The 64,931-nt window shown below is 36.9% G+C and overlaps 2 protein-coding genes across 2 annotated transcripts in view; both read left to right on the plus strand.

Moving 5' to 3' along the window:
• The window catches only part of ATP6AP1 (ATPase H+ transporting accessory protein 1), a 49,842-nt gene extending 47,712 nt beyond the window's left edge, over positions 1–2,130 (plus strand). Inside the window, exon 11 of the mRNA XM_026051682.1 lies at positions 1,370–2,130. Within this exon, the coding sequence (XP_025907467.1) occupies positions 1,370–1,579 (210 nt within the window). The 3' untranslated portion in view covers positions 1,580–2,130. The remainder of the gene's footprint in view (positions 1–1,369) is intronic.
• A 29,894-nt stretch (positions 2,131–32,024) lies between these two features.
• Positions 32,025–59,110, plus strand: SLC13A1 (solute carrier family 13 member 1). The gene is made up of 15 exons (XM_026051678.1): positions 32,025–32,123; positions 37,279–37,407; positions 38,142–38,278; positions 41,313–41,500; positions 42,042–42,099; positions 42,183–42,261; positions 42,815–42,978; positions 48,422–48,541; positions 49,701–49,799; positions 49,898–49,999; positions 55,233–55,336; positions 56,977–57,086; positions 57,788–57,949; positions 58,692–58,829; positions 58,967–59,110. The coding sequence occupies exons 1-15, from the start codon at positions 32,025–32,027 to the stop codon at positions 59,108–59,110; spliced, it is 1,833 nt and encodes a 610-aa protein (XP_025907463.1).
• The last annotated feature ends 5,821 nt before the right edge of the window (positions 59,111–64,931 follow it).

Here is a 64,931-nt window from a genome sequence, read left to right on the forward strand (position 1 = left end):
GAGAGTTCTTGTAAATATAGTAACAAGAGCTTATTGTTTTTCAGTTGTTTTTCAGGCCTTCACTCTTTTCTGTGAACCAAAACGACATAAATCATCACCAGCTTTTTTTTTTTTTTTCTTTCATAATTGGCATTTCATAGCTCCAGTTCCTTCTCATCTGCTGTCTAAATAGTGGCTTAACCAGCAAAGGCCTTGGTAATCACCTGTGCTCTATAAAACTGTGTGCAAATAGTTATCCAACCCGAAAGCTTCTTTTTCTTATAGTGGAAAAGAGCACATTATAGTGGAAAACAGAACATTTTTGCCAGTTAACTTTCATTGTAAAACTTGAGGAGGGCTTGCAAGAGGCCCAGGAAAGCTTGTCTTGCCCAAAACAACCTACCTTATATACTTGTCTTCACTGCAGTGCCTGCATAACCCTAGAAACTAGTTCTGCATATGACAAAAGTTTGTTAATCAGCATTTTAGGGGGAATAAAGATGTCATTCTTAACATATGCGTTGCATACACATTGACTTTAAGGTGCCAAAGCCACAAGTGCATGCAAACCTGAAGGGCTTAATGAGATAGCATTATATGCAAACCAAAGACTAAAGTCTTCACTGTTTGCACCAAGACTTTTCCTTGTAAGTACAAATTTGGTTTTATTACCACAAAACTATCCAGTTTACTCACCATAAAGCAAGGAGTAATCAGTGTGTAGAAATATATAATAGTAGAAAAATATGATCTCCTGCCTCATCACTTATTGGTTGGTGAGGAGAGTGATTTAAATGAAGTCATTTTATGGAAAATGATTTTAAGGTTTTGATACTTTCCTTAAGCATACATTTCAAAGAATATGTAAATAGTATATAAGAATAGTAGCCATTTTATTTTTATTTTGAACTGATATAGGAAAAGCTCAGAATCTGATTCAGAATCAGATTAACCCAGACAAACTCAGCCATCAATCATTAAATGCATTTTAAAGTAGGCTTCAAGAGTTTTGATGTTAAAAATCTGCTGCGCCTGAAAAATTTCGGAGTCTTTCAACAAATATCGTCATTTGGAAAACCTTAATGAATGTGTTTTTGAGTGCTTTGAGTCTCCTGGTGGTTCATTGAGCTAATTCGACTTCACATCACATTTGGAATATTACTTTTAAAAGTAGCTTAAATTTCTGAGGTGGGAAACACAACTTTGCTCCTGTGCTCTGCACAAAAAAAGGGAAAATCACTATGCAAAAATATTAATTCTGAGTCTTCTTAATGGTCTGGGTGTGAATAGTAGTTAACAGGTGTGGGTTTTGTATGGGCCAAATACATCCTGAAAGTAGGGTCTGTGCTGTATATTTATGTGCACTTACTTACACTTTTTTCTTTCTCAGCTTCAAGGCTTCAACATTGAAAACAACCAATTTTCCTATGCGAGCGACTGTACAAGTTTCTTCACTCCTGCCATCTGGATGGGCTTGGTGACCTCTGTGATTCTGCTGTGGATCGTGGCCTATGGCATCCACATGATCATGCAGCTCACAACAAACAGCAGATTTGATGATCCCAAAGGTCCAGCCCTCTCAGTTCCTCAGACAGAATAGGAGTGGACTGAGTTAATGCAGCTTCAGCTCTTCCTGGTCTGATATTTGCAGTTTTATAACCTTTCTACTCTGCAATAAATGTAACCTGAAGAAATGCTGTAGCAGTAGGAAGGGATATTTAAGCCAGATATAAAAAGGATCCTTTTGCTTGGCAACAGTAATAGTTGTGTGTTTTAGTTTTGTATTAACGAACATCAGTTCATTAATAGTTATTTTTGTTAAGGCTCTGAGATGAGACTGTAGAAGTTACTGCTCTGTCCAGCTGTTAGAAAGACCAGTACGAATTTCTATCAAATTAAATATTATTGTCAAAGAAAGGATATCACAACAGAGCTACACTGGAACTATTTATAAGTTATTTATTCACTAAGACTTTATATTGAAATCACTGAAGTCTCTTTAAATCATCTTTAATAAGAATAACATGTTAACATTACAACTTAAGAAGCCTGAATTGTGTCTTCTCAGTTTTTCCCCGGCAAAAATCACACAGAAATGTAAAGAACTAGTAAACTACAAGGCACTAAAACAAATGATCTTGGAAAGTTTTTTATTTTTTTTCAAAATATATCATGTTATTCAGATATGATACCACAGAACAGAAGGGGAAGACTGAGGCTCTTAGGTCATCCTGTGCTGCTGGTAATTATGCTGAGTAAGACTGATTCAAAAGTTTTCTTTTGGCCATAGGAAGCTGATGGAATTATTAACCAAGGTAGGTCCCGGTCCAAACCAATCACTGAGTTGTATTTAGCATCAATAATAGCAAGATAATTTATGGAACTCTTCAAGGTCATAATCAGTTACAATGCGGACCTTAAAAAAGATAAGGTAATTTTCTTAATATTACTCCTTTTCCAGATATCATTGGAGTAGTTTTGAGGCTAGTACAAAAAAAAAAAAATAAATAAAGCACAGATGTGTGTGTGATTAGAAGAAATGCTGTGCTAATGTACTGGTAACAGCTGGACTTATTTATGATCCCAATGATTTCAGAAATATACTCAGAGTGTGTTGAATTCTTTGACAATTAATAAAGACATCACTTTTTCTCACTTGGCAAGCTGACTATAGAGTGAATTGCTAAATATTTTGAAAAACTATTTGCTGTCACAGAGAATTGTGTTCTATGTCTGTCAAACATGTTATCATTCAAGTCATATTTTGAGATAAAATTATTTTTTTTATTCTTGTTGATTTTTTATTTGAAAGAAAGGGAAAAATATTTTCAATTGCTTTATTATTTTTACTTTGAAATATATAAGAGGATATGTAGTAATAAAATATATAAATAATAAAACATAATTTCCATTCTTTCTTCTGCAATATTTTGATATGGCTGCACTTGTTCTATTAGTACTTACCAGAATAAAAAGATACCAGCTGGTCACATGAAAAAAAGAACTTTTTTTTTGTGATTTTGACCCATGCCATAGGACAGTGATACAGAGGAATGATGTTCAGAGCCAACTTCCTAACTAAAACAAGAATTATCTCTACACATCATTCACGGATGTCATATTTTTATTATGCAGTCAAAGTAGTAAATTAATGCTGTCTGAAGCAATTCCTCCTGAACTGCTCAGTCCTGACCTGGAAGACAAAAGGGACACTGGCAGGAAGGTACAATAGTGTTTTAATATTTTTCCTAGGTGTTATTCAAAACCTTGAGGAATACTGTAGTTTGAGCTACACAGGAATGTTGTGTTAGGAAGGCACCTTTTCTTTGCAAAAATTAGTTGCCAAGGGAGACAACTGGACTTGGTTTATTAATTCCCTTTTCAAAGCAAGTTATGTGAGTGTGACTTAACTGAAAATGGTAGTATAATTGATATTTAGAAGGGAAGAGGGAGATAAAAAAACAGTCTTGGCTTGTAGAAAATAGCTTTTTAAAATGATTTTTATCGAGAATCAGCAAAATATGCAACAGATTTTGTTCAGTAGCGATGACATACAAGAAGTGAAGAATTGCTGTACCAGGAAAATGCCACTGAGCTCAGTAGGAACTCAAGAACTGCTGTCTGCAGCAGCACTGTGAGCACAGCCAGTATCTAGCAGTACTTCTGCAGACCTTCTCCCAGCCGGCATCCCTGAAACTCACAGACTTCCCTAGCTAGATGAATAACTCAGGGTGGATCTGTTTTCCATGAATTTGTCCAGCTCTTCTAGGGCTCACAGTGCCATGGCTCTGGGGATGTGTGTGCCCTCCCTTCCCTGCATGGAACAGGCTGTCAGGGAGGAACCAGGAACATCAGGGAGGCTGTACCATAGGGAAGAGATTGGCTTTTATTTCCCAGAAGATAAAAAGTTCAGATAAAAGAGATATTTTTTGGACAGACTTTTTGTTGGTGCAGTAAGGCTGAGGTCTATAGAAAATGGCTGGGCTGAACCTGCTGTGTTTAATACTGTGTTTTCTAAGGGGAAAAGGAAGGTAGGGTAGAAGATTTCTATCCTCTGTCATGATAGTGCAGTGCACATCCTGGGGCTGGCCAGCACTCTGGGGACCTGGGCATGTCCCTGTCACACATGGGTGACCTGGCTGCCTCTCCAGGTCAGGGCTGCAAGTGCTACCTGAACCAAAGGCCTCTGCCAGCCCCTGCCTGGTGCACGGCATTGCCCCCGGGGCAAGGACAAGACACTTGTTGCTGATTTCAGTAGCATTCCCTTCTTCCTTTTAAAAAGGCTCTCAATAAATTCCAGTAGGAAATCTGCCTATGTTTGATTACCGAATAAAGTCAGAAACCTGTCAGAAGCCTCTAGGGCTGTGTACATCCGTTTTTTTAATAATTCAGCTTAATCACAGGTATACTTGTTAAAACATGCCCATTGTGGGAGATGTTCCAACAAGAATATTAACTCTGCCTGGAAGGTGTGAGACTTTAGGACTTTTCCTCCAGAGCTTGCTGAAGTCACCCTTCACCCCTGAAGTATTGCTGTTTACTTCAGTGAGTGTTAGCTTATAGCCCTATGAAATACAAAATAATTTAATAAATACTGGGCTAGAAAGAAAAGGGGTAAAGAGACAATCTTTTTTTTTTTTTTTTCCCCCAAGGAAAGCAAGAAAGTAAGAAAGCAAGCAAGAAAGAAACAAAGAAAGTATAATTAGAAAAAAAATCAGCTACTTATCAAAATCACAACAAAACCTGAAAAAAAATAAAATCAAATATAAAAAATCATTAAGATAAGTGAAAACCCAAGTGAACCTGAAAGAGTTCTGAACCCATAATGTCTAATAAGGTAAGGTATTTCCTTGCCATTGAGAGATGATCACTTTGTTGGAGGAGAGCAGAGTAAACACCTGCCTCCTGTTGCCACTATCTGTACTGCTCCGAGCGTGTTTGTTTTCACTTTTGTGAAATAACCTCCTTCATAAACCACGAGGAAATGCCTTAAATTACATAACAGCAGTGGCATGTAGCTAGTAAAGGGAGATGTTATGTAGATAGTAAAGGACGATGTCATGCCACCTGCCAAGAGAAGACTTCCCGAAGTCCTTTGTTCCTTTGCCACTTCAGCATGGCCTGGAAGATAGCTAATATGCAAATCTGAATCACTCATCTAGATTAGAGAGTGTCCAGCCCTTGTATTTCTCTCTATATGAGAGTAAGATAGAGATGCTGAAAATAATGTGTGAGAATAAGAAGCTAACTTTTAGTTTAGAAATATCAACAAGAAGCCTGAAATTTGGATGCCACTCACTAGAAGAGTTGCAGTAGTCTGAGCAGATGATGACTATGGGGCAGCAATTGAAGTGGTAGTTTTCTTTCATCAAATGGGATGGTAGATGATCCACAGCCACACAAGAATGAGAGGAGGGACAGGAAGTCCTTTTCCTGCTGTCTGTTTTTCCTCTTGGAACCCCACAGTGAAAAGGAATGAAATGAGAAGGGCCTTGAATGAGCAAACTGACTGATTGTAAGGCTGATGATCAAAGCATTGGAAACTTTAAAGGAAAAATCAGGAAAGGGAGAGTTTGAAGGACCTCCCTCTGTTGCTTTCCAAAGGTTGTCAGAGAACTAGTGGGTATTGCTCAATCATGGTCTGCCTGGACATGGGATAGAAAGAAAGAACCAGAAATAGGATTCAGGAATATTTCTCCTGACAAGTCTCCTTTCAATTTCTCCTCATTTTTCTGAGGATTTCAAGAGCCAGTAAAACCAAGAGGAAGGTGACATCGATGTCTAGTAACTCTGTGAGATCTTCTGTAGGAAAGGCACAGATGAAGATGTGCAGAATACACGGTGGCCAGGAAGTTTATAGGATTATACGAAGATTGTTCTTGCTCTTACTCCATTCTGGAGTGTCATTAAAACCTACTTGTCCTTTGATCAAAAATCTTGATCAAAACCTTGTCCTTTGATTTCAGGCAGAAACGTGCTGTCACCCTCCTGCAGCTCTCTCGGACAGGGATGGCTGCTGCCTCCAGAGCCTCGTGGCTCTGAGCAGTCTGTATCTGAAGCAGCGATAAAGGGGACGCAAGCAATGAGGGACTGTCTGTCACAACAGGCCCTGCAACATCCTGCAGTGTGTTGGGTTACAAAGCACAACACATTATTTTTTTTCCTGAAATACTCCTTAAAATAGCTGAAGACTGCAGCCGAGTGGGGAAAAAAGTAGGAGCAGTATTTTAAGAAACCTGTACTGAGGAAAAGGAAGAAGGAAGGAGAGTTTTCAAACTTTAAAATTCCATTCAATGCAATAAAAAATCTCTGTTGTCTAATAATCTTCCAAGAAAGGAACTTGGTCTTCTTCTGTTTGCCATTAGAAGTTCTTTTTTTCTAGCCAGTATATTCCCTATCAAAACTAAAGCAAAATCAAGGAGGAAAAAGTTCTTCAGAGCTGAGGTTTCTACAGGCTTAAAAAGTATCGAAGTACAGAAAAAAAAAAAAAAAAGAAAGAAAGAAAAAAAAGAAAATAGAAACAGGCTCTTGCCAAGGGGTGGTTCCTTGCTTCCTTGATAAGTAAGTAGTCTCTCACTTCCACTGTGTGGGCCAGTGTCTTTCTTAGTCTTCCTGCCTGCGTGGGTGGAAGGGAGACTTACGACAGTGCCTGAGCCCAAGCCCAAAAGCAGATCATCTGCTGTTTTGCATATTGATGTCCCACAAATGAAGTGGCTTCCTATTCTTCACCACAACTTTTTGTATGACTCTTATTTGAAAACAGGTTCGCTGCTCTAGATTGGCTGGATTTCTCTATAACCCCCGGACTGGGTATGTTCTTGCATTATTATAAATGAACTTAGTTTAGACTCTCCTGTGTATCATTCATTATTACTGTGTGAGAAAATGGTTTACAGAATCAACATATCTTTTCTGCTTTGCAAATGTCAGTGTGGGTGTCCAGTGGAAGACTGTGAAATCTGTCTCCGGTCTGTCTTCATCCTCCCTTAACTGGTTGTCTAGAAGCAGCATAGAATAAATGATATACAATAACCTTGATATGCAGCTTTCTTCAGTCAATGAAAACTGTGCAAGAATACTTTTTGTAGCATAAAATAAAACAAACACTTTTATAAAAGTACTTCTGGATGCAGGATAACTTGAACACTTTTGGATGTAATATTAGAATTGTAATTTTCTGTGCCTTATTTATTCCATGTATCCCGTGTGTTTTGCTTTTTCACTAATGGATAGCAAAGTGATCAATTAAGCTGTTTCACAGATAGCTGTGGCTAAAGCGTACTGGGACCATCTGTGATCTTACTATCCCCATCTACCCTGCCTTTCATTCTTGTGTCGCTGGGCTTCTGCTGTGCATTCACTGTCTACTGCTGTGCTCTTTCTCTGCCACGGATGTCCTACATAACCTTTGGCACTGAAGGTGCAGGTGCTTGTCTGGTTCTGTCCTTCCTACTGCTGAGCAGAAAAGCTCTGGCAGAGCAGCAGAGCAGACATCTGCAGACCCAGATGCCTTAACACATTACAGAGATATGGGTGAAGGATTTTTGCCAGAGTTGTCAGGTGGGGAAGGTGAAGCATGTAAATGTCCATGTGACCTGCCAGAGTCAGAGACCACACTGCTGGCAGCCAGAGAGGCAGGACCTAGCTCCACTTTGAGCAGTGTGTTTTCTGTCTCTGAATACCTGAACACAGTTCAGCTAACAATGTATATATTGGGTCAATCTCAGGATTGTTCCTGCTATGAAAACCCCTAAAGGCAGTCCATAGCAGAGGATACTTACACACTACTATGATACAGCTGTGGCTTTTCCCCACCTGCCAATCTTCAGATTGCAAATAAACCAAAATATCTGAGCCCTCCAGAGGTTTAGAGAGAAATTGGAAAAGCAGATATGGAAGAGGAGATCAGTAATCTTATCTCCTTCAAGAGGTGGACTGGGAGTCCTTGCCCTTTTTTCTGAGTGACAGGCAGACTCCTATATTCTGGTAGGTGTCATCAAAGAGCCCCATCACTCAGGTCTGGGTGTGCACATCTGTCTGGCTTTGGAAGGCCCTCCAAGTCTTCGTCTTTATCACTGTGAAATGCACAGTGCTCACACAGGCCCTGTGTGATGGAGCAAATGGCATAGGAGCCCCCTCATCTGTACCCCATACACTGAGGTAGCAGGAAGAGGGAACTCTTCATAGACTAGATGGCATTTATCTGACCCTGTGCATGAAGCAACACAGTTGGACCTCAAAGTGTTTGAAACAGGCAATTGAAGTGTGAGCAGAAAAAAAAATGTGAGGTGTCATTTCTCTTTTTTATAAAGAACCAGTAATGCAGTTACAGAGTAGATGGCCTGCTTCTTCTTGTGTGGTTCTTGTGTGGCTATGTGCCTATACATCATGAGTGGGACAATTGCATCAGATTTCACTGAGTTGCATTTTCCCAAAAAATTTTGGGGGGGGACATACTCGGAGTTTCTGAGGGCAAAGTTTACACCTTAGTGGCTTACTATGACCAACTTTGGTGTCCTAATAGCCTAATTTGGTCCTAATTGTCCAGCCTCAACCCCTAAATGGAGTAAGACTATGTGTGGAGTTTTTTGTTTTATCTTGTGTTTGTTTTGTTTTAAATAGCATAGACTCTCTTCACTAGATATATCAGGAAATGAAAGCTTATTCATGTTCTGATATCATTCAAACCCTGTTCAGCTATAATCTTATTTACAGCACTCTTTGAAGCTCAAGGGGTCAAAAAAGAATTAGTGGTCATGGACTCTTAGGCTGAGTACACTTCTGGCAACAGATAAATGAGCTAAAGAAGTCATTTTTTTTAGGCTATGATATATGAAACTTCTTCCTGGATTAAACTGATGTGTAAGACTTTAAAGGGACATAGGATTTTGCCTAATGAATGACCACAGAAATACCACCTGCTGTTTGTTATGGAAACCTTTGGTTAACACGTGAGCCAGTTGCTTCTACCACCTTACCTTATCGAAAGGTGAAGGACTTCTTCAGCTGGGTCGTTGTCTTCAGTTGGAATAGGCAAAGGTTTCACTTCAAAGACTCAGTAAGATTACATGTTACTCATTAAGTAAAATCTACATCTTGGCTAATCAGCACTGTGTGTGTCAGCTGCAAATCCAGGGCTGGATTCCACTCTTGTGCAGTGGGACTCTCACTCCAAATGCTGCTCACAGTGAGAGCATTGCTCTAGGTGGAAACTACACAGTGAGCAAGACTAGAACTCATGTGTTCCTCTTCTTCAGTAGTATAATATTTTGGGCCTCTTATCAAAAAGCATTAGTGCAAAACTTCAATTGCAATATAATCCTGTTCTTCATAAACTTTGTGTGATAAGCAGATAAAAAGGGCACTTGCAACAGAGGAAGGTATATTTAAGTATTTGTGTTCCAATTAAAATCATTTCATTGCTGTCATTTATTGTTATTACATTTGGAAAAAAAGAGATCTTTTGCTTTTAAACACGAAGTTTAGTGTTATGTATATTCTTGTTAGATACTTCTAATGCTGTTAAAGAACTTTGTGATTTTGATCCCCTAGTTGTGGTATGGCGTTACACATCTGATACCTGGTACTAATATGTGTCATATCCCTCATACAGAAGGAGGCTCCATGTATTCATGGCAATTGCTTCACCGAAAGACAGCATCTTTTTGATAGAATACAGCCTTTATTTACTGTTGTGCTACTTCACTGAATGAACTTATATATTACCTGAAAACCACAACTTACATCATGAGATGACACTGGCTGTACAATCCATGCAGTTTGTCCAGGACACTAAAATTAGCACTTTTACCCTAAATCCTGATGGGATAACTTTAAGATTATTTAGTTTTGTGTATACCCTCTGTGCAGTATGGCTCTCCCACCTCTTTTAGAGACTTGTTCCTGTGCTGCTCACCAGCACAGATCCCAGCAACAGCTATTGGTTCTCTTGACCCCACCGACCGAGTCTGACCTTGCTTAACTTGTTCAATCCTAGCCAACGTGGTTAGGACTGGAGATCATATGTCATTGCTTAATTTTTCTAAAGTTCAATTTTTGTAAACTTACCACTAACACAGGGAATCCAGAATTTCTACCTGTTTGACAAGAACTGTCAAAAAGCTGAAAGAATCAATAGACATGACCCAACTCATAGTTCTTTTGGTGAAATATAAACCTTTTATTTGTTCACGCATAGAAAAATTCCGACCTATTTAGAAATACAGGAAGATATGTATATATGCATATGTGTGTATAAGACACATCTAAACACACACATATATATGTATCATATGCAAGAGCTTTAAAATAAGATTGGAAGACTTTCACAGGATATGAGATGAATGAGGATGGAGGACTTCTGCAGAAACACATGAAACCCTAAAAACATTTAAATAAGATCCTCGTCAAGTAAAATCATGAAATTACTGACTTCTTCCTGGTTCATTTTCTGAGAGGGTAAATACATATATAAATAATTGGAAAAACAGAGCTGCTGTTTTAAAATGCCAGGAATGTTTCTATCGTTACAAATTCAGTTCTGCAGGAATGCATCCATTGTGAAATACAACATGCAAACAGCTTTTTCTTCTTAAGTTAAGCTTTTATTCTGAGAAAAAAATCTGCTTTTACAGAAAAAAAAATCAGTGCTGCTATATTTGTTCTTTGAAAACAGACTCCAGGGGAGTATCTGCAGTGTTAGAAAGCTTCCAGCTCTCCTGTTAGCTTGCCCAGGACTTGTTAAGCAGTGAAAACAAGTACAGTGTTGTACCATGTTGTCACAGTCCCTGGCAGCGGGGTCGGCATCCTGCTCTGCTGGCACCATTCTGCTCCTTACGAGCAGAGGAACAGTATCCGTCTCTCCCTTGCAGCCCTGGGTGCAGCCTCTGTACCTGTGTTCTCCTCAACCCGTGAGTTTTCTTAAAAACAAAAGCACATCAGGTGGTGTTAGCCCTCCTGTCCAGAAGAAGAAAGTATCATCATCATCGTGCTCCCTTGTAGGCAGAATTGGTCAAGGATTTTGTCCTTCCACCCTTGCTCATGAGCCTGTTTTGTCAGTGCCAGCGTAAGCAAGGAAGGGGTGACTGAATTGGGTTTGGAAATACTGGGAAGTCTCTAACTCCAAAACAACCCCCCACTGCTTTCCACGGGCAAGGCTGCACCTTCTAGCTGGTCCTTCCTGTTGGGTGACCCAATTGCGTGGAGGGCAGCACACAGCACTTAAAAGCATTTGGCAAGCACGGTGCATATCTGAGAGCAGCGTAAGTGCCATTTGCAGTCCTTTCGCTGAGGGAAAAGCAGCTTATTTGTTTAGGAAATAGAGGTTATAATGCTTAACTTGTGATATTTCAGTCACTTCCATGGCAACAGACTCTGAAGGAACAAAGCAGGACTTCACCAGATCATATAATTACTTAAAAATGAATACGAAAAATTTGGCATAGCAACACTATGAGGCCTTATTTAATTTTTGTACTTTACCTGTGTTAACTGATAATTAAATTAATTAAGTAAATGTTGTGCCGGTGAGCAGTTATGAACAAGCTGGCATTCATTTAATTTCATTTTCAAGCATTCCTGGTTTCCATAAGGACAGAGTGTGCAGGCACAGCGCAGTGTCCCTCCCACTGCACTGTCCAAAAATGAGCAATAATTTCCAGCAGGATGCCCCACAATGATAACTATATTTAAGGAGAAACATTACTTAGATATAAAGGTCTAGTTCAATGGCATTGGAATTAACAGCATTTTTTTCTTCTCCTTACATGGCCTTCGGTTCAGGCCTTATCTCAGAAACATGGCATAGCACGCTGAGTAACAGGTTGCAAAAAGTAAAGCACAGCGACACACTTTTGAACCCTCCTGTGTTTAAGGGCAAACTCCTGAACATCTGTTCACTAGGATTTTATTCCTTACAGGGAGAGGGGTAGACCAATTTTTACCCAAGGCTCTTTGGCTGTAGGTATCCCTTGTTTCCTTTCTTTGGCCTGTTCATGCAGATAGAGCAAAATAAGGCTATAGCACATACATGTCAATTGGCTTATTATTAGACTTTGACGTACAGCAAGAAAATGAAGAAGTGTTAAATGAAAATAATGATATAGAAACAAATGAATGTTGTTATATTAATAAAACTTTATCTCACATATCTCCAGTAAATTAACCAGAAATTGCTGCTGCAATATGATGTGCAAAAAAAAAAAAAAAAAAAAAAAAAAAAAAAAGCACAAAAGAAAATAGGGTGGGTTTCTTTTTTAACTTCAGATGGCAGTTGAAGCGTTGATTATGATGCAGGCAACTGACTATGCGTCTTCATGAGTGAAGCTTGAGCTTTTAAAACTTTAATTAATAGAAATGTGCCACTTAGATAAATTAATTTCTCTAATTCTTATTATATTTTTGGTAACATAACCTTCACCTGAAGAAACCATGAAGTCATAGAGACCTGGTCATTTCTCAGCAAATGTAATGGGGACTGTCAGATTTCAGGGAGCCTTTTGATTTTGAATCTGCAGGCTGAAATGAGTGAAATGCACTTTATCAAAGGTTTTAGCTGAGTCGTGTTCATTTTTTCTCTCATGTAGTGGCTGCACACCAATAAAAAAAAGTTGATAGTGGGATATTTGCCCCTTGAGCTGGCTATAATCAATTTTTAGGGCAACTTTTAGAATAAGAGAAATAATTTTTTTAAAGTAATTTTCTTCTTTGTCTTGAGCAGTCTCAGTTTATATCACAGTAGACACAATGAGGCTATAGTACAAGCTTTGATCTCATTCCTGTTGCTGGAAATTTCAGAAATCTGTATTGCAATAAAATGGTTGGTCCAGCATGGAGGTAGGTGTCACTGACAGATATTCTTACGTCAGGGTGGTTTTATGTCATTACTTTACAATATTATTCTCTTTTCCAGATTGACTTGGTATGAAGCAGACACTTTGGATAAATTGTTTGATCCTTAATTTTCTTTATGTCTTAAGAAATTAAGCTTCAATGTGTAATTCTTCAAAACAGAGCCCATCAGGAAACTATGGAATGGAGAGGCAATGTTACCTACAGATTAGACCAAAAAAATACAATGTGATTGTGACTTAGTATATCAGTAATGTACAACATGTCATTGAATGCTAAGCTTTCAGACAGCCTAAAGTTTTGGGAGCAGTTTTGTAGTAGCTGAAGTCAGAATTTAGCTAAGGAGCTAAAGTAAAGTCCCTCAAACCCCAGGCAGGTTGATAAAGGCTGAGGTTGCCTAATGCAGTTGAACATTATGACAGTTGAACCTACAATTTCAGAGACAGGAAAATGACTTTGTTGAAAGCTAACACCCTAAAATGGAAGTACTCCCAAGTATAGGCTCTTTTTGAAAATTCAGGCTTTTATCTCTCTATGCCTTAGTTTCTCCTTTGGCAAAATTGAGAATCATTAAGATGTGGCTTAAGATGCTCAGGTAAAGGATGTTGTGCTAGAGTAAAGAATTTTATGCTTCTTTTGATAGCTGAACATCCACTTTTTCAGGCAAAGTACCTGGAGCATTATTTATTTTATACCAGTGAAACATCATTACTTTAAAATAAGCTGGAAAGGGAATTTGTATTTAGATCAAATGATACTTAGACTTTTGACAGCTGTCCTAATTTTCCCCTTATTGTAATGATAAAGTATATTTGTTCCACGGAAGTCAATGAAAAGAAACTTCTAGTGTTTTTTGTTGTTTTCTTGTGAGTTTTTTTTTTTTCTTTTCAAGCTAAAAGCAGGTTTCAATTTAGAGTCAAACTAGGCACTAAATCCTTTCCTTTCCTTTCCTTTCCTTTCCTTTCCTTTCCTTTCCTTTCCTTTCCTTTCCTTTCCTTTCCTTTCCTTTCCTTTCCTTTCCTTTCCTTNTTCCTTTCCTTTCCTTTCCTTTCCTTTCCTTTCCTTTCCTTTCCTTTCCTTTCCTTTCCTTTCCTTTCCTTTCCTTTCCTTTCCTTTCCTTTCCTCTTCTTTCCTTTCCTTTCCTCTTCTCTTCTCTTCTCTTCTCTTCTCTTCTCTTCTCTTCTCTTCTCTTCTCTTCTCTTCTCTTTCGGCAAGAAGCAATGTGAAAGCAGTTAGAAGCACAGAATACCTTTTTTTATTCTTTGTACCCTCACCTCCCACAGAGAGCTTTTTAGCTGCCTTTAAGACGCAAAGCAAACGTCTGAGCTCTACCTAAGTCTGTATCCTTGTTTGCTTTTGTTTTTGTCCAGCTCCTCAAAAGCACCTGGGAAACATAAGTGTCATGATGTAGAGATGGTTAACAAATTACTGGCATTTTTCATTTTATTGTTTTCTTGATTTTGCATAATGGTCATATCATGATGATGAGCATGTAAAGCACGACTGACAAATTCATATTGTTGTCTGTTGCTACTTCCAGTTCCATGGTATTTTTCTGAGTAAAATAAATTCTGAAAACTAAAAAGTAATGTGATTTCTACAGTAAAAAAAAGCAAGGCACTAAGCTTGATCTTGTTAAGGAGCCCAGCTTTTCTTAACTGTAAGTAAATTGCATGAAGTCATGGTGGCTGGACTTACAAGAAAGAGATGTGAAAATTAGACTATCAAGCCGTATTTGTTCAGTTAAACATGAAGTCTATTTTACAGAAATTCTGGGATCTCAAACACTAGTATAGAAGCTATTGGCTCAACAGCATCAGGTACCCTGATGTTTCTAGAGAGAACTAGAGGCGCTGTCCTGGTCATTGCTGTGCCCAGAGCATACTAAGCCACAACAATTCCTTGTGTCGCCATCGTTTATAAAGATTCTACATCATCCTTAGACTGTCCTCAGACCTTACGTAACTGCTTCCTCCATTTGCAGCTTGCAGCCCTCTGAACTTTGTTGGCCATCTACTTTAATATCGTCTTATGAAAGTACGAGCGTTTTTCATCCTGTCTGGTGTTTTCATTTCTTCACCTCACCTTGATTTTCCATCCTGGTTTAACTAACTCCTATATTCTGTAATTGTCAATAACCAGATCCTCAGATATCTCAAGCACATTAGCTCCTTATAATTTGCTGAGAAGAGAAGGAGATTTCAACTAATTATTCTCATGTATGAACTGAAAAAAAATAATAAATGTATCTGCCAACAGTCTTCTATGTAGACAGTCCTTTATATAAAAGATTTTTAAAACTTCCAGGTGGAAGAAAAGTGAAGCACATTTAATCTCTTGATAATCCTGTAGAAGAATTTTGTCTTTCTCTGCCATCTATGCTTTGAACAGAAAACAACAGTTCAAACTCAGTGAAAAAAAAATGTGTCCTTCTAAAATAATTTCAACCTCAGGATGGTGATACTATATTTTCATTATCTAAGAAATGGATGAAAATAAATAGGATATAGAAACAAATGACACAGTGTGATCAATTTCTTAGGAATTTCATAGAGATTTTCAACAAGTCAATGAAATGGAGTATTTTGAAAAGCTGGAAAATAGAGCTTTAAAATTTCTTCACTCCTTCAGAAGTAACTTTCTGAAGAAACATTCTTTCCCTAACTGTGGCACAAACCTACACTGCAATGAAAGGAACCCAGCTGAAAGAACTTCTCATTAATCAGAGAAAATAAACTTTTTTAAAAAAATATGATTTTACTGCATGCCTGCCTGTCAACACAGAACAGATAGAAAGGAAAGATAGAAAAGAGAGAAGGAAAAGAGAGGATAAAACAAAATGCAGATGAAAAGGGGAGTGGCAGTCAAAGAAATTTGTAGCAGTGGCAGTGAAAGAAAATTAATTCTTCCTCTGGCAAAGCTACTTTAGATACTGTGAATAAATAGTGTTGATAGGAAGGAATCAATTCCATTCACTAGAGGAACAAAAGTTAAATATATGAAACAACTACTGAATGAGTAACATGAATGATTTACTTAGCTTGTGTTTGAGCCAGCTTTTTTGTATGCTCTTGAAGACCAGTCTAGTGAATAGTCTGTCAGTGAATACAGAGGGACACAGGTTGACTACTGGTTGATGAAGAGTGTTTGAATGAGTGTATGGACTTTATTATTAGGACATATTTCTTAAGACATGTTTGTCAAACCATGCTATAGCCACAATTGCCAAAACTCTTCAAGAAGCAACTTCATCAAAAATTAAGATAGATTCAAAATAAGTTAAAAAGAAAAGTTACTTAGCATTTGTGTGTGGAAATCCTATATACACAATTTTGAAAATTTGCCAAAAAGAATGTATTCTGTGTATTCAGTTGTGTTCAGCTGTAATGCATGATACTCCCTGAATTGGAAATATCCAGTGTTGTAACACAGTGATTGCTAGCTATAAGCCAAATTCAACCAGGGAGATTAGCCAATGTTAATTCATGTTGGGCAAGGCTCTTACTTCCTATACCCATCAATTATAGTTTCATTGCTTCCATTATGCCTGCAGTATTTGTAACAGAGGGCATGGACGCAAAAAGAATGCTGTTTTGCAGCTTAAGCTGTCCTGGTTTTGTTTTCTCCATATTTTTTTAGGGATGGGCCTAGTTTGCAATGTTCATATCTACAGTTACCATTACTGACTACAAAGATCTACAACTGACTTCTTCAGAGTTTGGAAAGGCTATTCTGATTCGGGATGTTATTTGGGATAAAGCACCCACTCTGGTGGGGTTTGCTCAGAAGGGACAGAAAGGAAAAGTGTCACCTCACATGTGCGGTGGACAGGGAGTCCTGCGCTCTCTGTCCATGCACAACCAAGCCTACAATGAAGGACTGAGTAAGCAGAGGGACAGCTATGGGTAAAACATTAAGTTTTAAAGTCACCTGGTTGCCTTGGGGGAGCCCAGTGTAAGGAAGTGGCTTGGAAGGAATTTGAAAGCTTTAGGCCATCAAGACTAATAACTATGAGACTGCAAGATCTAAATTTGCATCTGTCTGAAGATCAGATTGATATAATGTGAAGAAATATTTTCCTTAGTTGCTCTGCAGCTATCTGCAGCAAGTCTCCTGTTGCTGTATCACTCTGGCTCTTCATGCAGGTGCCTGTCTCCATATACACACTACATATGTTACCTGTAAGAGAGAGCTATCCTCTCCATCACTATAGTGAGTTAGGTACATCATCCTCATGTTGCTAGAGCATAAAGACCATAAGCAAACTAGGACCCTAATTGGTAGATACTATTGACCCACACGCAGGAGAAGATGCTTTATGCCTACACACAGGCCTGGTCTCAGCAGCCAAAAGAGATGGATCTGGCTTTGAAGCCACAGTTCAAGCTGCCGTCCCTCCTCCTTTCCAGGCTGCAGCGCTGAGGGTGACTTTCCACATCTCTGGCAAGTGGATGTCTCCTACAGGGAGCAGCCAAAGTGTGGAATACCTGTTGTGCTTTGTCTGTTGAATAGAGGAGATATGGAAGGGCAGATGTATTGCCTGTGTTGGGGATAAAAGCTTAGTGAGCCTGAGCATTGTCAACCTGGCAGTGAGTATCTGAGCCAGGGATGTAATTCTTGTTTAACAGACATATTTTTTATATTTAAAAAGTGGATTTGTTAATAGTAAGATTTAAAAGTGTTGAGTCAGGTGGGACACGTTTTCAGAACATGAGAAGTTAACAACTGGTAGGGTTTTGTTTTGGTGGTGGTGGTTTGCTGTTGTTTGTTTGTTTTCCCCTATGAGTCCTTTTTTCTCGATTACAAAACAGGAAAGGGAAGAAGGGGTTGCTTTCACTGAAATGCTGACAGTTGGTTTAATATGTATCCAACAGTCAGTCACCAGCTTCATTTAAATTAATGCTGTTTAACTAGTTTTGCAGCCCTTGAGACTGTGTTGCTATGTAGCAACACACAGAAATACAAGCTATTTGCCTCTGCCTTCTTCATAAGTATGCTAATAATCCTGGATGGATTTTAGAGAAAATGATCCAGTTCTAAAAAGTCTTACTTATAATCTTGTTAAGCATTGCATATTCCACTATGACCAGATAAATATTTTGTTAAAAGGGTAGAGAAAATACTACAGGATTTATTTTGGAAGAATCAGAAAGACAGGGGGCTTGCAGAGAAGTCTGGAGCTTGCTCCTACTATCTGAATCTGTAAAACTTTTACAGAGCTGTGTAGGTGAGTTGCCTGAGTGTTAATGTTTGCAAAGATTAAGAGTAAAGGTAGTGACATGAAGCCAAGTTAGAACAGTGAGTAGTGACTTTCCATAACTACCTCCAGTAAGGTACTTCAGACTATCATATTTCCTGTATTTTGAGGGCTGTATATCTCTTATCTTTTTCCTTCATATTTTGAGGGGAATTTGAAATAAGACATTAAAAACTTATTTTGGTTTCTGATACGCAAAGTATGCTTTATGTCACTTCTTCCCAGTTTTACCCCTACAAGATGTGGTGATATGACTTCCCCCCAAGCAGTTCCCATGCATAGGCAGGTTGTTGGAGGTGGTCTGCAGAATTGGCCAAGGCATGTTTTTTTCCAGTTCACCAGAGATGGTGCTATTAAAACTTGCCTTTTCTTCTAAATCAGAATGACACTAGATTAAAAAGAAAGATCCTCACAGAATCACAGAATATTTAAGGCTGGAGATAATCTAGTCCAACCCATCCACACAAGCAGGGTCGCCAAGAGCATGTTGTACAACTGGATGTGAATCCAGGTGGGTTTTGAGTATTTCCAGAGAAGGAGACTCCACCACTTCTCTGGGCAACCTGTTCTAGTGCTCTGTCACCTTCTTAGTCAAGAAGCTTTTCCTTAAATTCAGGGAGAATGTCCTATGCTTTGATTTGTGGCCTTTGCCTCTTCTCTTGTTCTTGGGCATTGCTGGAAAGAGTCTGGCTCTCTCCTCTTGACACCCTCCCTTAAAATGCATTGATAAGATCCCTCCTCAGTCTCTCTTTAGGCAGAACAGGCCCATCTCTCTCAGTCTCTCCTCATAGGAGAGATGTTCCAGGCCCCTGATCATCTCTGCAGCTCTGCAGCTCTGCACTGGACTTTCTTCAGTAGCTGCATGTCCCTCTTGTGCTTGGGAGCCCAGAATAGTACACAGTATTCCAGATGTTGCAGACAATATACCAGTAGAATGAAGTAGAGTGAAGATCACTCTAGAGTGAAGATTGACCTGCTGGCAATATTTTCCAAATACACCCCAGGATGCCATTGGCGTTTTTGGCCACAAGGGCACACTGCTGACTCATGGTCAACTTGTTGTCCACTAGGACAGATCCTTTTCCATAGAGCTGCCCTCCAGCAGGTCAACCTGTATTGGTGCTTGGGGTTATTCCTCCCCGGGTGTAGGACCCTTGTAGGATTTTGTTGAACTTTCTAGGCTTTGTAGGCCTTCATTAAACTTCGTGAGGTTCCCCTCCACCCAGCTCTGCAGCCTGTTCCTTTGAGTGGTAGGGCAGCTCCTTGGGGTATCAGCCACTCCTTCCAGTTTTGTATCATTAGAAATTAAAGAGGAGATAGAGTACCATAGTCCTATTTAAAAAAACAAACAAACAAACAAAAAAATTACGTATTTCTGAAATTATATTGTCCAGCTAGTATTATCCAGATGAAGATGGAAATTTGGCTATGCTATTAGGACAGATTGCCAGTAGTCACTATTCCTGATGCTGCAATGGTTGTTCTAAGTCATACAATTCCCTCATGGAAAGAAATAGCAGTTCTTCCCACTTTGTATTTTCTGTGCCTGCTGTACAGTGTAACTGTTATGATGTAAATCTATCACCAGAGTTTCTCTAAGATTACATATTGTAGAAGTCTTACCCACAAATGGTGTAAATTTATGAGGCTCAGGAGCTTGACATTGTTGCATGACAGGGCTGGCCTGTGAGCTAGGACATACCAGGGGTCTGCTGGGATACCACTTTATGGAAAGTTCTGCTGAAGACTCAGTGGAAGTTCATCACCAGCACTGAGAGGCTTCTCCGGCCCACTTCAAGGCCTTTGTGTGGGATCTTTGCAATGAAACAGCACATTTCAAAGGTCTCAGCCTTGTTCCTGTAACATTACTTGTCACTTAGCCATCTGCATGGGGCATCACACTACCTCCTATCCTCTTCTTCATCATGGTGAATTCCTGGGGGAATGCGAATATCCTCCCAGCTGTGGTATAACAGAACAGGTCAATTGTTTATCAGGCGTCTGCACAGAGCTCCTGTTGACTTCAAAGGCAGCAGGAAAAGTCTCTAAATGAACATGCTTCATGCTGAAGATGAGAAATGTACAAGCAGGGAAAAAATCCTCTTAAAATAGCTTGAGAGCCTAAGTACAGGCTCAGAGGTACTTCTAATAACATAGTAATACCACCTTCCTGTGACATATCCTCTTAGCTATAATTAAGAAAAATTCTGAATCTCTCTGCAAAAAATAAAAATTAATAATAATAGTGAAAATCCTGGCCCTATAATACTAATTTAAAGCTTTGTTTGAACCTGAAATAAGGGAGGAAGATGACTAATCTTTCTGTGAAGAAAACTGACCAAATATAAAGTCTCTTATATCCTCAGAAATAACCACATCAATTAACAAGTCTTAACTTGGATAAATGTTAGATGGGAGGTCGGGGGGAGGGAAGAAGATGTTTGTCAGTCCCTGATCTTTCACAATGTTAGAATCCAAAACTGATCCGAATTCAAAAAATAAAAATAGTATCTTGCCTTAAAATCGGTTTTAATGCAATTCTGATCCTAATCTCTCACTTTGATCCACTTTAAAAGATAAATATTAATGACTTAACAATTACTGATTAATAATTTTCCCTTCTGAACCTTTGATGCATTACTTTAATAAATACATTTCAAGGTTCAAAGGGAGATTCTTTGTTTCGTATTACATCCGTATATTAGTCTTTAACATTAGCCTTTGAAATACACTGTTCTCCTTGGTTATTGATTAAGTCATATTGACACAGATTTACTCTTTTGTTACATGACATATTTCATAAGTAACAGTTTTCTTGAAGGAAAGAGCATTTGCAGTTTGCTGCATGAAGTATCATGTCGCCTCTCTGATGATACACTAAGGGGCTGTTCCCAAACTCGGTGAAACTTCTTGTAGGATATAAGTTGCAAACTCTTCATTTATCTAAGTTAAGACTTGTTAATTGATGTGGATTAATTCTGAGGATATAAGAGACTTTACATTTGGTCGATTTTCTTCATAGAAGGATTAGACATTTTAAAAAGTAGCTGTCAGAGGTTTTTTCCCTATCACTCTGTTAATGTTTCAGACTATCCCTGTGAGGATGCTGAAAGCATAACCTATGAAAAGACGTATTTTAGCAAGCAGAGTTTACTTTTCAGTGTTAAGCTTCTTCTTTAGCTAGTGTGGTGGTGGCAGGTCTTGCTGCAACTGCAGGCAGAGCAGTCTTGACACAGGCAATATAAACCTTGGGAGAACTCAGTGTGGATAGCAGCCATCACAGCACTGCCTCTGGAATTTGGACTATTCCTAGTACATATATTGAACTATTCCTAGTACACAATATTGTTATCTTAATTTTCTATGATTGATTTTGCTTGGTAATAAAGTGTGTGCATGTGGACATGGTGATAAACACAGGAGCTGTGACTTCCAGGCACCCTCTCTCCAGGAGAAGTTCTGCAGAGCCTCTTATCACCTTTGTAGCTCCAGCCTGAACTTTAAACTTTGCCAGCAGGACAATTCTTTGGCTACACTGAATGGGGCTGGCAGTGTGGCATGTGTGGTAGTGCCTCCATCAAGCTGCAGCTTGCTTCATTGCTCTGGCCCCTTTCACTAGGACTCCTCAACCTGGGGCACTGCAGAGGACTGGCCGAGCTCTCACCCTCCGGGCAGCACAGAAATCCTTTTGCCACACCAGCTTTTACAGGCTTTGCACGATATTGGCTGTTTCCACTAGATGAGTAGAGGAACACATTAAGCCACCTCAAAGACTTCACAGGCACCTTTTATGGGAAGCCGGGCTTGTCTGCTGCCCGGGAAGAGATGGGAGGACTCCTCATGTGGTTTGTTTGTTTTGATAGTAGATTTTATAGAAGTTTATTTTCTGAGAGTAGGTACAGAGTTTGACATCCTTGAGTAAATATATCTGTGCATTTGTTGTTTGAAAATCAGCTAAAGATCAGGAAGCAAAATATTGCCTGAGATAAAAATTTGTCTTTGATCTTGCTATGAGGAAAAAAATAAATAAATACAAATTTAAAAATAATAAATAAATAAATCTCAGGACTGTATATATTTAAATGATTGCTGTAATTTTGTTGTTGATGATAACCTGGTCACCGAAGTAGAGACAAAGAGTGATTACAAATTCAAGGAATAGTCAGAAAAATGGGAATTAAGATTATTTAATGTATGCCCTTCAGTGAGAAACTGAATGAGCTCTTCTGGCAGTCTGATAATAATGACAAGTATGTAATAATATTGACAGAAAAAATATACTTCTAAATTCAGAAGTATTATGAAGTACAAACTTTGCACATAACTAACCACTGCCTGGTTCTATTTGTTATGTACTGCTTTATATGTTTTTAGATGTGGACATTTTATGAGAAACAGACACAAAATTAATCCCACAAAATGAATCATGATGGAGGAATATTGAATAAATTTAAGGATTTTAAAGTAAAGGAATGAAATACTTCTTTCACAGAGAGGTAGCAAGCAAGTTAATATGATTGATAATTATAAAATGAAAAAAAGAAACTATTTAGGAATAATCAATTTAGGATAATTACTCCAGTGAGAAATCTCCTGGTGTTTAAACATTATTGTTTAAAACTTCTGACATATTTTTGACAAACTATTGAATTTGTGTTTCAGCAGAATAACTTTAGTACTCTGCCTTGCAATCATTTATCTTCAATTACTTCCAAGGAAGCAGAAGTTGAACAATGATCTGGGTATAAGTCAAAGTTACCAGTTAATGTTTTTGTTTTTGATTAATATCTCTCCTCAGTGATAGCAGGAACTGATCAAACATCTCAGACAAAAGTCAGCATGGTTGACGACATTAGCATGTCATCAACACAGAGACATCTATTGCAGAAAGTATAGTTATACCACTTCCAATTAACATTTCATCATTTGAATAATTAAACAGCAAGAAGATCTTAAGCTAGCAAACAACTGATGAAGTGCCTTAAATATTTTCCCTTCTCATAATGCTTCTCCACAGACATTATTATCATGTTGCAAGCCCATTCACTCAATTTTTAATTCAGGGATTACCATGTAAAATAAATATTGCTTTCATGAAAGCAAGCAAATCCATATTTTAGAGCCAACAGTGCCATTCTAAGCAGACTTTTTTTTTCTCTACAACTCTCCCATTTGAAGGGTGTATGCTGTATGAAATAATACATGTAGTGTTCTGAGGAAAGAAAATTCTGATCTAGGATTCATATCATGCATTTAATTTCTCTTCCAAAATGACTAAAGTCAAAGACATGGTATGCAGCTTCATCAGGCACCATCTGATTTTCTGCGACTGAGATTATTTGCTAAAGAATCACACAGTATTTTTACAAACCGTTTTGAAATACTCTGCTAAGCTTTTGTTTTGTTGGTTAGAAGAGCATCAGAGGGAGATGCTTACAAATTTATGTTTACTGTAGTGCAGCCTCTACCACCTTGTTGTTACTACAGGACATGTACATCTGCCAGGGTAAAATCTGATTTCTGTGCCAAAAAAAAAAAAACCAAAAAACAAAAAAAAAAAAAAAAACAAAAAACAAAAAACAGCTGGACTAGCTTGTGAATGGCAAATGGGTCTGCCAGTATAAGCACTCTGGAGTGCACACAGCCTCTCGCAGACTTTGAGGTGGTAAAAGGCTCATCTGTGCTGATTCACTGCAGGTTAAATGTTTTGACACACAGAGCAGTCTTGGATTCAAACAACACTAACTATATGGCCACCATTCAGCAAGAAAAAACTTGCTTCAGGGAGGAATAAAAACTTGTTAAATGTTTTTAAACTAAGACCATGCATGATTCAAGGTTGTGTTTTGATTTTGTGGCTGAATTTTGTGATGGCCCAGGTGCAGAGGCTGCCTGTTTCAGTAAGATATGCAGGAAGATAAAAGCTTGTCTTTTTAAATCAGAGTCTGAATGGAAGGGAAGAATGCCAGGATGTGGAATCACAGTGTGAGTGGTCTAAAGGCAGAATGGTATTTCACCTTAAAAGGAGTATGTTGGGCAACTGTGTATTCAAGGCTGAAAGATTAAAAGAAGTTTCAGGAATGAAGTGAAGGAAAATATTGCCTAAGGTGGTTCCTTCATCAAGAGCTCCTGGAGAGGTCCTGGCTGAGCAAATAGCTTATGTTGTGAAAGCTGAATGGCACCTTCTCCAGGCAGGTTTCCAGGGTGGAGAATATTAACTAGAAGTACTGAGAATATGCAAGTTGGTTGGAGAATGGGGGTCAAGGTATCAGGTGGCAGGTTCCAGGTGCCAGGCCAGGCGTGCTGGTGTCAAACAAGGTCACAACTCTGCAAAATGAGAGCAAAACAAATGACATTTTTTTAAACCAAAAAGTAGTCTTCAGTCAAGGAGTGAAAAAACAAGGCATCCATGTGCACGTTTGCTAGTAACAGCATGAAACACTCTAAAAATTTACAAAGTAAAATGAAGTTTGGAGAAAGATAATATATGTATGTTTATGTATATGTGTATATATATATTTCTGCTTATACATTCTATTACTCTATAGTAATTGTTAATTAATCAATAATAATAAATTATAATAATTAATTCTATTAATTAAAATCAGAGAAATGCGACATTTTAATTCAGAGCAAAAGGCTACTGTATCTTTCAATAATGACACAGGAGGGGAGGTGCTAAGAATATGATATAAAAGTTGGAGGTAATGTAAATACAGGTTTATCAGTGCCTTAATTGCACCCTATTGTGAAAGGATAATAGCCCATGCAATACAGATGTTTTCATGATCTCTAATTACTATAATTATGAAAGAGGTGGAACTAAAACATAGTGATGAGCTATACTGATATGACTTTATTAATGAGGATGTTTCTGTAGTAATTAGAATTTTTTTTGGAGTCTGATACCTTCTGGCCAGGATGGAATCAAGAGACAAAAAAGAAATGAAAGGTGTTTTTACCCACGTAATCACACCATCTGGCATGTTCTGACTGGGATGATCAGGCTGATGGGATGTTGTGCACTGCCACGCAAGGATACTCAGGTGGACCATGCAATCTGTTTCATTTGGTTAGTGTCATGCTCCATCAAGGTGACATTTTTAGGAGAATTAGTTTACTTTGGGCAGAGTATTGTATTGGTGAAGCTAAATTGTTACCAGTTTTGGAACTAACTTGTTTACAGATACAGTTCTGTTTACAGATAGTTCAGAGGGGAATAGAAATGTTATCAAGGAGTTTTTTGTGAGAAGGAGATGAACATAGAGAGGGACTTTGTTTAAAGATTTTTAATTCATTGGGCCTTTCTAATCCTTCATTGTGCACATCAGGTAATAGAAACCAGTTCAGAGGTTGTTTATTGATTTAAAATCCCCTTATTCATTCATATCTTTTTTCAAAAAAAAATGCTGTGAGTACTGATAATCTTAAAAATAATGGCACTGATGTCCTTCAGGCACAGTGGGTTTCTATGCAAAACTAAAAGAAGCTACATTACAATGTGCTTACAATGAGCAGGCCAACAGAAGTGAACTTTATATTTCCTCTTAAAAATTTTAAATGAGAAGTTGTCTCAGGTCTTTTTTTCTAAATGCTGTAAGGACTCTGGAAATGTATTCAAAAATGTATTCAACAGATACATTTTTTCCATATGTTCAGAAATGCAAGTTGAATGTAAGTATGAAATGTGTTCTGCTTTCCACTTATCATGAAAAATGATTTAATCTATTTAATCTATTTAATCAGTTTCTGTGAACAGCTTCTCCAAAGGTGTCAATGAAATTTACCAAAGAGTTGCTACTTTGTCAGCAGTTTTGTAATTCAGAATGAAAAAATCTAGGGAAATCTGAGGACTTTTTTTATTTACCACTCTTTGACAATATAGGCCAAAATCGTATCTCCCAGAGGGAGAGAGTAAAGCACACATATTGTCCAGATTTTTAAGTCTCATTTCATTAATGTTTCAGAGGGATTCTTTTCCATTATTGCTCTTCATTTTGTTTTTTTTTCTTCTTTTGTAAATGAATCTCTCATTCTCCTGATAGCATCCTTCATTTAGAAATGGCTATTCCTTAGGAGGATATTTAGAAAGAGAAGACGAATAAGAAAATGAAAAATAAAATGCAGCTTAAAATGCATCATATTGTATTTCCATAAGGATATACTAACTATACTCAAAGAGTTGTTGGAGCAGTTTTCTGGCCTCATATTGGATATGTATTTAGAAATATGAGCATTTTAGGATGTGATTTCATCCTATCACCAATCTTAAGTGCTAAATCTTAGAGATACTATTACATTTTCCAAACATCTGTTGCTCTGACTCCCTTGTGATTTTTTTAGGGAAATGAATCTTGATCGAGGCTCAGCACATTCATATTTCCATTTAACTTCCCCACTGATATGATGAACAACCCTATGTCTCTGGTGGGAAACCCCTGTGGCTGCACAGCCAGGTCTGCCACTAACACCCCTACACTACTCTAAGCACTACACTGATGCTCGTAGCACTGAGTGTTTTTTACTTCCCTGCTTACCTGTCTGTAATGAGGAGAAGGGAATAGTGAAGGAGAGTTTCATTCTCTTAAAATGTTTTTTTTTCCTGAGATTGTAAATTAAATTTTCAGTCCCAAAAGCTATTATGCTTTTGAGGAAAATAGAGTGTTAAAAATGGGAAGAAGCCAGGCAACTTTTCTGAGCTGAGTATAAGCCTTGCAGAATATGTGAGGTCTTGAGGAATTAGTATTTACAATTTAATTTCCATTCATTTCCAATAGGTTGTAATCAATGTTGTGTTCATACTAAAGACATTTAATTATTCTCTGGCAATAGAGAAATATTTTAATTCCAGCTACTGTTGTATAAATATACAAAGAAAATTGGAGGTGTATGCCAATTGTTGCAATCAGGAGGAAGGATTGAAAGTTAATCATTCAGTAATTATGAAGTTACTTACTCTGATACAACTTTCTCTATTATGGGCATGTACAAGGTCCTGTTTTCTTGAATTCACAGATCCAAGCCAACAGGGAATTGTTTCTTTGCTCAGTGTCCCAAGTCTCTTTGTCTTGACTTTAGAGCTTTCTAAGCATTGGGGTTTTTTTTGTTTTGTTTTGTTTTTTGTTTTTTTTTTGTGTGTGTGTGTTTTTGTATGTGTATTTTTTTTCCAGATAGTAATAGGACAGGACACATCAGTTCTCAGTTGGTACCTAGAAGTTATGTGTCTTGGTCCAACCCAGGTGCCTAGGGATTTTTATTGTTTGTGAGGAGAAATAATGCTCTTTAGAGTGCAGTTCACCTAATTTTATGATAGGCACCTCAGATAAGCAGGATGGGTCCTCTTTGGAAGTACTTTCTCTCTGCAGACTGTGAAAAAGGATTACTTTAATTGTTTATATATAGATACATAAAATCAGAAGTGAATCCCACCACAGTGCTAACTCAGGCCTTTTCTGGAGATTTCTTCTCTGCACATTTATATATTTCTATGACTCCAGTATTCATAGAATCATAGATTCATTAGGGTTGGAAAAGACCTTGAAGCTGTAAACCCATCACCACTATGCCTGCTAGACCGCGTCCCTAAGTGCCTCATCTACACATTTCTTGAACAATGTCAGGGATGATGACTCCATCACTTCCCTGGGCAGGCTGTTCCAATGTTTCACCACTCTTTCTATGTAAAACTTTTTCCTAACTAGGAGCACTTTCCTAACCTGAACCTCTCCTGGCTCAACTTGAGGCCATTTCCTCTTGTCCTATTGGTAGTTATTTTGGAGAAGAGACCTATTCAAGCTATCATAGTTTCTATTTAAAGAATTGCAACCTGGTAGTAATGTTTATCAATTTTGTCATCAATGAATGATATTTTGGGAGTCATTAATGAAATTTTTAGAAAGTATAAACCTCCCCAAATCTATGAGAGCCTTATTTTAAAATGTTCATTTGCTTCACTTGTTATTCCACTGATGTTTTCCCTTTAACCTTATACAACCTCCCTTTTCTGGTAGTGGCACACACCCTTTCCATTGTTATAATTAGCCATAGATTGGTATAATAAATGCCTTACTTCTAGATTAGCTATACTAGTCTAAAATGCACCTTATCTCACTTTATAAAGCTGCCTGTGTGCACCTTTGCTGTGGAAATAGTGATTTTCCCCCCATTTCCTAACTATCCAAAGATTCTGCCCAGCTGAACAGTATACAAGTTTTTGAAATCATTTTAGTTAAAATCACTCCTGTTGCTGGGATCAGAAGATCAGAACTTTAATCCTTTGCTCAGTATTTTGACAAAAAAAATCAATAATGAAAAGATGAAAATCAGAGCAAGCAGTGGAATTGGCAAAGAAAATAAATCATCTACTTTTGTACGTGAATATATGATGGCCTGCACACAATATAAACTAATTTTGCATGTTCACATTTAGGAGAATACATTGAAAAGTGAATCAAAAGGATGGTACCAGTTACTGCTCAGAAATAATGATCTTCGGGCTCTTGTGATAACTATTTAAAAAACTATTTAAAAAATATGCATCTTGAGCTTGGCATTCTCTCATCTGCTGTTTGTGAGATGAACTTTGCTGGACATTTATAATACTGCCTGAACTGTACCCATTTTTTCTTGGTATTAACACTTAAAGGAACTATTCCTTTCAGTTTTGTGCAGTAGCAATGCCATTAACAGGAAAAAAAAAAAGATAAAAGCAAAGTAATGTAAGGAGTAGTAATGTAAATTCTAAAGGCACTGATAAGAAAAAAAAATGATGCATTTCTAAGCACACAAGCCCTTCTAGCATGAAACAGCAGTACTGGTCCTCAGCTAAATACCAGATACAGCTAATGCAACAAAGCTCCAAGGATAAAAGTATCAAGCAGCTCCACAGGCTTTCTTTAAGCCTGGGCATAATATTCAAGCTGACTAGAGAAGAAATACCTGGGAAATGTCCACAATTAACTGAACACATAGAAAACATAAAGAAAGCATAAAGTTAGGGGGTAAAATATCAACACTGAACCAGATGAGCCAATAGTGGATCGCATAGCAAAAAATAATCTTTATTTCTGTAAACTCCACCTCTTTGCTGTTTTCTCATTGTTGCCAATGCATTTTTATTTTTCAGATTGAATCCAAATTCATTTTCCTATTTATCACTAATGTTTTAAAACCAAAATAGAATCCCTTTCTTTTCCACCTGCAGCAGTGAATGTTTAAGATCCTTGAAATCATCTCAGTCAGATCCTTGCCTGTTTCTCAAGATGTTACACAATAAGGAAAGATCCATATTTGTGTCATTTCAAGTTTGAGATATCTCAGAAAATATTCAGTTCCATCAACTTGATCTACAAATTTATCATCACACAGATCTAATGGAGCAGCTGTTTGTTGATCTGTTCTTAGACTCAGCTGTTCCAGAAACATAACTTGAAAGGAAAGCTTCCTTCCTTCCTTCCTTCCTTCCTTCCTTCCTTCCTTCCTTCCTTCCTTCCTTCCTTCCTTCCTTCCTTCCTTCCTTCCTTCCTTCCTTCCTTNCCTTCCTTCCTTCCTTCCTTCCCTCCTCTTCCTCTCTTGCTCTTTTTCCTCTTTCCTCTTTCCTCTTTCCCCTTCCTTTCTCTTTCCTTCCTGTTTCCCTTTTCCTCTTCCCTTTCCTTTTTCCCCTTCCCTTTCCCTTTCCCATTTTTCATCTTCACTTCCTTTTATTCCTCTTCTTTCACCCCCAACATTTGTGATGGCAGACTGCAGATGACTTCAGGGATCTGCAGAAGGTCTTGAATTCAGATTCTGTGCTGACAGAAATTTTTATTGCCTCATCAGCCTCATTCACATGAGTTAGCAACAGAAGTCTTTTTTTTTCCTGTTTTGTTTTTGAAATATGTATGTCTGTTTCTGCAGGGCACTTTCCTATAGCCGTGATGTTCTGAGAACACTGAAAGGACATATTTCTTCACGTGATATCAGCTAGAAGGTATTACCCATGTGTACTAAATTTGTCATGTTTAATAGCAGTTTAATTCATATCAGTAAAGATTTATGATTTAAATTTATAGTTTAAATCTATGATATTTATGATAATTACTCAGGAGAAACTACTTCAGGAACCCATCTGACGTGCCAAGTATAAAAAGAAATCATTTTTTTTGCTAAGCTGTGCACCCAAAGTTAATTTCTGGTTTAGCTTTTGTGTTTATTTCTGATTTTTTCTTATTTCATCTAAAAAGTATACTGAAATGAAATAAAACATATATATTCTATATCTTCAACCACTAAGCCAGGTGCCCCCAAAAAGAAGAAAATTATACTGAGTTCACATGGCATATTTTAGCTCATATTAATTTCCATATATGCATCATCATATTCTAGGAACTCCTAGTACTCCACAGATTTTTAAAAATATTGTTTTCAATTTCAGATTGTTTTCAATTATATTCAAGTAGATAGAGTATATTTCAAGATTATTTTCAGATTGCATTGATATCTGTTAATTATGGGTGAATTTCATTTTTGATATAGTCCCTTTCAAAAATATCCAGTTCACTTCTTTATCCCTTACATTATCTTCTCAGAAAATCTCAGTCTCAGCTTCCAGAGTTGTCTCAGAGCAGTTTTCTTTCTTCCTAAGAAGCAGCAAAGATTGCTATTTCATATTTCTTGTGATTTTTTGTGATTTCATGATTATTTTCAATTATTTTCCATCTCTGAGTTTTCATTCAATTCTTTCCTGTCAGTAAGATTTGAAACACCTCTTTGATAGTAAAATCAAAGTCTACCTTCCAAAATCAAAAATCTGACCCCAGCACAGGCAATCTGAGAACTTGGTTTGTATGCATCTTGGCATATTGTTATATCTACAAGTTGTATCAAGAGAAAATATATACCTTATTTCCTGACATTGGTGTAATGATAGTTCGAATAATCCATCATCTGTCTCCTCTTCAGATTTGCTACTTCCTATAAGATCCTAAGCATGAAACAGAGAGTTCTTTCCCCTTTTTATCTTCACTCAGAGACAGCTAACGAAATTATTTCCCACTTTTCTATCTCCTTAGTATGTTGTTATTCTGAAATATTACGAAGATTGTACAGAATTCTCTTTCACTGAACATGGCAAAATGCAGGCAAAAGTGTTTTGTCTCTGTCTCAAGAACACTTCCATCCTCGGTCTTCAAGGCTATATGTGTCTTATTTGAAACATCTTTGCTCATTTCTGAACAAAGAAAGATGAATGACGGACACTTCTGCCAGGAAAGAGGGAGAAAACTTATTTTTCACATATATTTCAAATTCTTGAAGGATAGAATCATAGATAGATCAAGGTTGGGAGGGACCTCTGAGTGTCATCTCATCCAACCTCATCCTCAAAGCAGAGGAAAGTTCAAAGCTACCTGAGATTGTTCAGAGTCGCCTTCTCTCAAACATCTCCAAGGATGGAGATGCCAAAATCTCATGAATAGCCTAAGTTCTTATCCATCCTCATTGTGAAGTTTTTCCATCTGCCCAGTAGAATCAACTCACATATATTTTCACATAATGACATAATTGGTCTTGAACATATACATTCTATGTACATTAGACGTTTTCATTTCCTACTTAAGCCAGCAGTAACTGAGAGGGTACCTGAGATCTTTGACTAATATCTAGTTGTCTAAAGCCTACTCTGATTACATAAACTCAACATGATGAAGGGCAGGGGGAGAAAGTCATGAGGAGGCAGACATCTAGCCTTGGTTTATGATGAACACTCTATCTTATCACCCTACTGTTAATAAAGTCACTAAAACGATAAAGGCCAAGATTTATTTTTAACTTGCTTTACTGGGCTGCTTTAGCAATGGCTAAAGGTGGTAGTTTAGGAAAATATTAATCAGAGTAAACTATTTAAGGTCAGACCCATTTTTTGTCAGTTTCTGCAGGAAAGCTCAACTACTAGCTACCAGTCATGAGGATTCTTAGATATCTCCTGGTCTACCGAAGGTTCCTGCTCATTGTCCTCACCCCATTACTTTTACTTCCACTACCACTTATCATCAGAACCAAAGTAAGTGACCTGGTGCAAGAGGTAATTCTTTTACACTTGTATGTCAAGTGCATGTTTTCTGATTTCTTCAGAATGAATTCAGTGTGTTTGCGTTGTGGGATTTTCTTGGGGGTCAACATAGAGTTCTTTTTTAATAGAAAAGTATAGCAGAGAAGACTTTTAGTGTGAATCCCAGTGCTTATTGCATCAAGTCCTGAATATATTTTATTACTTATTTAGAAAATATTTTTCACATTCAATATTGGTATTTAAACATACAGATCACCCAGGAAGAAAGATTCAATTACCTTGTTATTTTATGACATACAAAGAAAAATTCTTATTTTTAAGGAAGGGAGATTTTGAAACAGAAGAGAATTTCTTATAGGGGGAAAAAAAAAGTGGTTTCATCTGGTGATCCATTTGGAAAACGGAAACATCAAAGAAAGTTGCATTTCTACCTTGGATTAGGATTATACAGAGAATAGGGAAAATGTACAATGACTTCGGTCCTCAAAGTGAAAGACAGTTCTAAGGTATTGCATATGTTCTACAGCAGAGCATGCATCAGATTCACAGAGCTCTACACTGGGACACTGTAAGGAATGTGATTTCTCTTTTCTTTCCTCTTCCTGTCTCCTGTAGCAAGCAATAAATGATAGATTATGCTTTTAAACCTAGGCACTCTAAAATAAAAAGTGGCAGATTTCTCATCTTTTCTCATACTCTCGTGACTTTTTTACCCCCTTATACTTCTCATTGTCTACCTTAAGATTCAGAAGAAATTTAGAATAAGTATTTTGAAAGCTGACAGGAGTGTTTTTATACATATGCAATATGCATGTGCATTTATAGATTCATAAATGATTATTTGTAAATAACTTTTATTACACAGTAAAAACAAGGATTTATATTGAATACTGCTGTTTCACATAAAAAATAAAGAGAATTTGCACCTTGCGATGAAACTAAATTTGTCCCTTGCAGAGAAAAAATGCTAATGCTATTACTGGTGGATAGGAGCCTTTTAGTTTCTGTCAAATCAAAACATTTATCAAAAGTCACTATTAATTCCCATGCAAATATTTTACCATAAGTTATGAAGTGACTGAGAGTAAAAAAAAAAAATTAATCCTGTATTCATAACTAGACTACTTTATATTACATTTGCCCTATAGAAGAGGCACTGTTTGCTCAAGGAAAATAAGTGTTTTCAGACCCAAATACAACACAAGGCAAAAATAGCCTTTAATTATGAATATCCTTTTGATTCTGTCAGCATCAACTGCAGGGTTGTAGTTAATTTTTTTGTGATTTCCTGAAAATCAGGCGTGCAGCAGCAGTGCTGACTAGTGTTCACAGATGCAGCAGATATGTTCCCCTGAAGGCTAAGGAGGAGTAAGACCTGCCTTACTCCCTCAGTGTCTAAGAGAACTAAATGGTAGCAATGGACATTTTAAGGTTGGTCTTTTGTGTCCCTTAAAATTTTCTAAATTAGAAAATTTAGATTTTTTTTAATTTTCTAAATTTTTGTTATCGTCTTTGCATACCTCAATGACAAATCTGTCTCAAGTGGTTATGAGTGCACATGAAAGCAAAGTGTTGTTTTCCTCCACAGCTGACCCAATTGGCTTCCTGAGCTGCAGTCTCTGACATTAGAAGTCAAAGTCTCATCCTTCTCTTTGGTCATTGCTGACCTGTTCCTCAGCTCTGAAAGGAGTAAAATACCTTTTGAGGGTTTCAGCTTTATTCTATGCATAAACAGCTGTTGCTAATGTCTCCCTACAAGTCAGAGTCTTTTCTGTACAGACTCCAGTATATTTTTATTGCATTCCCAATCCACCTGCCTCTTGGCTAAGAGTCAAAGGACAGGACTTCCCTGTGAGTGAGCTGCCAGCTCATGAAACTTCAATAGGACTGAGCATGAAGCATAGCCAGTAGAGATAAAATTTGCATAGTTGATAACAGTATAGTTTTCAAGGACTTCAGTGTATTTTTGGAATGTATATAACTTAGTTATATTTAACATAGCAAGATTTTTAAGGTAGCAAAAGGTACCATCATACCATAAATGTCCTTTTAGATTTCAGATTCTCCAAAGCAATTTGCAATTGCTGGAGCATCTACAATCAAACAAATAAAACCTTTAAACTTTCATCCAATGAAAACAGTATTTTTATTGACTTCTCTTGTAGAATAGACTGGATTGTTTCGACTGTGGCCTTCCCAATCCTTCCCTCTCCCTCCCACCAAAAAAAATTCAGAGTGATTGAAAATTAAGGAAAACTGCTGTCTGAACAGTAAAACTCAGTAAAAATATAGGAGAGAAAAAATTTGTGTAATGGTTAGGAAGAAGTTTTAAACATGATCTTAGGCAGTCTTTAAAGAGAACTGTGCTGGGATTTCTACTTCTAGTTTAGTACTGCTGTTAAATTCTTAGAACTTGATATTACAATCAAATTTAGACTTTCTGCACTACACACATTATCTAAATTCCATGTGTCATATAGTGCCACAGTCCACTCCACTGATCTACAATAGCACTTCTTTTGAATTAGTCTTTTATTTGTGATTAATGAAGAGCATTTTACAGAAAAATGCCTCCGCTGCTGTCAGCAGCAATGAAAACCTTTAAAACGATGCATTAGTCTGAAGTGAAATATGTCCCAGACTTCATATGATTTTATGTAAAATATCTTTGATAAACATTAGCTATTGTGTTCATTACAAAGTGGTTGATTCCAAGACTGTTTAAAGGATCAATAGGAAAAGCAAGTATATTTAGCAGGAATATTTGCCGATTGCTCTGTGCTTTTGAACTGCTTTAACACATCATGATGTTTGTTTCAGAGGCAATGGAATTCTTTCTGTGCTGATTCTTTTACATCTAAAGTTAGGAACCAGTTTAGCAAGAATTTGTTTAAATTGAAGTATTCACCAAGTAACGAAGTATATGTAATTTGGCAGTCAAGTAGCAAGTGAATCAGGACTGTAAAGGCTGCATTGCCTCTTTTTTTCTGTTCAGAGAGTTTAAGAAGTTTTGAAATATGAGCTTTTGTTTCTTTGTACATCATGGATTTAATTTGCCAAATATATCACAGAATCACAAAATGGTTAATGTTGGAAGGGAGCCCTAGAGATCATCCTCCCTTGCCCTCCCCGCCATCCTCCTAGGATCACCTCCCTTGACCTGCTGGCAACACTCCTCCTGATGCAGGCCAGGACCCCATTGGCCTTCTTGGCCACGAGGGCACACTGCTCACGCATGGGTAACTTGGTGTCAACCAGGACTCCCAGGTCCCTCTCCGTGGAGCTGCTTTCCAGCACGCCACCCTCAATCTGTGCTGATGCCTGGGGGTTATTTCTCCCCAGGCGCAGGACCCTGCACTTGTCCTTATTGAACCTCATGAGGTTCCTCTCTGCCCAACTCTCCAGCCTGTCCAGGTCCCTCTGGATGGCAGCACAGTCCTCTGGAGTGTCGACCACTCCCCTCAGCTTGGTACCATCCACAAACTTGCTCAGGGTGCACTCTGTGCACCCCGATCTATAATCTAATTTAATCTAATCTGTAGATTAGATTATGTATCTGTGTGTTTCAAGTCAGGTTGCTAAATTTCAATTACACAGAAGCAATTTACAAATAAAAACTTAAAGAGCCATTTTCTAGACTTAGGGATGTGTCAAAATACCCAACAATTTTCAAGGTTTATCACATACTGTTTTGTCTGATAGCAAGGGATAGAAATGAAGGGTCCAAGAAATTCCCTCTGCTTCCTAAATATAGCAAATGCAGGACAGCTTCATTTTTCTTTACTCAGAATAAATTCTGCTGACGTTCAATATTTCCTGTTGAAATTCCAAGTTGATATAAAGTTATATATTCTTTTACCTAGTGTTCTCTTAGTCACAGATGAGTATGATAATATATGAAAGTCCAGGTCAAATTCTTGTTTCTCAGTTAGACTGTACTTATACCACCTGTTACAGATCCAGTATGCCTCTCTGAACATTCAGAATCTGTTAGATTTTTAATGTGGTAGGATTCAGGTCAGTTGAACATTTTCTAGATTATACCTGAATTGGCCCTATCAGATAGTTTCATATAGACCATGTGTCTCAAATAATAAATATTAGATATGGTTCACTGACTTGGATCGGACAATGTCATTTTATAGTCAAAGATTCACAGTTTCATTGTATTAAGCTCCTTTCCTACTAAAACCCATTTCTTTTGCTGTTGAGTAACTTTATTCACTAGTGAGTGACATTACATTTTCTAAATCACTTTGTTCAAGTGCATAAATTGAAGCTATGCAAAACTGCTTTCTAGGATTCTTCAGCAAACTAGGTTCATTCAATCTCACTATAAACTACCTTTCAGGCCACATCTCACCAGAGTCTGATTTTGGTCACAGCTTGTTTCTATTGTTCCTTCTTCATCCTTCTCTGGTGTGTTCCTTATCAACATCCTGGTGGCTGGCAGCAGTGCTCCTTATCAGCATCCCATTCTACTGGCAAATTTGCAGTAAATTTTGTTTTCAGAATTCTGAATAGATGATACTCATTAAAATTGCAAAATTTTAATGTATTGCATTTTAAGTTTTACATTAAAATTGCAGAACTTAAAATACACTTTAGAACAACTGCATTTTTTGTCAGTCTTAGATTGTGCCAACTGTATTAGATGAAATATGTATGTGCCTTATTGACATTGTTGAGATAATTTCATTGACCATAGAAGAGCCAAATTTTGATCTGTTATTGCTTGCAATGTCTTTGAGACTTGTAAAAATTTGTTTGCAGGTGCAGAATCTTTGTTATTCATGATAATTCATGATCAGAGAATGCCCCAGAATGACCAGAACAATTAATTGTGCTTGAAAAAGCAGTTGTCCTTTTCTTTCATAAGCACTAGAGTTTAAATAATAATAGGTAATAGTAATTTTCCATTTTAAAGAAAAATAAAATACTTTAAAACTATTTACACAATGCCTTTCAAATTATAGGAGCATTATGACTAGTTCACAGTAAGTATGGTATAACTAGGTTCCTAGAGTCATATCAGGTGAAGAGAAACTCTATATTGACCTGAGTGGACTTCTTGCAGATATTTATATATATTTTTTTTTTCCTGGAGAATCCAGTCATGTCTGTATTTATGTCTTGTATATTCTAGGAAGCAGAATGTGCATACACGCTGTTTGTAGTTGCCATCTTTTGGCTCACAGAAGCTTTGCCCCTGGGTGTTTCAGCTTTGATCCCTGCCTTTATGTTCCCATTGTTTGGAATAATGTCATCTAAGCAGGTAACATTTTCTTCTTCTCAATTGTGTCATAGGTTTCAATGACAAATCACAAAATCTCCAGAGAACCACACAGCACTGAAACTTTATAGGTTAATTCAAGTATTTGCTGAGTATCAATCACAGCAGGCTGGTCTCAGGGTTGCTCACAAATTTTGTTCTGATTTAAGTTCTCTTTTTGCTGTATTGTAATTCAGGTTTTAGATGCCACTGAGTGGGAAAACATTAATCGTATATAAAGTATCCCTAGTGTTACTAAAACACAGTAAAGGGATCTTTAGTATGGCAGAATCTGCAAAATTCTGAGTAATCATTCCAAGTATCCACCTTAGAGAGATGACAACATCACAGACTATCCTATTTTAAATTTCTACAGTTAAAGTTGTTCTTTCATTCATTGGATAGATGACTAAATTAATGCAACCTCCCACCAAAAAAAAAAAAAAGGGTTATTGGAGATTTAGTTTATATATGAGGAATGACAGATGATCTTTGGTTATTTATATCATGAGCCTGATTTTTAATTAATTTTGAACTGTTAACTTTAGTCTATTTTCTCTTCCATCATTTGGGTTAAAGCAAGTTAATAATTCCCATTAAATTAACAGTCTAAATTTAGTCAAAAAGAATATTTCTACATATACAGTACAGTTATATATTTTCATTAAACTGCTAATAGCAAATACCAATATAAAGTCACTATTTAGTTAACAACAACCTTTTTGCTTTTATTTCAGGTCGCATCTGCTTACTTTAAAGACTTCCATTTGCTATTAATTGGAGTGATTTGTTTGGCAGCATCAATTGAAAAATGGAAGTTACACAAAAGAGTGGCTTTAAGAATGGTGATGCTGGTGGGTGTAAACCCTGCATGGTACGTGCTAAGCAATGTCTTGAAGGACAATAATACCTTTGGAAAGCTAGGAATACAAGAAATAATTGCCTCCTGTTTATTCTACAGTAATCAAGCCTTTCTTTGCTACTGAGAAAAAAAAGTGTGTGTGTGAAGAGATTTGACTGATCAGTAGGTGATACTTTGTTCGTTTGCTGAAATCCTGATTATAAGACAGAAAGCTGTCTGCAAGGATTCTGTTCATAATAAATGTCCTTATGAACAGAGAAGGTGACAAAACTGTGAATGTGAGGTTTCTATTCTTTAGCGATGGTTAGTCTATTAAATAACCAATGCCTACAGCTGAAAATCTATACCATGGTTGTTATTAATCTATATTTCAGCACTGTTTGCAAAATGCTGGACATGTACTAAGTATAGAAGAAGAAATCACAATACAAAGTGAGGGAAAGAAACAGTCAGAAAATATAAAGCATATGTATCTTATGTAGTGAAAACGCTTTCTTAACTGCCTTAGAAAGTTTACAAGAAAGTAGCTTCATCTGTCAGCACATCTGTAAGGCTTCAGACAAGATCTGGGTATGTCTGGGTTCCTAGAATACAAGATTCTTATGAGTTCTTTAGAAGTAAAAAGTGATGGGAACTAAAAAAATCAGAAAAATAAAAGCCTTAAGTCTAAAAAAAAAAAAAAAAAAGGCATCTTGGATGATCTAACTAATGACACCTTTTGGAAATACTGAATTTATTTCTATTTCTCAATGCTTCATCAGGCCTAAATTTAATTCCTTTTTTCTTGTGTTTTTTTCTCTACCTTTTTCCATAGCTTTTATCCTTCATTCTTTACAAAAATATCTTATATTCAACTGTCTTCCATTACTTTTAGCTGTATTTGTGAGCCATGCAGGTTTAGTTATTTCAGCTTTTCTTTCGTGATCAATCTTGAGTCCCTGCCACTTATCTGATTCTTGAAAGTGAGAACATAATTGAATGGTGCTAAGCTGAGCACTGCTGGGAAGCTAGCAGTGGAGGCAGAGATGCAGAAAACTGCAGCCAGCTGCTAAAGATGTGTAAAGCAGTCCCACAATTCTGAAACACAGAGGAGGCAGCATCACTCCCATCTCAGCTCTGACATATTTCTTGATTATGATAAGAGGTTGATAAGATCGTGATAAAATGATCTCTAAAGGAGAGGATCCTCCCACCTCTCAGCATCTGCTGCTCACTATGTGCATGCCCACTACAAACTGATGCAAAGTGTTAGTGGGCAGCTCCGTGATAGCAGGAACCCACAGGCAGCCTTTGCATGTTGGAACTACCTCCATCTCAAGGCAGAGATTTTCTCATTAGGAGATTTCTGAGGTAGAGGAATATCCAAAGCGGTGGAGATAGATAAAATAATTTCCAAAACATTTAAGCTACATGGTGTGAGGTTTGCAGGTATTTCATGGCAAGAGAATACACCTTTGCAACCCACAAAGCCTAGAATTAGTAATAAAGGATTTATTGTGTGTGATATAGCAAAGAGTGGTTGACTGTAATTGAAGTTACCCTGCAAGATTCCATGCAGAATATTTTTTTTTAATAGCACTGCAGGGAAAATAATCCAGGCTAAATAGGTTAAGTTTTAGTATTATATTTTTAATCAATTTTTGAGCCACCGATTAGAGGACACTGCAGAATTCTAAATGATCCCTTGAATGTCAACCTATCAAATGCTGGAAACCCATGATGAATAATTTTGAAATAGATGTTAACAAATGTATTCATTTGCTTCATTTACTTTATTATAATAAAGTAATACTTATTTACAATGTAGATATTTATATTCAGTGTACTTAGTCTGACCAACCTTTCCTACACTGAAATTTCTTCAGAAAATCCAATTCATCCTCAATTCTTAGCTGAGTATCTCATTCAAATATAAGTCAATTTTTTTGATGATTTTATTGATGACAATGTGCTTAATCAGGTGAAATATTTGTAGATTTGCAGTTAATTCCATCATAATGCAATTAGAAATGCACAAAGAAAAGACAGGCCATTAGGGTGCTGAATTTCTGTGTACCTATTGTGAAAAAAAAGTTTGAAATGGCATCATTAGGTGATAGTAAAAGTCAGCTAGTGGCTCCTCAAGTACAATACTTTTATACAAAAATATTGTCTTCATATGCTGACTAATCCTTACAGTTTGTGCAAGTATTACATCTAGCAGTTCACCAAAGAAAGAGCTTTGAAAATTGCACAAAAGACTTCTCAGAAAGTGAAATGTACTGTGGTCTCTTCCCTCAGTGCTGTTCTCTCTCTGCAGTGATGCATGCCAGGTGTTTAATGACAATATCAACATTTTGTGACAAGAAGTCAATACAAATACACTCATTTGCAAAATATTCTCATTTACAAATCCAATATGTGCATTATAAATAATGAACAATATTTCATTGATCAAAATTGATGTAATATTTTGTGGTAAACTTACCATAAATTGTGCCAACACCATGCTGAATCTTTATAATGGCCTTCACTTTCTTGTTTAATAGGAAATATGAAATTCACTGAAGCACAAATAACCTCCAATTCCATCTTGAGGCACTGGTTAAAAGCTAAGTTAAGTGCCACCTATTGAATTGTTAACATTTCTTCCTATAACACCTTCACTATTATCCAGAAGACTGACAGCCAAAGTGATGATGTCAAGAGTTTTGGGGTATCTTGCACAGAACAACAAGATTAGCTTTAGGCAATATAGCTATTTTAACTTTTCTTTGAATCTGTGACATGCTTGGTGATATTTCTCCAGTTGAAGATTGTTCAAAGACTATAAATAAGCATTATTGCTTCTCTTTCAATTTGTAATAATGTATTTGACCCTTAAAACTCTAAAAGATAATAATTTCTGTGTCTTTCATCAGATCATTTTAATTCACAAACTTTCTCCAAGGTCAATTACAGGCACTAAACATTTAGTGTTTCTTACATTATATCTTTCTGTTGTAAAAAAAAATCCATTTGGAATAAATGTGAGGAACAGTAATGGACTCTCTTTTTCTCCTTGTAGGCTTACTCTGGGTTTCATGGTTAGCTGTAGCTTCCTGTCTATGTGGCTCAGCAACACCTCTGCTGCCGCTATGGTGATGCCGATTGTAGAGGCAGTAGCTCAGCAGATCATCACGGCTGAATCAGAAGTAGATGCACTGGAGATGTCTTATTCCAATGGCTCCACCAACCCAGGACTGGAGCTTGATGGTAGGCATATGTTGCAGTTCATATATTCCCAGCATTCTGCAGCAAGGTAAAGACCACACGAAACAAGGTTGGCTGGAAGTGCCTCTACCATCGCGTATTTCATGGTGAGACCTCTCTTGGAAAATTGAATAGGTTCAGGATATGGCAGTTTTATGAGAGCGGGAAGAGGCTGACTTGTTCAGTCCAATAAAATTAAGCTGAAAGGAAATAAGACTGCAGGCTATAAATACACCAGAGGTTAAACATTAATGAGGGAACTTTTTAAGCTTTAGGTTATATTGGAAGAACAAATCAAGCTGAAAAAAACTCTACACAGTTGGACTCTAAATTAGGAAAAGGTGACCAATCCAAAGAATACTGAGATTCTGGGGCAGCAGGAATAGTGGAGGAGTAAGGCACAATGTAGCTGTTTTTAAGACTGACTATTAAAAATCTGTTAGTGAGATGACAGGAAGCAATTGAATAGATTAGGACATTATCATGGAAAAGTTTCTGTCTTGGAATCTAATCTCTTACCTGTCTTTCAACTGATGTGTTCCAGAAAATATTATAGAATGTGAAACCAGCGAATGGAAAGAGAAAGCAAAAGAAGCCAATGGGTAACAATTATTCATTTCTTAACATCTGTTGGAAGAATTCATCTAAATGAAATACCTCTTAATAAAGATCTTTATTCTTCCAGATATGAAAAAGGTATCAGTAATACTGTGTGCACAATAGAAAATGAAAATGAAAAGGAAAAAGAAAATGAAAATGAAAAGGTAATTTTCATTTTTTAATACATCTAACCTGTATTTTAGTTTTAACCTTTAGTTTTAACTCTTATATAACTCCTATTACAGCGCTACTAGCAATGAAAGTAGCTCACTGTAAGATGTATATGTCTTGTATATATTTGTGTACAATAATTTTGCTTATTTCATTAATATCTTTTTGCTTCAAATTTATTTCATGCAAATGAAACCTATTTCACCTGAGGGCAAACAGTGCATAGCAGGTTTTTCCAGAATCCGAAATATCTATAGACTGAATTTCTCTGGATTTTCTCAATGTTATACTGGAGCAGTAATGTCAGAGTAGGGAGGGAAGGGGAGAAAGGGAGTTCCTGTGTAAAGACTGAGAAAACTTAGGCAAAGGACTTCAGGGTTTGCCTCTCCTTTCTTTCCCTTCACAAGATTAATTGTAATAGCAAATCAAATCATACTGGTAATATTGACAGAAAATTGTTTAACTGTGAAATTCTGGGACACTCCTGAATTTTGTGCTTGATGAGTAGCCCTTCTTACATGTTAATCAGTGTATATTCTTACTGAGCAGAACCTACCACCTGCTGAAACAGGGAGAAAAAGCAGAGAGGACAAATACAATGGGATTTTCAAAGCGATGTGCTTATGTATTGCTTATTCTGCTACCATTGGAGGGTGGACCACACTCACAGGAACATCGACTAATTTGATTTTTGCTGAGCAGTTCAATACGTAAGAGATTATATTAAATTATTTGTATTCTCTTTTATCCAAAATGGTCTTTCTTGTGCTCTCACATGGTTCCTCTGAAATGCATAAGGAACCTTACCCGTTGATTTGACAGTATTTGATTCTATTACATTTTTTGTTGTTGTTGTTGTTGTTGTTGAAGACATACAATGAAATTGTACGGTTGTATTTGACTTCCAGTGGGAAAAGTTAGACATGATTATTTGAAATATGCAAAATGGTCGTTTATTTCTGGCATACTTTAGTTAGATCGTACAGCTTTACTCTTTGAGTAACTGCATAGTAGAAGGTGAGCCTATCTGAAGAAGAAGACATTACTTACCATGAATATGAAAAACATTATATGCCTTTAGAGGAGTGTTACTCATTGCTAAGTAGAGCAGGAGCTAAGTTCTGATTTCTCTTTAGTTCCAGAGTGGTTTTAATAGCATCACTTAATCTTCCAGATACTACCTGACAACTCCTTAAGCAATATTGATGATCAAATTTATTTGTGTTCGAGTATTTCTAAAGGGCTAGTATGATTTGTAAGTATGAGGAATATTATGTCAAACTGCTACCTGCATTTTGTAAAAACCAGCAGCACTGAAAGTTGAGCCCTTACAGGAAGAAATTCATCATAATTTAGATTTTAAAACAACATCATGGATAGTTCTAACTGAAGTATCTTTCTTCTTTTAAACTTAGTATTATTCTTTCTTTGGGGTCACCATCCACTTTCCTGAATACAAGTTGGAGGAGAAGAGTGAGTGCACTGCGAAGGATCAGTCTCAGCATTACTGAGAGGAGCTTTGTGGTTCCTTTTAACTATGCTAACTCATATTTTAAACTCTTCTGAGTTCTTATGATTTTCAGAATCAGAGAGGTGGCAAGACAGATTACAAGACTTTTTTTCCACATTAGCCCAACCTATTATGATTAATAAGAACTAATTTTAATGCTGTTTTTTAATAGTATTTATAGCAATTTTAATATAATATTTTCAAATTCTAAGATATATAAATGAATATTTGAATTTTATCTACATTACTTAACAGTCCTGAAATGCCTGTTTCATTTCTAACAGCCATTTAGAAATGGCTGTTAGAGTTTAGAAATGTTAATGGAAAGAAAAATAAAAGAGAGATTTGCTAGAAGGGAAGAGAGAAATATTTTTTGGTCTGTCATAAACTTCTATGTCAGACAGACAGGTCCACCTAGCAAAGAGTGTCTCTACTAGCACATGTACTTTCAGTATACTATGTTTGATGAATTGTTGAAATTGCTTTGATTTGAAAGACTGTATTCCGTGAAACACTTTGTTCTGAGGTTGCTAAAATATTCTTTAATATTCCTTTTTTTTTCCTATATCAAACTATTTTGAAATGAAAATTAGAAGAGTTCTTTCCAAAGCTTTTTGGGAAAAAAAAAAAAAAAAAAAAAAAAAAAAAAAAAACAGAGATCTTGCTGGCATTTTTTTTTCTTCTGAAAGTTTACTTATTGCCAAAAATATTTGCATTCAGATTTTTAAATAGAACAAAACAAAATACAATCCATTTACTCTTTGCCTACTATTTTGTCATGCAGGCAAAACAGGTTGGAAGACGATTTACTTATAGATTTTCTTCTACCCATATTCTATGAGTGGTCCAAATTTGGCTCCAACATGATGATGAAGAGTAGTGAAGTGGTTTTGTAGGCCAGCCTATGTTAAGAGAAGGTCTACAGATTACTACTCCAGCAGAGATAAAGAAATTATAGCAGAAATTCCCTGCTACTGGGACCAAAGAACTACATAGACCAGAATGAAATTATAATTTGTCCTTCTAAGGTTTAAAAAAGACCTTTTAAATTTTGTTGTAGTACCTTCAGTTCTTCTGCATTCTGTATGGAAAATGTTATGCTTTTGATGTTTAAGTACAGAACTTCCATCAGGCTTCGTATTTGGGTGCCCAAAAGAATTCAAAACTTCTCAATAAGAGCTCATTTCCTCACTTCCCTGAAGTCATTGGAAACTTGAAGAACAGGCTTGCAGCTCGTTTTTCAGTTTGTCTTAGATGTTAACAATCTCTTCAAGAATGCATGCACAAATTGTTCTTTTCTGCCTGGATGTTCACCTTCTACTATAGGAACATTGACAACACTTTGACCACTGTGCATATAATCCAATTTTGCACCCATCCACGGTTAATCTTGACAGAATCACTGAACCTAATCATTAATTTGAGAAGTCTCAACAGCCTAGCTGTGCAAATATTTTTAAGTGTTTTGCTTCCCTTCTCCATAGAAGTATTAAGTCTGCTTGTGTTCTGTTGGAGGTGGTAACTGACCTGTTAGCATGACTTGAGTAGGTGTGGTCTACTTTCATGCACGCTAAACATTGGATGGGGGGATAATTTGTCAAGACAACAGTATATACCTACCATATTCTTGGTTTACTGCTCATGAAAGGATAGTTGAAGTGTCACTGCAAGGTTCCAGATTCATCTTAGCTTCCTGGTTTTAACAAAACTGGTTTTAAGCTGGTTTTAACAAGCTGGAATTGGTTTACTCTCCCCTTCCTCCCTACTTTTCATTTGTCACATAGAGAGGAAGGCAGCACCCTCCTCTTTCACCTTGGAGGCTGAGAGTATCTGGGAGCCCTCAGCTTGTTGTTGAGTTAGGACATATTTTAGCTGTGTTTCACAGGCTAAAAGAAAACAGTGGAAATGTTGACGCAATACTAAGACAGCTAAGCCCTAGCAGTGACAACAAACTTCCATACAGACTCCTTTTTAGCACAGAACTATTGTCGATCCTCTCAGAGTCATTCTGCTCAGGCACATTTTACTGTACGCAAAGAGAGACTGCAAGCATTATATATGCAGCTGGGGGGTGGTGAGGGGGAATGTGTAGACTTACACATCCAGAAGACACTAGAAGGCTAACCATCAGTTTGTTTGCCATCTCCATAAAGATTCCCACAAGCCTTTACTGGTCAGTGAGGATGAGGAAGGTTGGCTCTCGCTGCTCCCTGGATCAGCTTATCAGTGGACTCTTCTTCTAATTCTAATTCTAATTCTAATTCTAATTCTAATTCTAATTCTAATTCTAATTCTAATTCTAATTCTAATTCCCTTCCCTTCCCTTGTAAGACTGTATACCTTTTGTACTGACTTTCTTCTTGGATCCCTGAGGCTGCTATCAATCAGCAATCTAACCTCCTCAATTTTACTTTTCTTACCTTGCGTAGCTCTGCTGTATGGACTTTCTCACAGTTCTTTCCCATGGCTAAACAGACTCTTCAGTAAGATGATGTCACTGCCCTAATGAGTGGGCCTTTGCACCTGGGGAGTGGAGGAAGCTCTAGCATGGGATAGTAGGAAAGGCCCCAAGGGAGCTACAGGGAGCGAAAGAGTACCAGCCAGCAGGACATAGTGGTAGTGGTATGTTCCTACATATGAGGAAGGGAAAGTCCCGCTTGGGCGGGCAACCTTGGCTTCTCCAGCTGGGATTATGGACAAGTTCTTTGGTTGTGTGAATGCTATACTGCTAACTGAGTCTCATCTTCCAACATGAAGAATCAAATTTGGCCATTTTTCACTTGAGAAATTTTCTAACTGTTGCAAAATGAATAATTTTATCTGGAACTTTTTTATAAACAAAGTTCTGCTGGTGTTCACAGTATGTTCCTGGAAAGTTTCTTGTTAGTGGCACTGATTCACTAATTCAGAGATTTGTTACAGTCAGTCACACTTACATATCTACCACAAAACAGATCTATAAAAAAGCTAGTTCACTGTTTATTTCGATGCATCTTTGCCCCAGAAAAGATGTATAGTAGATAATCCAGCTATAGAAGCCATATAATCTTTCAGCACAATGCAATGGATCATTTCTTAGTCATTTAAACTGACCACTCCATCTATATAGGAAAACATGCTATGGAATTAGGATTAGGAAATATTAATATTAAAGGTTAAGAGAAATAATCATATGCATATATATTCAACCCTACACTATCTTACTGTGAAACCTGACCATCCTTCTGCTAACAGAATTAACTTCAAGTAATTTGTTGTTTTGTAAAAATTTATTTTACATACTTTACCAAGTTGACAAAATACTAAATCGGTAAACTGCGTCATTTCTATGCTGAAGTCAGATTTTTTTTCTATCTTGGAATTCGTACTTTCAAAAATGATGTGGTTAATCATGTAATAACAGCTAAATAGCCACATAATCAGTAAATTATATGTAATAGCATAATGTCTTTTCCTGTTTTACTTTCACTGTCTCATTACTATGCACAGTTGCAATTAGATAATCCACCTCAAAATGTGGGTAAGCATTTTGGTTCAGTCCCAGATGGCACTTTAATTGCAATATATATAAATAATATAATAAATATAGATCATTCCTATAATTTGCGCAGCATTTGAGATAACATTTGTAATCAACATTTATTGCCTCAGATTTTGTGTGGATATCACAATTCTTTTTCTTTTAGCAAGGCTTGAACTACAAGATAAATAAATAAATAAATAAAATTGGAAATAGTCATTATAGCCTCTGCACTGTCATTTTCATTCCATTCGCTTTTTTTTTTTTTTTTCACTGAGAAGGCTCTTCTTAAAGGCTAGAATGTTCTCATATTTAGCATTAAAAGCTCTCAGGAAAGATAGAAGGTCTCAAAGGAAGAAGAAAATCTATTCATAAAATAAATTGTAAAACTAAAGACAGTATTCATTTATGTATCCTTTTTGGTTACTTGGTACCTATCTCATTCAATAGTAAACCAATGTATTTCAGAAAATCTAAGTACCTTTCTCCTTTCCTTAAATATATGTGGCAGGAACAGCTCTGGGTGAATAGCTCGCATCTGTAGATGGTAGATGAAGTCAGCCTCAAAGAGACAGTATGTCTTGAGAGACAATCCAGCTGACAAATGAATTTGTCTGATTTTGTTCATTTGTTTGCTTGTGGAAATTAGTAATAATTTTGCTTTTAATGAGGTTTTAATCCATTAGAAAACTTATGCAATGAATACAGCATTTTCTCTACTGTCATTTTCTACTTCAAAGATTTTTGGAACCTATCTATTCAAATATGTTTTCCTGTGCTAGTCTCCTTTCCAAGAAATGCTTTTCTTCAACTCTTTCTTTGTAGTCATAGTGGGACTGTGTGACCCTTCTGCATCTCCTCAGCTCAGGTTAGAGAATCTGGTGCCAGGTTCCTTCAGGCTCAAATAGTCAGAACATATCTGGAGAGATGGCTGCTTTAGTCAGGATGATTAGGAACAAGAGGGGAGGGTGAGGAAGTGGACACAAGAAGCAACCTCATGTTGAAGGCAGCTGCCAACCAAAAGTGCTCTGAACATCTCTGCTGCAGCAGGGTTTTCTTGCACTTCTAACAGGATTTCATTCCTTTCCAAAGCTTAACATTTCCCCCCCCCCCTTTTATTCAGACGTTACCCAGATTGCCAGTGCATCAATTTTGGATCCTGGTTTGTCCTTTCCATCCCCATCACAGTCATTATTCTGCTGCTCTCCTGGATCTGGCTCCAGTGGCTCTTCCTTGGATTTGAGTAAGTAAATGTTGGAAACAATAAAATTGAAGACTGATGATATTAAAAATACATTGTACAGGCAGTAAATGTTGTATTTAAATCTGACATGCTCAATAAGAACCTAGTGCAGAAATGGTGATTTTGCATCCTTGAACAGTACAACTGAGTCTCTGAATGGGCAGGAGTCCTATTAAATAAGGATCCTTGACTGCTCAGACCAATGTGGAAAACTCACATCAAAAATGGTGATATGCATTCCTGTATACACACCATCATTAAACAGTGCATATGTGCAAGATGGAAGAATATTAAATTATATGCTTCATGATCCAACTCTTCAAAAGACTAAAAATAATCAGGAGGATGTTCTTCATTATAGTCAGGGTTTGTTCTAAGGAACTGAACAGTATCCTTATTATCAACTAGATAACTACATTTATAAACATAAAAAAATGTCCATTTTTCCAAAATGTATATGCTTTTATTTTCTCCTTGCAGTTTGTGTTTTTAATATTTTTGGAGAGAAAAACAGTTCTTTCAATCTGATTCTCCAAATCTTTTCTCTTAATACATTCATTAACCTCTGCTGGGATGGAATTTCCACAATCAGATGACTACTTCAGGTGTAAGAAATGAAGCAGACTTTTTACTCTTAAGCAGACTGAGGAGCATCCTAGGCTCATCACATATATTTGAATATTTATCATTTCATTTCTGTTATTTGTTTTGATAGCATTCTTTTGAACATTATGTTACAGTCATATCCAAGAATGATAATCCAGTTTGAAACAGAGAGGTGCTGATCACTATGCAGGCTACTAATGCAATACAAACTTCCTCATTATAAAACAAAGTAGAACAAAGTCATCAAAGACTTTCATTAAATAGACAGGTTATGAATATGATTGTTTCAATTAACTCCTATGATTAAAACTTCATCTTTCCTTGACAAATAAGCCAGTCAGTGACAGGGCGCATTTTGTTGCCGCCTCTGTCTCATGCTTTCCCACTGAGGTTTGTCAGTTAATTCCAATCTGTTCAGTCTAGTGTGTGATAATTAAACTGGAGGTACTGCATTGTAAAGTGAAGTGCTATTCTTAACTGGAAAGGTTGGGACTTTTTTTTCTTGTGTATATGCTCTTAATTCATCTTTCATTTTTGCTGGTTTATGTAACAGTTTCAAAAGTATGTTCAAGTGTGGCAAGGAAAAATCAGCTAGAGAAAAGGCCTCAGCACGGGTGATTCAGGAAGAATACAACAAACTTGGACCAATAAGGTATGTCAAATGGTAAATCAGTAAATGAGGGCAAAGCTGCTCTAAGAAAATCTAAGTGTGAATTCAGTAAAATGTAACCCATTATGTTTCTGCCACAGCTACCCAGAAATTGTTACACTTGTCCTATTCATTCTGATGACTCTGCTGTGGTTTACCAGAGATCCTGGCTTCATCCCTGGATGGTCTTCACTTTTTCCAAAGTAAGTCTTTTTGATATCTTTACTTTACTTTACTTTACTTTACTTTACTTTACTTTACTTTACTTTACTTTACTTTACTTTACTTTACTTTACTTTACTTTATTTTTCCAAAGTAATCTTTTTGATATACCAACAAGAACTATACCATGTCTTAACTGAATATCTGCTTTTCTGATGGAAAACAAAAAACAAATACTTTAAATACTTTGGAAAGATTCCAGGCTGAAACTGTTGAAAACCTGTATAGTGTATTCAGGCAGAATAGGTACAGCTTCATCAATTTCATCAATATTTGCACAGTATTCAAAATGGCTAAACAGACAGAGTACTGCCTAAAATGAATTATACTATTATTTTTAGACTTAGATCAGTAACAGAGGTTGCATAATGTCTGATGTTACAATTTATCTGTAAAATTTGCAATTTGAAGGATAAGATCTTTAGTCAGCTTTTTTTAATCTACTGTCCTTACTGATATCCGTGCTTCTATTCATACAGGCCAAGTTTCTTCTGCTTTGACAGCTTTAATTACTGCTATAAATTATTATCTCTTCATAGATAACTATCTCAAGTTCATAGATAAACTAACCAACACAAACACAGACCTGCAGAACTATTGAATTTTCTTTTCCTTATGCTTCATCTTGACTATACAGTCCCTTTTGCAGGATAACCTAGCCTTTTTTTCTTAGGAAATCCCTCAGTAGAGGGAAGAATTTATAATACAGTGATTTCTGCAATCTCTCATATTCTCTTACTGTAGTCATTGCAGTTTGGTTCCTTTATTCCGTGATAAAAGTTTGACTTTTGTTCTAGAGTATCATGAAATAACTGCTGTTTAGAGGCTCTTCTGTACTTAACATGTAATTCAATAAGTCATAAGCTGGTCTAAGATGATGCATTTCTCCATCTCTATTTTGGAGGCCGTGTGTACACGCACTCATCATCCCTCCTCACTTTAAATATGGTCCCACCATTATGTGCACATACATACAAACACATGCATGCACCAAGTCAAGTGCTCCCCCACTGTATCCAGTAGAGGGTGGTATAAGGAATAGTTTAGACCTTTAAAAATGTGAAGCACAGAGCTGAATTCTTTCATGTGGAAGCAGCATTAAAAAGCATAAAACCCTAAGATTGTCTTAACATGTTTTAATGGTTTAAGGAAGTAGCCAAAAATAACAAAAGAATATTTTCCATCATAACTGTAACAGAAGGGCTGATGATCATTGTCTCATCTGAAAAATTCTATGCTTAAAGAAGGGTCTTCGGAGTGTTAACCTAATCAAGCAATCAGCAAGCTAAGCAATCAGGCTGCTTCATGTCCTTTCTCTCTCGTACCAATATTCAGTTCTCATCAAATATCATTTAACTGACACTAAAAACAAGCATTGTAAACGGCCTTTTAAATTTGAGGACGCTTATGACCAAGAAGTGATTTCAGTCCAGGCATTTTCCTATCTGAAGTTTTTATTTATTGCTTGTCTGAGGATTTTGTTCACTGGGAGTAAAAAGTAGAATATTCTCATACTAGCTGGTAGTCACAGGTTCTGCATGGGGACGTTCCTTTGTGGATGCTCTAATGCTTGCTTGGAAGAGATGCAAACATCGACCGCGGCACATGAAGCTGAATCTTATTATAGTTTGTATGAGATAACCTGAAGAGAAACAAAGCCTGTGTTCTTCAACAAAAGCATTCCCAGAATAAGGAAAGCCCATACCAGCAACGAGGCACAGAGCATGAGCTCATTTTGCTCACGCAAGGCCACAGCTGTTAATGACAACAGAGCAGCAGAGGTGAGCAGGAGAGCAGAGGACAGTGCTGCTGTGCTGGCCAGCCCTGCCCTCCTCTCCAGCACGACAGTATCCTGGATGCCTGGATCCCTGTGGCTAATCCAACTAAGCCAGAAAACTCTGATGGCAGAGGCTTATGCCCAAAGGTCCAATGGGAAGAAATATACCTCAAAGAAATGTGTTTCTCTCAATTCTGGCACTGCATTCAAGATTCAACAGGCTTATAGTGCTGTGTTACTGTAGCTCTTGTGTTGATGAACTGTTCAGTGGAATATGTTATTTGGGATTGGTTAAAGTGTATCAGTATGTGCACATTTGCCTGTGCAAGATGCCTGCTTTATAAGCTTAAGTTTATATTACACAAAGCAAATGCAAGGAAATGTTCTCTGTACTTTGATTTAAGATGGAATCTGTCACCTGTACAGTGAGCTTTGCCCTCACTATAAAATCTTCCATTAAACTGGAGGAAAAAACTGCAAAGTTAGAATCATAAGCAACCTGAAGAAGACCCTTCTGGCCCACCCCTGGGCCAGTGGGTAGATTTTTAAAGGAATGAATCCTTTGAAGTAGGATTCACACCAACTTTACGTTCTTAAACTGCATGACATGCCTGTCAGCAAGTTTATCCTAGCATACTGACCATTACAGGAAGCTACACTGTTCTAAAAGTTGAGCTATATATATATTTATATATATATATATATATTTTTTTTTTCTTAGATCATGAGTTCCCAGAAAGCATCTGGGCTTACTTCAAGATATTAAAATATAGGTTTTGGGTATTTTGGAAGCAATGGAAAAATTAACCGCTTTCCTTGATAGCTTGCTCCAACGGATAATCATTTCTCTTACCAAAATAAAACAGAGAAATTTGCACCTTTTTTTTCTTTCTGAATATATTTCTTCCAGCCATCTGTTTTGTCTTTCTCTGCTAGGTTAAAAACTTTTCTGTAATAGGTGCTTTAAGGATGTAGTTATCTGATATATCCCATTTTAACTTTTGACAAGCTAAATGGAATGCTTGAAGTTTTGCTTGAAGAAAGGAATTCTTACTACTCTTAGCCCACATGCTTATTGATAGTCTGCATGTGTACAAGTTACTGCAGACTTAATTAAAACATAGACAAAATCCTTTGTGATCCCAGCAGAAATATTTGTATTAATTTTTACCAAGAAAACTCTGTTTACTTATCAAAGACTAGTCTTTTGCTGTTTTGCCCTGAGTCCCTCCTATCTGCCAGTAGAGGCAGATGCTGAATGTTCTCTATAATCAGAGTGTGTAACACTGCTGAGAAGTGCAAAAATGCCTGTTTCCTTCTCATGTGCTGACAGTGCAAGACCACATATCCTTCCTAGCACAGCAGTTCCTGTCCCTGTCCTGGCTTGATTCCAGGCTGTACTTGCTGCAGGATACCAGCTTCAATTAAGATGAGTTTCAAGCTGGCTTTTGGCCAGGGCTTTATGAACTTAAGGAACAGAGAGTTTGTGCTGGGTCTCCAGATGATTAGAGCTGACGTATGCAAGGTGGACTTTCTTCACTTTTGTCAGATTACAGCCTGAGTATGGGTCTCAGCATATTATTCTGATTTCCTGTATGGCTTGTCCCTTCTGTATAGCTAATACAAGGTCACTGTGCATTTTTGGAACATGTGCAACTGCAATATTGAAGGGTGGATGCAAAGCAGGAATGTGAATGGAATTGGTCATATTAATTTGCCCATGATCCCACTTTCTACAGTGCTTTTATTTCAAGTCATTGTGAGTCTTCCTTAAATGACAGCCTCTTTTTTTTGCCTCCTTATAGGATAATCAGATTTGTAGTATTACAAGCAGGTAGATATTGCATATCTAATTGCATTATAGCTTGGGTAAATGGATTTGAAAAATGTTCATCTCAAAATTCAATAATATTTGAAAAGCTTCTGTCTGGAATAGTGCCACATGTGTCTCCATAACAGTATGACAAATGGTAGGCTGTTGTGTGTTTTTCTTAAACTATTATTCCACTTCAAGAACTGTTATCTTTTAAGTCTCTTTGTGTGTACATGTGCTGTATAAATATGCACATATATCTATATTAATGGTGGTAACAATAGTGATATGTTATCACTATAGATATAGACATAGTGTTGTCTCCCAAATGAATTTTCCAAAAATAGTGCTCTGCACTCATGAGTCAGGAATACTGATTATACTTAAGCAATAATTAATCTATACAGGGAGAAGAGCAGCTGCCTTCCAGATAGCAGTGCCATCAGATGTTTCTTTATAATCCAAGTCCTGGCTTCCTGCAAAATATCCCTCAGGTCACAGCACAGTGCAGGACAGGAAGCTAGATGAAGGCTTTAGCTACTCTTCAGCTATGATGCACTCACCCTAAAGCTGACATATAGGCAGACCCTCCCCACCTAGGGAAGCGATTACAAAATAATTTGTTTTAAAAAATGTCCTTTGTGCTAACAGACAATACAAGAGGTGAAATACATTACAGGGCCTTTAACCCTGTTAAAGGTTCATTCCTGACAATGCCAGATAACATTTTGCTGTTTGTGGTGTTAATGTGATATGCATATTAGGGTGTTTTGAGTCTCATCACCTAACTCCATTGTTAAATCAAAGGGCTTAATGGGATTATACATTCATAGTGTTTAACTGAGAGCTGATATTCCCTCTCAGAGGAAAGCCTTGCATTAGCATAAAATCTTAAGCCACATATCTGCTGGGAAGTTATACTTGCACCTACTGTTGCTACGTATAGAGATACAAGCGTGTGTGAGGCTGAGAGGACAAATTGTTATAGGAAAAAGAAGAATTTACAGAAAATATAACAAGAAATTAATAATGAAGTACAGTTTTAACACTTTTTTTAACCTTCTTCATCACAATTCTTATTCTTCTTAGTTACCTCATGACTAATGTAAGACCACCTAATAGCATCTAAGAGCATTCAGAAATATGAGATAATATGATAAAACAGCCTTAGAGCTCAGCTTTGCCCATTTCCAGATCTCGGTGATATTCTGTGCAAATTAGTAGGGAATTGAATGGTCTTAAGAAACATACTGGTACAAGCAGTTCTAAGGTACCAGAAATGTTCACAACAATTTCAGCCCTCATGCCTGTGACCTGCACAGGGACAGCCATAGGAAGCTGATAATGAAGCTCCAGTCTTCCCTTTGCTGTAGGGGCATCACTTTCTGTGGGTAGGCAAAGTGGATATACTATTGGACTGGATATACTACAGGGCATATAAAGTTATTAAATTCACCATTGAGCTGATGAATATGACTAACTTTTGTCTGAGAATTAGTTGTTTAAACATGATTAGTTCCTAAACATTTCCATCCCCCAATCATTTTTTTGTGATAAGATATACTTTTCATATTACATTTTTATGCTTTCTTTTCTTGTGTTATTCTTGTCAACTTCTCTCTAGGTATAAAGGCTTTGCTACGGATTCAACAACTGCCTTAGTGATTGGTCTTCTCTTCTTTATTATTCCAACAAAACCGTTGTCTAGGACTTCAAATGGAGAAAACAGTTGAGTATATTTTGATGTAGATTTTAGTACAATAAGTTATTTAAGAATGAACCATAAATATTATTCAATGTGTCTGTTAGAATACTATTGTTTAATATTAAAGACCAGCAAGTTTTTAAGTCAAATGAAAACATGGGTGATTGATAGAAGTACTTTACAGAGTCTAAATTAAACATTCATCCACATTGCCAGAAACCTGAATACAAGTTTGCTTAAAAGTTTCTGGCAATATGAAATTCAAATAAGCTATGGAGTAAAAAGAAAAAAAAAGAAAGAAAAAAATATTTGTTTCATTTCAGTATCCAGAATAAGTAAAGACTATACTGTAAAAATAGACAATCCAAGAAAAGTTCAGTAAATAAGATTATTAAAATTCATGGAACCAGATTTTTCTCCATTGTATTGATAGAAAAGATCTGAATTTGAACAACACTGAATATTACTTTCTATATTACATGATACTACACTTTTGTATATATCTTATACTTGAACTGCTTTGACTTTACCTAACTGACAGGATAAAGGGTCTTCAAAGGGCTGTGAAAGTTTCTTCATTCTTTAAGGTTTAGGTGCTCTAATGAAGCAATACCAAGGATGGGATCCATCTTACCTTTTTCTTGGATGCTTACAATGTATCTGTCACAACAAAACCCATCCCCAGGTAGCTTTATTTCAGTGCAATGACATTCAAAGCAAACGATTTGTACCTTAACAGGAATATCTAAAATAGGCCCAAATAATCACTTCCCAAACATTTCCAGTTTTCTCTACAAATATGAAAGGAAATCTAGTTGATAGTTCATATGTAGATGTTTTAAGTCAACTGAGATGAATTCTGCTCACTATACCTTTTTTTTTTTTTTTTTTCTTACTCTCTAGTCTGGATTTACTACATTCTACAGGATAATCTTATTGGACTATAAAGCATGCCTGGCCTAGAAATAAATGGCAATGCTTTTGCAATAGAAGCATGCTAAGAGCTAGTGCTGTTTTGGAAAATTCTATGTACAACATATTAAAATCAATGGAAACAACTTTTCTGTTGCTTTTAGCAGGCTTTAGAATGGATTACATGGGACAGGGTTGGGTTTGCTTATCTACTATTGCGTATTTAAGGTAACCTGCACAATTCAACATGAAAAATGAATCTATTATTCATTTTTTATTATTTTTTCCTCTTAAAATGGAATTTTCTTTGATCAAAGTATGCTGTAGGACTGACCTCTTTACGCATTCAACTCTGCTACTGAAATCAGTGAAAACAGGGGGTTCCCAGGGAGTGAAATATCAGGACTTAACTGAGTCTATTTGAAAAAGAATTTGCTCAGCAATCTGTCTAAATAAAGCAAATGTATTGAATAAATCAGTCATATTGATATTCTATAGCTATCTCCCACATAAAAAAGGAGGGGAGAGGGACCGATGCTCCACTGGTGGAAACTGCAATAGCTCTACAGACTGCAAGCTGTGACAATTTTTGCTAGATAAGGATCTGTCCCAGGAAGTGCAGGTTGTTCATGTCAACGACTTTATTCGTGTTATAATGATGAGATTTCCAAAGTATTTCCTGAGAGAGATTATTTCAAGATGTTCTTCAATCTGTTTCCTAAATGTTTGTGGGTTTTTTTTTTTCCTCTAGCTGGTTTTGGTTACACTCCACTGATTACTTGGAAGGAATTTCAGTCATGCATGCCCTGGGAAATAGCTTTTCTCGTTGGTGGCGGGTTTGCACTGGCAGAAGGCTGTGAGGTAATGCAATTTATAGAAGATATTGATCAATTAGCATGACCCACACGAGGAACAATTCTGACATGCATTGAATTCAAGGTTATTCTCTTATTTTAACACATAATTTTGGAACAATATTGCATGTGATAACTATGAGGAATATTCAAGAAATTCAGAAAGGAGAATTGAAAGGAAAAGAGTTTCTCTGTCTTCAAAGACTGCACAGTGATGATTAATGTTTGTTATTTGTTTTAATCTAAGCATAATGGTGTTGGGAGTTATACAGACATACCTTTTCCAAAGATGTATTATTAATGTCCAATGTCCCTGAGATAACTGAGATATGTCCAATGTCCCTGAGATAATAATGCTGATCTGTGTTGGCTACTCAGGTTAATCAAGCAGGATTTGCCTCACACTCTGCTTGTGTACCTTGAGGTATGCAGATTAAAATTTTTTGAGGATGCCTCCTTAAAATTCTCTAAGGAATAAATGTAAATATACAGAACAGTGTTGGCATGGGCTCCTAAAGGACAAGGGTGCAATTAGAACAATGCACTTAAAGTATGTAGAAGGAACACGGGAAATATTTCATGTCTAGTTTTTTTCTTTTGTATAAATCCTTCACAATTAACATTGTAAATTCCTGTTGTATACCATTTATTAAATTTTATTTTTAGTAATTTACCTAACATATTCATGTTGTCACATTCTTTATGCAGGTTTCAAATCTGTCTGCCTGGGTAGGAAGTAAATTAACCCCTCTAGGATCATTACCCTTGTGGTTGATTATCCTGATATCATGCATTATTGTCACTTCAGTAACAGAAGTGGCTAGCAATGCAGCTACCATCACAATATTTTTGCCTATACTATCTCCTTTGGTAAGTATGATGGAAGCTTCTTATAAGCAGAATGTGCTCTACCATCATTGTTGTAATAAAGCTGGTCAAAGAGGCAGATTTATTTTAGTCTTCATAAAGTAGTTTATGCAACAGTGCTGTGTTGGGCACTAGCGAGCTGGTTGTCTGAGGGGGTTCATTCAGGAGACACTGAAAATTCTGTAAAGTATCTCAGTGTTTCATCAGGACCATATTTCTGACAAAAATATCCAATCACAATCTTCCATCTAACACCAAAGAGAAAAGAGGGTTAGTAGAAGGGCTTTATGTGTACTTCTCATTTCTTATCTTCTTTGCTCAGTCCTGTCCTCTCTTCTTTACCAAAACAGTCAGTTCTTTTTTTTTTCTTCTATACTTGCTATGGTCATCTTCTGGTCCATAGCCTCTCCATATACTATACAAAAAATCAACCCTAAAATCTTTCTCATAGTGTTTTATTTTTAATGCTTGCCTTGTGTCTTTTATTTTGCAAATTTGCCTAATATCAGACAGAAATTAGCTGTGAATTTAAAGTTCAGTAGCTATTCTTTATTAGAAACGCTATTGCTCCTTTGATATAATTTTAAATAGGAGCTATTGGAAAAAGTTGTTAGTGTTATTTAAAGTTCTGGTTTCAGTTCACAGTTCATTTGTGTTAATTTAATAAGTTTATATTTGATGTATTTCATCTGGCAAATGTCTCCCATGGCAGCTGTTCTTTCTGTTTTATTTTACTTTCTGGCAGGCTGAAGCCATTCATGTGAACCCACTTTTTATTTTGATACCTGCAACCCTGTGCACCTCCTTTGCATTCCTGCTTCCAGTATCAAACCCATCCAATGCCATTGTATTTTCATATGGTCATTTATCTGTTATGGATATGGTGAGTTTTATGCAAAATTCCCTCAAGTACTCTGACAATCACTTGGGAACATGAATGTCTAATTTTTACTATTTTTAGCAACTTTTTTTTTTCACAGTCTTGACATTGTCTCTGATTTGCTTTTTCCCTTTCTTTAGGTGAAAGCAGGTTTGGGCATTAACATCATCAGTGTTGCCGTAGTTATGCTTGGAATTATGACGTGGATGGTGCCTCTGTTTGATCTCTATACTTATCCAAGTTGGGCACCAATCATTTCTTCGACAAACAACACCGGACTTTAAAAGAAAGAAAAAACAATCAGGGAATTGATATGGATAGGTTTTGTTTTTTTTATTTTCCACTGACAAGTGGTTAGTTGCTTAAGAAGCTGCTTATCATCGTGAAAATAGGGATTCATATCACTGTTAATGCCACATTTCACAGTCCCAGAGACTGATGATCTGGTCTGAGAGTCTAATCGGGAAGAATGCTAGATCTTCAAAGTATCATCAAGCCAGAGCAAGTTTCTAATCTAGTTCAGCTAGTTTGAATTTTTATATCTTCATATTATGAAGGAACATCTGTGAATGTGTATAGCTGTTATCATTGTGAGTTTGCCCTATTCTTAGGGTAGTGGAATAATGATGTTTAGTTTCTATTATTTTGAATATCTATTCTTACTAGCGGCATTTGGGTTTTGCTTAAGAACATAGTGGTTTTATATTTTATAGATTCAAATGTTGTTAGAAATGGTGTTGATCACAAACAAAACATTAGGTTGGGGATTGTCCTGAACATACAGTTTACAGACCTGTCAAAAATATGCACAAAGCTGAGGAGAGCAGCACAGCCACTTATATAGCACTTTATCTCTTAAGCATCTTGTAATCTGGAGGGAGAATTTTAATTCTACTTAAGTGTATATTTAAGGTGAACCTCCTTCCAAGACCTCACTGAACAAAGCAAGTTGTTGAAGCTATATGCATTGTCTAGCATTGCCCTGGATAGATATGCTTTCTACATTGATTTATGCAAGTGGAGGTTAAACTATCACCATACTTCTCTGGCAAATCTGGACATTTTCTCATGATGAATTAAAGCACCAGAAAAAGTGCTGAAGATTTAACACTCAGTCATCAATCAAGATTATAGTGCTCCTTCCTCAGGAAGCACTCGCACTCTCCAGTACAAGAGGCAGTTTAAGCTTTCTAGGCTTTATTTGTGTTAGAAAAACAGAAAGTGCAATGCAGTCAGAAAGGAAGGCTGCATTTCAAAGATATATTTAAATAGAGATGTTTTATGTTGCTGTTATGTGCTTTTCATAGTAAGAACTACAACGTTCTTATTCCAACAGATTGGAAAGACCTGTGATGATTTGTAAAATTCAGTTGTTAATCTGAATCAAAGCTACCAGCTAGGGCCACTCTTGGGGCACCATTATGGTAGATGTGAACATCAACCTGTCTTTTACAGGTAAAACAAACTATCCATTTTTTTCCTACCCTAGAACAATCTGTGCTTTTGGATTAGGTGGTTTACATTTATTTCTGATGATACTTATTTATAATTGCTACATTACCCATAATTCCTACAATGCCAGAATAGAGTGCGTAGACTTTTATAGTACATATATTATTAACAGCTTACTAGCTAATAGCTCTTGGATCATATTGAAATGTGTCTTCCCTGAAGAATGTATAGCACACAACCAAGGCATCCATGGTTTATACAGTGCTTTGACCTTAAAGGCGTAGAAGGGGAGCAAGTTTGACTCTTCTCTTGCTTTAAGGTTTCTAGGTATCCTCTGTCCAGATGTATCAGTAATTTAAAGGATATTCAAGGTCAAGAATAATGGAAAGCACTGAAGATGAAGCTCAGTGTGTGCTGCCTTTTTTTTTTTTTTTTGTGGTTTATTCATAGGGTCACAGTCAATATAGTAAGAATACTACTGTGCCTGAACTCTTACATAATGTAGACCACAAAATTTCTCTAAACTAAGTTGCTTTTTTAGCATCTGAGAGAATAATAAAGTACCTTAGTGAACAAGGATTATTTCATGGAGCGTGCACTTTTAAAAGCTGTTTTAACATCAGCCTGCATATGCGGTGAATAATTTGTGAGGAGAAAGTATTTGTAAAGAAAAGAAAACTGAAGTAATTTGTTGTGCCATATGTTTTTATAGCAGTTATCAAAAATGAAATGCAGAGTTATAATTAAACTGACTTATGTGACCAGCTTCTTAGTTCTCATAATATGATAAATTAGTGACAAAAATAAATTGAGCAAGCATGAGGTTCTTGACAGATTGTACCCTATAAGTAAACCAGTCATGAGTAAATGATTTGGGAGTAGTGGGAAGGTTGTGTATCACCAGTGTTTATTTTTTCTTGTTTTGTTTGAATTTTCAAGAAGAGTCAGACACAATCTTTGAACTGAAGCTGATATTAATGCTAATTTATTTTTAAAGCTTTTGAGAACATTTTTATCTAAAACAAAAAACTCTGCAGTGCAGAGGCAAATATTGATTAAAATTCACCCAAAAGGGTTAAAATGGCGGAAAATGAGATACAATAAAATATTTGGCTATCTGGATAGATGGCTTTGACCATCTGCTGGATGAATTTGGCTTTGACTCTGTGCACAGGGCACCATGCCCACTGCAAACAGAAAATGTTCCTTGTATGTTACTATTAAATTCATTGCTTTGTCCAGAGTTTGTGAATATTGTGGCAAATGGTAGAAATGCATTTTAATTATTTTAAGAGCTGATTAATATATGATAAAAAAATAACTATTTTCAAGTTGCTATGCGCATTATTTTCATATAAAATTGTGAGTTTTTTTCTCTTTTTTCTCAGATAAGTATAATTAGACTAGTATATTAGTACGTAAGTAATATTTATGACATACTATTTATTTGTGGTCCCACTCCCAATGAATTAAATGAAGGTTTTGCCATGTACTTCTGTAGAGGAGATGTACTGGATTTTTCTTCTCCTTTTCTTGGTTGCACTACATTTAGTATATTTTCACTTTGCTTTCAGAAGATATGCTTTCAAATTAGCAGAATTAAGAATAAAACTGCAGAAAAGAAGAGCATCATGGAAGAAAGTTTTTGCAGTATTCCTTTACCATTCAGATAAGCCAGATCAATCTTACAGTGTAAATTCCTTTATGTACTTTTAAAATAAAGCATCTATGTTTGCTGACTTCATGGGTCTTGCTAGTTTAATGACAACCAGGCTGAAAGCCTAAGGACTGGTTAAGGAGCATTCAGCACTGTGTTTAATGGTAAAGTGCAGAAAAATGCCTTCTACTGTCATACTTTGAGTGTTTTAGTTAGGCTTAGATGCCAAGACAGTTCCCGTATGAATTACAATAATCTGAAAGCTGTTTTATCATATATTGGTGGTGAGGGAAGCCCCTGAAAGCTCTTACTGCTGTTACCAGTCCCTTCCTGACCCTCTCTCGCTGCACTCCTTGGCTGCCAACAGCAGGATGTCAATGTCTCTACAGTGACACCTTGCTCGCCAGGGCTCCTTGGCACTTAGGAGATTCTCCAGCAGCCAGATCTGCACAGGTTTCACATTGTCTTGCATATATTAACCACTCATTCTACCTGATGGTCTTGTATATCATCAAAAATTACCAAATGACTACAGCTCGGGATTATCAAATCAATGATCAGTACTCTGAGAAGTTACCAGCCAAGTTTGTTACATCTGCAAAATTAGCTTAATGATTTGTGTCTTTTAATGCCTATACACTTTGAAGCTTTTGCCAGTGGTACTGACATTGGTACTTTTGTCCAGTGTTCTTGGAAGCTGTTATATGTTACTTTACCTGTGTAATGTTCAGTTCTGGTATGATTTTTCTTACAATACTAATTTCCCAGGTTCTGTATAGCCAGCTATGTATTTAGTGCTAACTTAACAGAGTATCTAAAACTCTGGACTGTTAAGAAATGTTGTCTTTAAAAAAAAAAAAAAAAAAAAAAAAAAAAAAGAGAGAGATTTCTTAAACTTTTTTTTTTAGTTGCTATAATAGCTCAACACCTGAAAAGAGTACCAGCTGAGAATCATTTAAGCTTTCCTGGTATCAGAAAAGTTCACATCAAAAAGAATTAAAAGAGGAGAAAGGACTTTTAGCTTTAGAGAACAACCACAATAAAAATGCTGCTATTGATAGATTTCTTCTACTATCACAACAGAAAGAGGAAAGAGATGACTGTCTCTAACTGTTTGGTACTTCATTATAAAATTAGAAACAACATGCATACCTATGCAAAATAGCCCCTGAGCACCCAGTACTTGATTCAGTGTCTCCTGCCATTGGAGAGAGCAGTTTCAGGTAAGAGTGCAGGCCCACAAGAACGACTGCAAGAGTCACCTCCAGCCATTTCCTTTGCACAGTCACTCAACAGTGGGCCTTGTTCACATGCTGCCTGAGTGGCAAGCTGCAAGAGTGGGGATTTGATTGCCAATGCTCCTGTGTAAAACCCTATAGACTAATGGTTTATACCACATAGAGGCTGAGACAGCATGTTGATACACCTTAAACAGCAGAAATGTGTGCTCTTGAAACTTGTTTCTGAGATATCAGTGCAAAAATGCTGCATGTTGTCTGGCAAAACCCATTTCCTTTGCTTAGAGATTTTTATTTCTCATCCTCTACCAGCCTCTCTCTGCACATGAAATTTGAAAAGCTTTATCATGTTCTCTTCTAAAATCCAAAGAGATTTGAACTCGCAGTTTTTAAGTCCTTGAGCACAGCCCAAAGTTGCAAGGCTGTAAGATGTGTTCTCCCCCAACAGGCTTTGGGTAGGCAAGAAAACAAACTTGTGAGCCCTCAAAGGGCAGCTGCAACCCCATGTCATGCTGGCAAACCTCATATTTCAACAGCCTGATGTTAGACGCCATCATGGTGCAAGCTGGAGAGGAAGCTGGGACAACAGATACTAGAGGAAATGGCCACAAACAGAAGCACATTAAGTTTCACAGGAACTTACGGAAAAATTTCTTAACAGTGGGGGTGACAGAGAACTGGAGCGGGCTGCCAAGAGAGACTGTGGAATCTCCTTCTCTGGAGATTTTCAGAACCCGCTTGGGTGCAGCCCTGTCCCACTTGCTCTAGGTAACTCTGTGTGTGCAGGGGGGTTGGACTAGATGACCTCTGAGGTCCCTTCCAACCTTAAGGATTCTATGGTTCTATGAACAGCCACACTTGGTTCTCTCCTGCTTGCGCTCCTTGGAGTGTCAGAGGGCATGTGATGCTCTCTTTGCTTTCCCTTTGTTTCAACTTCATGACCTGTCTTGATGCAAAGCAGCTCATCGACAACAGGAGGTAAGAGAAATGCTGTGCAGCCAAGAGCAAGAACACCTTGCTGTAGCCAGTTCTTAGTCACATACCCTACAGAGCAACATGGGCTAATTCAGAGACAAATTTGGTGGTGCCTGAATTAAGAATTTCTCTGAAAAGTTTTACAGAGTAATTTCATATTTCCAGGGCTAAGGAGAGAGTCATCTTTCTGGATTTCATACAGTATGGGCATTTGGGTAAGAGGCCATACAAAAAAAAATCCAAACCTCTAGGTCAGATGGTTTAAGATTCACTGGGTTTTGTTGGTCTAAGGAACTAAGCCTTTACAGCACACAAAGCATCACCAAGGTACACTGTTTTTCACCCTGAATATTGTAATTCGTGTTGTGTGATGTCCATCTTCCTTTGTGCTCCAGGAACAACATGAATCTAGCCAGTAAAGCAAGACATAAAGCGATGAGCATTTCTGCTAAAACTACATAAAATAGGCATTCCAAACGTGTAACTAAGCCACAAACATTTGATAGATTTTTCCTATTTGGCTCAGCAGAAGTATCTCTAAACAGAATAAAAATCATTTGTTTATTGAAGCACTAGCTTGAATGAATAACAAATGACAAAAACATCTCTGCTGTCCTAGATGATTTCTCTAAACAATCATCTTTTTTTAGACATTTTTTTTTGTCTTTCAAGACTTGGCTTATCATTGTGCTGTAGGGAAGAAGGAAGACAAGGGAAGGCAAAATGGGAGAAGGAAGGAAGGAAGGAAGGAAGGAAGGAAGGAAGGAAGGAAGGAAGGAAGGA

Source organism: Nothoprocta perdicaria, unplaced genomic scaffold (genome assembly GCF_003342845.1).
Source record: "Nothoprocta perdicaria isolate Ctin4 unplaced genomic scaffold, notPer1 scaffold_79, whole genome shotgun sequence".
In the NCBI taxonomy this organism is placed as follows: Eukaryota; Metazoa; Chordata; class Aves; order Tinamiformes; family Tinamidae; genus Nothoprocta; species Nothoprocta perdicaria.

What these genes read in the sequence shown, in the direction of transcription:
- SLC13A1 (XM_026051678.1), top strand. Translation starts at nt 32,025, where the DNA reads ATGAGGATTCTTAGATATCTCCTGGTCTACCGAAGGTTCCTGCTCATT. An exon ending in CACTTATCATCAGAACCAAA is followed by an intron (nt 32,124 to 37,278) that starts GTAAGTGACCTG and finishes TGTATATTCTAG; the next exon opens with GAAGCAGAATGTGCATACAC. An exon ending in ATTTATCTGTTATGGATATG is followed by an intron (nt 58,830 to 58,966) that starts GTGAGTTTTATG and finishes CCCTTTCTTTAG; the next exon opens with GTGAAAGCAGGTTTGGGCAT.